The sequence below is a fragment of the Saccopteryx bilineata genome, chromosome 4, assembly GCF_036850765.1.
Source record: "Saccopteryx bilineata isolate mSacBil1 chromosome 4, mSacBil1_pri_phased_curated, whole genome shotgun sequence".
In the NCBI taxonomy this organism is placed as follows: Eukaryota; Metazoa; Chordata; class Mammalia; order Chiroptera; family Emballonuridae; genus Saccopteryx; species Saccopteryx bilineata.
Genome location: NC_089493.1, coordinates 61862966 through 61935054, shown reverse-complemented (window position 1 = coordinate 61935054; position 72089 = coordinate 61862966). Strand labels below are relative to the sequence as shown.

The following is a 72089-nucleotide window of genomic DNA, read 5'->3' as shown; positions in this document are numbered from 1 at the left end:
TTTGTTTTTGTTTTAAATTTATTTATTTTTTATTACAGAGACAGAGAGAGAGTCAGAGAGAGGGATAGACAGAGACAGACAGACAGGAATGAAGAGATGAGAAGCATCAATCATTAGTTTTTCTTGCGCATTGCGACAACCTTAGTTGTTCATTGATTGCTTTCTCATATGTGCCTTGACCGCGGGCCTTCAGCAGACCGAGTAACCCCTTGCTCAAGCCAGCGACCTTGGGTCCAAGCTGGTGAGCTTTTTGCTCAAACCAGATGAGTCTGCGCTCAAGCCAGCGACCTCGGGGTCTTGAACCTGGATTCTCGACATCGTAGTCCGACGCTCTATCCACTGCGCCACTGCCCGGTCAGGCTGATTTAATGTTTTTGTAATGATTTCCACCCATACAATAAGGCAAGAAAAACAAATAAACAGAATTAAAAAGGAAGAGAATAAATAGTGATTATATATAGAATATATTATTCTACCTCAAAAGTCCAAATAAGCAAACAAGTTAGGGTTTTTCAATATTGATATTAACAGAAATCCTATTTAAAGTGGCTTTGAAAATATAGATACAAAACTGCAAGCCCAGAGATGGAGTGGGTCTCAGGGTTGACTGATCTGATAATTCAGTGATGTCATTAAGGATTCAGGCATATCCTGTCTTCATGCCCTGCTAGTCTCTGTGTCAGCTTTACTTATCAGGCTAGCTCCTCACAAGATTATGGAATGGGTATCTGTCAGAAGTGTGGCTATAAGCTTCTTTGCCATGTCCAGGGAATGATAGAGAACTGGATTCTTCTCGTTTTCAGAGAAGTGAGAGAATCCTTTCGAAAACCCCAGAAAGCTTCTTCTGAAACGTCATTTGCCCAGATCAAATTATATTATTATTTCTGAGCCAGGTATGGATTCAAGGAATAAAAATTGATTCTGCCTGACCAGGCAGTGGCGCAGTGGATAGAGCATCGGACTGGGATGCGGAAGACCCAGGTTCGAGACCCCGAGGTCGCCAGCTTGAGCAACCAGCTTGAGCCCAAGGTCGCTGGCTCCAGCAAGGGGTTACTCGGTCTGCTGAAGGCCCGCAGTCAAGGCACATATGAGAAAGCAATCAATGAACAACTCAGGTGTTGCAATGCGCAACGAAAAACTAATGATTGATGCTTCTCATCTCTTTGTTACTGTCTGTCTGTCCCTGTCTATCCCTTTCTCTGACTCTCTCTGCCTCTATAAAAAAAGAAAAAAAAAAACCCAAAAAACTGATTCTAAGTTTAGACTAATCACTGTTTACCTTTAAACCTGTATATAATCTATGTTCCACTAAACACCTATAGTTGTGTATAGAAAAAAAGGTAGATATCCAACTGAAAATCTGGTGCTATTAGAAAGAGGGTTTGTCCATGGACATGTAGCTCAGTTGGTTAAAGCATCATCTGTTCTTATATGCCAAAGTTGTGGGTTCTATCCCCATCAGCAGTGGGGATGATAGGGTGATAGGATGGGATGAGAACAGAAAAGCAAATCCTGGAGGGAAGTGGGGAGGAGTTACGGGGAGGGGGACAGGGGGGTGTATTGGGGAACATGGGGGAGGGGAGGATGTATTCGGGGGGACACTAGAATCTATGTAAACACAAAAAATTAATAAAAAAAAAACCCGGCCTGACCTGTGGTGGCGCAGTGGATAAAGCATTGACCTGGAACGCTGAGGTCACTGGTTCAAAACCCTGGGCTTGCCTGGTCAAGGCACATATGGGAGTTGATGCTTCCTGCTCCTCCCTTCTCTCCCCCCCCCCCCCTCTCTCTCTCTCTCCTCTCTAAAATGAATAAAGTCCTTTAAGAAAAAAGATGTAAGAAATCTGACTTCAAAAAAAAAAAAAAAACCCAAACAAACAAAAAAGAGTTCACATAGATAATAAATATTTGAAAATAATGAGAAGAATCTACCAAAAAGACGTCAAAAAGTATAGCAAGATGAATTAAAATCACAATTTTACTTCTAGGAATTTTTTTAAACAGAAAAGATAAAGTTTCAAGTCAGTAGTGTTGGAAAACTTGTCAAACTATTTGGGAAAAATATTAGAGTTTTACCTTACACTATACATATGATATATTCTAGGAAAATTAAAAATTTAAGTGTATAAAGTTAAATCATAAAAATAATAAATAAAATATAAGATAAAGTATGATATTTTTGTAATTTGAGGATAAAGAAGTTTTTTCTTAGCATAAACACCAACTTGGAAACTTTACAGGAAAAGTTTATGAACTTAAGTACATAAATTTTCTAAACATCTATATGGCAGAAAAACCCCATCATTTTATGTGAAAAATAAATGGTTAACTGGAAAATGATTTGCTGTATATAATATAAAATTTTTACATTTTTTCATTCTTATACTGTTTTAAAGAGTAACAAAATTGACCCTGGCTGGTTGGCTCAGTGGTAGAGCATTGGCCTGGTGTGTAGATGTTCAGGGTTCAATTCCTGGTCATGCACACAAGAGAAGCAACCATCTGCTTCTGTATCCCTGTCTCTTTTCTCTCTCTGTCCCTCCCAAAGTCATGGTTCAATTGGCTCGAGCAAGTTGGCCACGGGTGCTGAGGATAGCTCCATGGCCTCCACCTTAGACACTCAAAACCGGTTCCAGTTTCAACAGAGCAATAGCCCCAGATGAGCAGAGCATTGCTCCCTAGTGGGCTTGCTGGGTGGATTCCAGTCTGGGCATATGCAGAGGTCTGTCTCTCTGCCTCCTCCTCCCTCTCACTAAAATAAAAAAAAAAAATCTTTTTAATTAAAGAAAGAGCAACAAAATTTAATAAATTTATAAAAGAATAAATACAAATAACTAGCACATGAAAGATGCTAGCTTGACCATTAACCAAAGAAATGCATACTAAAGTAGTATTATTTTTTTAACCATTAGAGTGGAAAAGGGTTGAAAAGATTTACATTAACCAATATGAAATACTTTTCAATACTTTATATATATATATTCTTTGACCAGTAATTCAAATTTTAGAAAGTTAGAGATGACGTCAGAGTAATGGCGGGGTAGGAAGTGATACCGATAAATCTCCCCCAAAACTCAACAAGATCTTCAACCAGAAACAGAAAAACCTATACTTGGAGCTTTCAGATGCTTCGCAATACACCCAAAGGTATGATTGAGTGAAAAATTGGCTAAATATATAACCAAACCCCGAAGGAAATAGGGAGTAAGAAATGCTCTGCCTTCCTCACTAACCTAAACAGGGCAGCTTTCTCTGGTAACTGTGAATATAGAAACTGAGGCGGGCAAAGGGGGTGAATAGATCCAGGCTGCCGCGGCACAAACGGCCGAACCAGGCTGTGGCACGGAGATCCAAGCCGAGGAAAATCTGATCCTGTGGCAACCCGGGCAATACAAGCTAACACTCGCGCCAAACCCAAACAAAGAAAGACAAGTGGAGCGGCCATTTTACCCGGTCTCCTGGTCGGTGCGCAGTTAGTGGGCGAGAATTTCTTCCTAGGCTCCGAGAGTGGGTGCCCGTGTTGCCCCACGGAGAGGCAGGGTCAGAGGCCTTTCTGTGGGCCGAGGACAGAGTCTCTGGGCAGCCCCAGCGCCCTGGGAAAGCCACGCACGGGAGGGAGTGAGAACTAATTCCAACGGTGGAGATTTTCCATGCTGGAGGGTGTTTCACTCAGAGGGAACCGCGGCCGGCCTCATATCCTGGTTTGCGCACGCAGATAAGGAGTGAGCGATTCCTCCCAGTACCTCGGCAGTGCGCGCCCGTGTTATCGCACAAAGGGGCAGAGTCAGGGGCCTTTGTGTGGGCCAAAGCGGAATCTCGGGCCGCCCCAGCGCCTTGCAAAAGCCGCGCACGGGGACGGAGCGAGACTCAATTCCAACGCTGCAACTTTTCCCTGCGGTTGGGGGTTTCACTCAGAGCGTGAGACTGCTGGCCGGATATCCTGGTTGCAGACAGTGAGTGAGAGTTTCCTCCAAGCGCCCCGGAAGTGGGCGCCCGCTTGTGTTACCGGACAGAGTGGCAGAGCCAGTGGTCTTTGAGTGGGTGGAAAGCCCGCCTGATTATGCTAGCAGCTCTGACTGACTGAGCCTTACCCAGAGCCCTGTGCTGAGTGGAAATAGAGTGGGGAGTTGCCAGCGCTTTGAGCCTCTTACTATCCAGGCAGAGGCAGCAGCAACCCCATAGCTGGATTATCAGGCTACTAATTGAGGAAGGAAAGACTAGGAGAAAGGCTCCAGGAACACGGACTCTCTCACTGTCGGAGCCTATAAATGCTAATGAGCCTCGACTCCCACGAGACTAAAGCACAATACATGACATTGCCATAGAGACTTATCAACTGCAAACCTCTACCTGAGCGTGCCAAAGGGGCAGAACCCGGGGTACAGAGTCACCGACCAGGAAGAGGGAGAGAAAAGAAAAAGCAAGAAGATAACCTCTCAAAATCAAGAATAATCTGCAGACTTTATAACCTATCCCATTTTATTATATTTGTTCGTTTGTTTCTCTTATCTTCATTCTTGATACTTTTTTTTCCTCCTCCAATTTGGCCGATTAACTCTCTACCGGTCTTACTCTCTCCTCTCCTTGAACTACACTACCCATAAGTGTTACATCTCCCATTATCTTTTCTCTTCTCTTCCTTTCTCTCTATGAGGGTTGCACTCCAAAACCCTTAACTCTCTCTCTCTCCTTTCTTTTTTCTTCTTTTAGTGGTTCCCTCTTTTTTTTTTCTCTCTCTCTTTCTTTTCTCCCTCTATATTAGTTTCTTCCTTTCTCCTTTACGTCTTCTCTCATTCAAACCTCAATAACAAACAAATTATCTTATCTGGGACTCAAACCTATGTTTGTGGCATTTTGGGGGGTTTTTACTTCACCTTTTTAACTCACTAGCAGTGCTCCCATCCCTGGCTCTCCATATTACCTAGTTCTTGTTCCACTAAATACAATAGTAAGTTTTTAATTTGTCCCCCCATTTTTCCGTTTTCCTCTTATTCCTCTCATCATAACTCTTAGACAACCAATACCTAAAAGCAAATCATTTTATTCTTGACCCAAATTTTTTCCTTATTTGCTTTTTGTGGGTCCATACGCTCTTTTTTTTTCTTTTTTCTTTTTTTTTTTTCCTTTTTTTTTTTTTTTCTTTTTTTCTTTTTTGCCCCTTTATTACTTTTCCCCAATTCAGGCCCTCCATCACAGGCATTGTTTGTTATAACTCACAGTACACCACAAGATTTTCTCAAGAAAGAGGGGAGAGGAGAGGAGAGGAAAAAAGGAGGGGGGGAATAATTTCCTTTTTTAAAAAATTTTTATTTTATTTTATTTTTCTTTATTTCATTATTAATTTTTTTAAAAAAAACAACTCTTTTCGATTTTTTATTTTTTTTTATTTTTTTTAACTTTTTATTCTTTATTAAATCTCATTAATACTATCAACAAAACCACCCTCAGATGCCATTAAGGAAGAGAAAATCGAATATCATGGATACAAAAGAAAGAGAGGTAACACAGATAGATGAGGAAAAATCTATGGAGAAAAAATTTAATATATTGGAAACCTTGGAGCTAAATGACAGAGAATTCAAGATAGAAATACTAAAAATCCTCCGAGATATACAAGAAAACACAGAAAGGCAATATAGGGAGCTCAGAAAACAACTCAATGAACACAAAGAATATATGTCCAAGGAAATTGAAACTATAAAAACAAATCAAACAGAGATGAAAAACTCAATTCATGAGCTGAAAAACGAAGTAACAAGCTTAGCTAATAGAACAGGTCAGATAGAAGAGAGGATTAGTGAAATAGAAGACAAGCAACTTGAGGCACAACAGAGAGAAGAAGAAAGAGACTCAAAAATTAAAAAAAAATGAGATAGCCCTACAAGAATTATCTGACTCCATCAAAAAGAATAACATAAGAATAATAGGTATATCAGAGGGAGAAGAGAGAGAAAATGGAATGGAGAACATACTCAAACAAATAATAGATGAGAACTTCCCAAGCCTGTGGAAAGAACTAAAGCCTCAAGTTCAAGAAGCAAACAGAACTCCAAGTTTTCTTAACCCCAACAAACCTACTCCAAGGCATATCATAATGAAATTGACACAAACCAACAGCAAAGAAAAAATTCTCAAGGCAGCCAGGGAAAAGAAGAATACAACATATAAAGGAAGGCCCATTAGATTATCATCAGATTTCTCAGCAGAAACTCTACAAGCTAGAAGAGAGTGGACCCCAATATTTAAAGTCCTGAAAGAGAGGAACTTTCAGCCACGAATACTATACCCATCAAAGCTATCCTTCAAATACGAAGGAGAAATAAAAACATTCACAGATACAGAAAAGATGAGGGAATTTATCATGAGAAAACCCCCACTCCAGGAATTACTAAAGGGGGTTCTCCAATCAGATACAAAGAACAAAAAAAAACAGAGCCACAAGTAAAAGCTCCAAGAAGAACACAATAAAACCAAATTTAAACTGTGACAACAACAAAAAGAAAGAGGGGGAGAAGATGGAGATTAACAGTAGCAAAGGAGGATGGAGTGCAAAAGTACTCACAAAATAGTTCGCTACAATGAACAGGGTAGGGACCCTTTTCATTACTCAAAGGTAACCACCATTGAAAAAACCACCACAGAAGCACATGAGATAAAAAAGATAGCAACAGAGGAAAGATGTATGGAATACAACCAAATAAAAACAAAAGATAGAAAAACGAAAGAGAAGGATCAAACAAGACACAAAACTAACAGAAAGCAAGATATAAAATGGCAATAGGGAACTCACAAGTATCAATAATTACACTAAATGTAAACGGATTAAACTCACCAATAAAAAGGCACAGAGTAGCAGAATGGATTAAAAAAGAAAATCCAGCTGTATGCTGCCTACAGGAAACTCATCTAAGTAACAAGGATAAAAACAAATTCAAAGTGAAAGGCTGGAAAACAATACTCCAAGCAAATAACATCCAAAAAAAAGCAGGTGTAGCAATACTCATATCGGATAATGCTGACTACAAGACAGGAAAAGTACTCAGAGACAAAAATGGCCATTTCATAATGGCTAAGGGGACACTGAATCAAGAAGACATAACAATTCTTAATATATATGCACCAAACCAAGGAGCACCAAAATATATAAGACAGCTACTTATTGATCTTAAAACAAAAACTGACAAAAATACAATCATACTTGGAGACCTCAATACACCGCTGACGGCTCTAGATCGGTCATCCAAACAGAGAATCAACAAAGACATAGTGGCCTTAAACAAAACACTAGAGCACCTGGATATGATAGACATCTACAGGACATTTCATCCCAAAGTGACTGAGTATACATTTTTCTCCAGTGTACATGGATCATTCTCAAGAATTGACCATATGTTGGGCCACAAAAACAACATCAGCAAATTCAGAAAAATTGAAGTTGTACCAAGCATATTTTCTGATCATAAAGCCTTGAAACTAGAATTCAACTGCAAAAAAGAGGAAAAAAATCCCACAAAAATGTGGAAACTAAACAACATACTTTTAAAAAATGAATGGGTCAAAGAAGAAATAAGTGCAGAGATCAAAAGATATATACAGACTAATGAAAATGACAATACGACATATCAGAATCTATGGGATGCAGCAAAAGCAGTGATAAGAGGGAAGTTCATATCGCTTCAGGCATATATGAACAAACAAGAGAGAGCCCAAGTGAACCACTTAACTTCCCACCTTAAGGAACTAGAAAAAGAAGAACAAAGACAACCCAAAACCAGCTGAAGAAAGGAGATAATAAAAATCAGAGCAGAAATAAATGAATTAGAGAACAGAAAAACTATAGAAAAAATTAATAGAACAAGGAGCTGGTTCTTTGAAAAGATCAACAAAATTGACAAACCCTTGGCAAGACTTACCAAGGAAAAAAGAGAAAAAACTCATATAAACAAAATCCAAAATGAAAGAGGAGAAATCACCACGGACACTGTAGATATACAAAGAATTATTGTAGAATACTATGAAAAACTTTATGCCACTAAATTCAACAACCTAGAAGAAATGGATAAATTCCTAGAAAAATACAACCTTCCTAGACTGAGTCAAGAAGAAGCAGAAAGCCTAAACAGACCTATCAGTAGAGAAGAAATAGAAAAAAACATTAAAAACCTCCCCAAAAATAAAAGTCCAGGCCCTGATGGCTATACCAGCAAATTTTATCAAACATTCAAAGAAGACTTGGTTCCTATTCTACTCAAAGTCTTCCAAAAAATTGAAGAAGAAGCAATACTTCCAAACACATTTTATGAGGCCAACATAACCCTCACCCCAAAACCAGGCAAGGATGGCACAAAAAAAGAAAACTACAGACCAATATCTCTAATGAATACAGATGCTAAAATACTAAACAAAATACTAGCAAATCGAATACAACAACATATTAAAAAAATAATACATCATGATCAAGTGGGATTCATCCCAGAATCTCAAGGATGGTTCAACATACGTAAAACGGTTAATGTAATACACCATATCAATAAAACAAAGAACAAAAACCACACGATCTTATCAATAGACGCAGAAAAGGCTTTCGATAAAATACAACACAATTTTATGTTTAAGACTCTCAACAAAATGGGTATAGAAGGAAAATATCTCAACATGATAAAGGCCATATATGATAAACCATCAGCTAACATCATATTAAATGGCACTAAACTGAAGGCTTTCCCCCTTAAATCAGGAACAAGACAGGGTTGTCCACTCTCTCCACTCTTATTTAATGTGGTACTAGAGGTTCTAGCCAGAGCAATCAGACAAGACAAAGAAATAAAAGGCATCCATATCGGAAAAGAAGAAGTAAAGGTATCATTTTTTGCAGATGATATGATCCTATACATCGAAAACCCCAAAGAATCCACAAAAAGACTACTAGAAACAATAAGCCAATACAGTAAGGTCGCAGGATACAAAATTAACATACAGAAGTCAATAGCCTTTCTATATGCCAACAATGAAACAACTGAGAAGGAACTCAAAAGAATAATCCCCTTCACGATTGCAACAAAAAAAATAAAATACTTAGGAATAAACATAACAAAGAATGTAAAGGACTTATATAATGAAAACTATAAACCATTGTTAAGGGAAATCGAAAAAGATATAATGAGATGGAAGAATATACCTTGTTCTTGGCTAGGAAGAATAAATATAATCAAGATGGCTATATTACCCAAAGCAATATACAAATTTAATGCAATTCCCATCAAACTTCCAATGACGTTTTTTAAAGAAATAGAGCAAAAAATCATCAGATTTATATGGAACTATAAAAAACCCCGAATAGCCAAAGCAATCCTAAAGAAAAAGAATGAAGCTGGGGGCATAACAATACCTGACTTCAAACTCTATTATAGGGCCACGACAATCAAAACAGCATGGTATTGGCAGAAAAATAGACACTCAGACCAATGGAACAGAATAGAAAGTCCAGAAATAAAACCACATATATATAGTCAAATAATTTTTGATAAAGGGGCCAACAACACACAATGGAGAAAAGAAAGCCTCTTCAATAAATGGTGCTGGGAAAACTGGAAAGCCACATGCAAAAGAATGAAACTGGACTACAGTCTCTCTCCCTGTACAAAAATTAACTCAAAATGGATCAAAGATCTAAACATAAGACCTGAAACAATTAAGTACATAGAAGAAGACATAGGTACTCAACTCATGGACCTGGGTTTTAAAGAGCATTTTATGAATTTGACTCCAATGGCAAGAGAAGTGAAGGCAAAAATTAATGAATGGGACTACATCAGACTAAGAAGTTTTTGCTCAGCAAGAGAAACTGATAACAAAATAAACAGAAAGCCAACTAAATGGGAAATGATATTTTCAAACAACAGCTCAGATAAGGGCCTAATATCCAAAATATACAAAGAACTCATAAAACTCAACAACAAACAAACAAACAATCCAGTAAAAAAATGGGAAGAGGATATGAATAGACACTTCTCCCAGGAAGAAATACAAATGGCCAACAGATATATGAAAAGATGCTCATCTTCTTTAGCTATTAGAGAAATGCAAATCAAAACGGCAATGAGATACCACCTCACACCTGTTCGATTAGCTGTTATTAGCAAGTCAGATAATAGCAAATGTTGGAGAGGCTGTGGAGAAAAAGGAACCCTCATACACTGTTGGTGGGAATGTAAAGTAGTACAACCATTATGGAAGAAAGTATGGTGGTTCCTCAAAAAACTGAAAATAGAACTACCTTATGACCCAGCAATCCCTCTACTGGGTATATATCCCCAAAACTCAGAAACATTGATACGTAAAGACACATGCAGCCCCATGTTTATTGCAGCATTGTTCACAGTGGCCAGGACATGGAAACAACCAAAAAGCCCATCAATAGATGACTGGATAAAGAAGATGTGGCACATATACACTATGGAATACTACTCAGCCATAAGAAATGATGACATCGGAACATTTACAGCAAAATGGTGGGATCTTGATAACATGATATGAAGCGAAATAAGTAAATCAGAAAAAAACAGGAACTGTATTATTCCATACGTAGGTGGGACATAATACTGAAACTAAGAGACATTGACAAGAGTGTGGTGGTTACGGGGGGGAGGGGGGAATGGGAGAGGGATAGGAGGTGGGGAGGGGCACAAAGAAAACAAGATAGAAGGTGACAGAAGACAATCTGACTTTGGGTGGTGGGTATGCAACATAATTGAACGACAAGATAACCTGGACTTGTTATCTTTGAATATATGTATCCTGATTTATTGATGTCACCCCATTAAAAAAATAAAATTATAAAAAAAAAAAATTTTAGAAAGTTATATTAAGAGATAGATAGTCAAATATATACATAAGGATGTTCATTTAATGGGGAAAAATTAGAAACAATTAATTGTCTACCAAAAGAAAATTGTTTTAATTATGGAATATTTGTACTTTGGAATATTACACAGCCATTAAAAATATGAGTTATACATTGGCACAGAAAGATGAATGGAATATTTTAAGTGGAATATATACTTTAGTATATATATTATAATCTCACTTTTAGAAAAAAAGGAAATATTTATTCTGAACATATGTATTCCAACCTGTTAACAGTGGTTATCTCTGGGCTGGGATTATAAAAATTTTTTTTGTTTTAATTTAAACACTTTTGGTTTTTAAAAAATTTTTCAATTATATATAATTTTTTTTGACAGAGACAGAGAGAGAAAGAGTCAGAGAGAGGGATAGATAGAGACAGACAGACAGGAAGGGAGAGAGATGAGAAACATTAATTCTTCGTTGCGGCACCTTAGTGTTTCATTGATTGCTTTCTCATATGTGTCTTGACTGGGGGGCTATAGCAGAGTGAGTGACCCCTTGCTCAAGCCAGCGACCTTGAGCTCAAGCTGGTGAGCCTTGTTCAAACCAGATAGCTGGCAACCTCTGGGTTTTGAACCTGGGTCCTCAACATCCCAGTCTGATGCTCTATCCACTGCACCACCGCCTGGTCAGGCTCAATTATATATGATTTTATGCTCAAGGGGAAGTCATTAGTTCTTCCCCAAAAGAAGAAGAATTTAATTATGGAGGAGACAGATAAAATGGTTACCATGAACTGAATGTTTGTATCCCTCCAAAATTCAGCTGTTCATGCCTTAATTCCAAAGGTGGTTGTATCTGGAGGTGGGATCATTGGGGGGATTTTTTTTTCTTTTTTTAAGCAAGCAAGGGAGAAGGAAAGGGAAAGAAAGATGAGAAGCATCAACCCATAGTTGCAGCACTTTAGTTGTTCCTTGGTTGCTTCCCATATGTACTTTGACTGGGGGGCTTCAGCCAAGCCAGTGACCCCTTGCTCAAGCCAGTAATGTTTGAACTCAAGCCAGTGACCATGGGGTCATACCTATGATCCCACACTCAAGCTGGCAACCCTGTGCTCAGGTCTGTGAGCCTGCACTCAAGCCAGGGACCTCAGGGTTTCAAATTTGAGACCTCAGTGTCCCAGCTTGACATTCTATGCACTGGGCCACTACCAATCAGACAGGAGGAAATTGGTTTTAAATGAAGTTATAGGAGTGGGGTCCCCATGATGGCATTGGTGCCCTTTAAAGAGAATAAATACAACAGTGCTGTCTCTAGGCATGTGAGGGTACAGTGAGAAAGTGACTGTCCACCAGCCAGTAAGAGGGTCCTCACCCAAACCCAACCACACTGGCATCCTAATCTCAGACTTTCAACCTCAAAACTATGAGAAGAAAAGAGAGTTGCTTAAGCCACCCAGTCTATAAGTTTTATAGGACAATCTGACTAAAAGAATGAAATTCAAAGTGAAGTAACTTTGAAGAAATGTTTTTAAAGATAGGTAAGACTTGAGCTTGTTTTAGAACCTGGGAAAGAAGCCAGTTTGTGAAGAGATTTGGGAGGGTGAAGGGAATGTTAGCCAAGGTCCTCATGGGGCTGGAATAGTACACCAGTATTAGGGCTAACTTTAGAAAGAAGAAGGACAGGACAAAAGGACAACATAAATAAAGTTAGGCCATCTTTTTGAGGAGGGCAAAAAGGTATTATTGCCAATGAACCCATGTGTTTTCCTAGTGGATTGGGAGAAAAGATCATCAGCTGAGTAGGAAGGCTGGGGCAGGGAGCTGGTGTCGGAGGGGTGTAGGAAGGTATATTGCTGCGCATAGAATGAAATGGGGATGATATCTGAATTATCAGTTAGGCTTGTAAGATTCCTGAGCTTTATCCCAGATCTACCAAGTCATTGCCTCTGAAGATGGGTGTTCCTAATGCACACTAAAATCAGGAGTCTTTAAAAAAAATAAAGGATAATTAACGATATGGGGCCACTGCTGATGCTAGATCACAATGATTTAAAATAGTCAATTAATACACTTATACAGTTTTCTCCAGCATTATCTGATAACTCAGATAAAGAATATTTGGAAAAATTAAGTGGCTGAGTATAACCAGTGGCTGGAGTTGAGCTTTGGCAATGTGGATGTGGAAGTTTAGCCGAGTAAGGAGACTTGAGATGCTGATAATGCATCATTAATCTGGGTAATCACAGGTAACAACAGGGTAGAGACAGAGGAGTTGGACTGGAATTTATGAAGAAGATGTAAAGCAGATTTGTGAAAGTCAGAGAGTGAGTAAAATGCAAGAACTGGAAGTTTTGGTCAGTGAGATGTGTCCTGCTGTAAAAGATTTTGAAGGAGGAGATGGTGACACAGTCCCAACAGTCACCATTCAGAGGAGATTCTGAACTAAAGTGGAGATAAAGTTGACCCAAGCAGAAGAGGTCGGAGAAATGAGGTCAGAGTGCAACATGGTTACCCTTGTGAATAACAAACTTATCAGTACATTGCATATACTTCTATTTTACTACATGATATATTCATTTGGAAGTCTTTATCACTTACACTATATAATTCCTTACCAATAGAGCTCTTTCTTCCTCATATTTGAATTCCCACTTATTAATACTCTGCCTAACATGTGATAAAAACTAGAAAAGGTTTTTTCTGGGTGAATGCATGATAGAAATTAAGCAGTCTCATATTTTTGATAGGAACTGTGACATAAGATTGCTTTGCAAAGGGTTCTTCCCATGTGGAGAAGAGATGTTATTCATTATCCACCTTCTCTGGATGCTTTTGAATATTCGGTGGTAGGCTAGGGAATAGAATTATGTTTGATGATGTATTGTTCATGGTGATGGATGTGAAAAGTATGACCATTGTTTGAAGATAGAATAAAAAATAAAGGTTTCATTCTCTTCTACCCAAGCATGAAATGTTGTTCAGCCTCAACTCTCTTCAAACTCTTTCCCTACGTAACCTCATCTTTATTCATGATTTCAATGATCACACCTATGAGCACATAGACTTTCCCTCTGAATGCAGACCCCCACCATTTCCTACTTGATATCTCTCAGAAGCACCAGAGAGCCCCTAAGTCTCACCCTTCAAAAGCATAACTCATGATCTTCCACTGCAATCTTGGTCCTATTCCAGGGTTTGCTCACCCATTACCTAGCATTTCTTCTCTGGAAAGCCCAGAACCCAGCAATCAACCTTGATGAGTCCCTTTTCCTTATCTTCTATATCTCACCCACCAAGTCCTTCCAATTTAAGATATAAAAACTTTCTTTTTTGAAAGAGACAGAGACAGAGTCAGAGAGAGGGACAGATAGGGACAGACAGGAAGGGAGAGAGATGAGAAGCATCAATTCTTTGTTACGATACCTTTGTTGTTTATTGATGGCTTTCTCATATGTGCCTTGATCAGGGGCTACAGCAGAGCAAGTGATCCCTTGCTCAAGCCAGTGACCCTGCACTCAAGCCGGATGAGCCCGCGCTCAAGCCAGCGACCTTGGGGTTTTGAACCTGGATCCTTCACATCCCAGTCTGATGCTCTATCCACTGCACCACCACCTGGTCAGGCAAGATATAAAGAACTCTTGAATCATTCTATTTCTCTCCATTGTCAAAGCCACCACCCAGTCCTAGGTTTCTGTAGTACTCCCCAATGGATCTACCTATGCCCACATGAGGCCCCCTCCAATCCCTTCTTCACCTCACCAGCCAGGATTATCTTTTCAAAACTCAAATCTGTTGGTGTCATGTTCCTATTCAAACCATCTCAATGACTCATTTTTTTTTATTTCAACGACTTATTATTGATTTTAGCCCTAATCATGGTTTACAAGATTCAGTAAGGTCTGAGCCCTGCCCACAGCCCCAGGCTGATTCTGTACCACTCCTTCACTGCTCTTGGAGCCAGCTACAATGAGTTTGTTTTATTCTCAGAGAGGCATCATCCACTTCCCATTCCCAACTCCTTAGGCCTTTCACTGGGGAAGGTTCTTTCTTCCCAAGTACCTGTCATTTACCCCTAGCTTCTTTCTGATCTCAGCTCAGACATGATTTCTTTGGAGGAGTCATCAGAGATCTCTCTGACAGGTGAAATCTCCTTGTCCATATTTACTCCTGGAAATATGTCCCCCAACTTTATGGCAAACATCTCCATAATGTTGTGATTCCATATTTCTGTGTATGTGATTCTTTCACTTATGTCTGTCTGTCTCACTAGACATGCTCATGAGGGGCAAGAAACCTATGTGTTTTTGTTAAGCACAGGGCATGGCATTTAATGAGTATGTCATAAATATTTCTTAGATGAGCAAATGAAGACACCAAAAAAACCACCTCTGTCTGGTATTAGCTATAGTCACAGCAATAAAGTTTTGTTGCTCTGGTCTATCCCCTGGGACTTGGGAATAGTGTGATCATAATGGACTCTTCTAGGCAATGGTATCCATGATAATTCAACCTGCAGTTAAAACCAAAATGCTTTATTCTTGTCTTGGCTCTACAGTGGTGTGCTCTCAGGCAAGATATAAATTGTTTAGGCCTAAACTCTGTTTTACCTACAGATTAGGTGTCTCTTTTTGCCCTTGAACTTGCAACAGCTATTTCTCCAGACCTCATCTCCTTCCCTTACTACCTGTTTCCCCAGGTGGAAATGAGAGTTGGCCTCCTGCACAGGTATGGGAGGGCCTAAAACAGAGCCAGTTTCTCTGCGGGAGGGTTGGGAAGAAGCGTGGGTTGGCCTTTGTATTCAGAAACAACTGCTGGATTCTATTTCTTCAGACAAACTAGTTTAGAAAAAAACAAGGCTTGAATATTTCACATGACCAGAAGCTAGTTCTAACCACTGTTGCTTGAAAAGATATAATTCACCAAGCTGAAAACCTAGGAGCCCATTGTAGGTGTACTTACCCTCCTTTTTTGTTTATTTGGGGTAGTCCATATTCAGATTGATCTTTTTCCAGCTCAGTGATCTTTAAGCAGCGTGAATTTTCAGGCTGCTATTGTTTCTTTTCTATTTATTTTGCCTATTTCAAGGTAAATGAAGAGGAGAGACTTGGTTTTCAAACTGGAATACTTCAGAAGAAACTCAACAAGTTGCCTTTTCCACCTTTCTGATTCTTAGATCCCAAACTATCCTCAGTAGATGAAGTCCAGTGTTTTAGTAGTCGAGGAGAAGATCCCATCCTGTGCTGTAGACTTGCAGTGTGAAACTTGCAATGGTCTCTCTGTATGTTAATTTCTCCATCTCTAGAATAGCCACAATAGTTCTTACCACTCTCAGGGACCTGTCATTAAATCATTTAAATGACATTTAAATGAAGAAAACAAGAGTGATTTATCTTGCAGAAAGATACATCTATATTTTCTTCATGGTCTCCAATATGCATGAAAACCTCCTTCAGAAAAGAACATTTACACAAGAAAACAAGAGTGATTTATCTTGCAGAAAGACACATCTATATATTTTTTTCTTCATGGTCTCTAATATGCATGAAAACCTCCTTCAGAAAAGAACATTTACACAGGATGTATATACCTGATTTGATGATTTCAAATTGCACCCCAACCACCCACTTCCAAAAAGGAGAAAAAAAAAATCAGAAACCTGAAATTGTGTAACATAGAAATCTCTGGACTGGAGCCCATCGCTGTGGTTTGGCAACTCAACCAGCACATCTTTTCTCTCTATTTAAGAAAAAGAACCCAACCCGGCAGAGAGAAAGTACCTTGAAAATAAAGGTAATGATTAATCCATCAGGCACTAAAAGGATAAAAGGATCATTTTTTTGTATTTCAAAGGTTTTAACTCCCTAAATCAAATGAACAGCAGTGAACAGGGAGTGACAATTTCACCAGAGGAGGATTAAGCCTCGGGCTGCAATTGGGACAGTGTGGAGTCAATCTCATCAGAGTTCTCAAGGAATTTATGAGCAGTTGTCAAAACTTCCTTTTTCCTGTGTGAGTGAAGTCGGGACCAGAAGAAGCAGGTATTGGTGGAGAGAGTGGTCCTTGGAGAAGAAGCCCACACTATGCAGCCAGAGAAGGGACAAAAGAGGAAAAGCCTCAAGCAGAGACTGGGCTTGAAGAACCGTTTAGCTAAAGAAACACTGGCAGAGTTCTTGGGCACATTGATAATGGTCGTAAGTATCTCTCGCTTTTCTGAGTTCCAGACCAATAATGCCTCCCTATCATCCTAGCTGGTGGTGGAGAGTTCTGTTTGGGTTTCTTTTTCTTAAAGTTTGTCATTAGATTCATCTCTTCCAGGAAGCAGCAAATTACTTCCAGGCTGTTTGACTACTTAGTGACCACAATACCAGGTTTCCATTTACTCATGTTGTTTATCCCCAAGAGATGGGAGTGGGACAGGGAAAGTGAAGTATAATACTTTCCTTCGTTTTAGAGATTTACATGGACTCTAAGATGGCTTTGTGATTGTCAGACATTAGAAAGTTTTCTCATTGATTAATTGATTTATACCCTGTTTGTTTCACACAAACATTGAGGTAGTCTCGGTCACTTGAAATCAGTATTGACAGTCAATAAACACGGATGGCAAGAAACAGCTCATTATTACAAGTGCTTGGTAGAGAATGTGTTGACAGTTTACTTGACTCTTAAATTTAAAAATTGCTCTAGGTAGAAATAGGGTATGGTGCAATGGTCTGACTTTGGCTTTGCATCATTTTTTCCCCTCTAACTCAAGCTAGTCTCTAAAGATCTTTAATTAGACAATTATAAGAACCCTCTCTATATAAAGGAAAGACTGACTCTAAATCTCTAGATGATTTTATCTAGAGATTTGCACAGCTATTAATAAAAAACTAGAAAGTTTACTTGAGCGGCATGGGCTCCAGGTTTTTATCCTGTTGCATGCTTCGGCATTCTCTGGATCCTAATTTTTCTGCTAGAGCCCAGCATTTGTGAACAGGAAATTAAGTCTTTGGTTATGCTCATGTGTACCAACTACTGATTTTAACTTGCTTTTAAAAATATCTGCTCAAGGATTCCCTACTCCAGGTATAAATAATTTCATTTTTCTTAAGGTTATAGAGAATTGCCCATAAATTTTGTACGTTAAAAATTCTTTGGTAAGGAAAAAAAAATAGCCTGGCTTGTGGTGGCGCAGTGAATAGAGCATTGACCTAGAATGCTGAGTCACTGGTTCAAATCCCTGAGCTCACCTCGTCAAGGCACATACGAGAAGCAACCGATGAACTACTAAAGTGAAATAAATGTGAGTTGATACTTCTCATTCCTCCACTGCTTTCTCTGTAAAATCAACAAATTTAAATCTTTTAAAAAATATAGAAAAAAAAGTTATTTGTTAATGACTGCAGTTAGTAATACTGCATTGTATACTTGAAAGTTGCTAAGAAAGTAGAACTTAAAACTTCTCAATATAAGAGAAAATTAGAAATATATGGTGCCATCACCATATTGTGGTGATCATTTCACAATTTATACAAACATTGAATTATTATGTTTTACACCTGAAATTAATATATGTCAATTATACCTTGATTTTCAAAAAATTATTTGCTTTGGGTAAATACACAGTAATTTAGGAGAATAAGCCAAAATTGAGAAACGTATATGAACTAAAATAATTTAACTAGTATAAAATGAGAGAAAGTAATGTTTTCTGGTCTCTGACAGCCTTTAGTCTGATACACTAAGTATTTTCAAAGCATTATGGAGATTTTCTGGCATTCTTTCTGGGCTGTCCTCACCCACATGATTAGGTAGGAGAGATTTCAAAGGAAAAGGCACAGTTAAAGCCCAGGATTCTTCTCATTCTAGTCACTGCTTACTGGAAAATTGCCCTCAAGGAGACAGAAACCCTCAGGGTCACGTTACTTGACAATTTGGTCCCAAAGAGGAAAGAGGTTGTCACCACTAACTGCCTTCACCTCTACAGTCGACCTGTGGTCCAGAGAGTGAAGCAAATTGTTACAACTCTGAGTATTCTGCTGAAAACACAGAGGAGGAAGTGAAGTACGTAAATATCAATTTTGCAACCCAAAAAGTTTAAACTCTCCTCATTTCTTAAGAATTTGTTTCATAACCCCATCCTGTCTGGGTTGAGTAAGTGAAAATTGCTTTTAGCCATTCACTATTCCACAGTTAAAATAATTTTAAAAAAAATCAAATCCAGTGAATGTGAAGATGTAATTGTCTTTATTAAACAATTCATAAATCAGGCAGCATCCCAGCTAGGAACCAGAAGGGTGGTCCGAGGAGCTGTTCAAAAATGAAGGTTTTATGGGCAGAAAGAGGTAGCATAAAGAAATTAGAGTGGATTATTTCAGGCAAGGCTCCTTTTAAGATTAAGGCATGAACTTATTAGGAAGGTTTTATAGAAAAGAAAGGATGATTTGAGGGCCAAGAAGGGAGGGTCTTTTAATAAGCAGACTGCCTCTTTCAATGGGCTGGGGGGGGGGGATGGAGAGGGCCCACATGACAGATTACTTTATTGGTGCTTGGCCAGAAAATTTCAGACTGGTTGATTAAATTATATTGCTGGGAGAAGTTAAAACTGCAATTAAATCTAGTATGCCTGACCAGGCCATGGCGCAGTGGATAGAGCGTCGAACTGGGATGTGGAGGACCCAGGTTCGAGACCCCGAGGTCACCAGCTTGAGCGTGGGCTCATCTGGTTTGAGCAAAGCTCACCAGGTTGAACACAAGGTCGCTGGCTTGAACAAGGGGTCACTCGGTCTGCTGTAGCCCTCCGGTCAAGGCACATATGAGAAATCAATCAATGAACAGCTAAGGAGCCGCAACGAAGAATTGATGTTTCTCATCTCTCTCCATTCCTGTCTGTCTGTCCCTATCTGTCCCTCTCTCTGACTTTCTCTGTCTCTCCAAAAAAAAAAAAAAAATCTAGTATGAAGTCTAGTTTTGATATCATGGGCTTTTAGCACGAGTGATGAAATGGTGGGCCAGTGGTTTTCTGTTTAAAACTACTCATTCAACTAGTGCTGTGTATTCTAGTATTCAGTATGGAAGTCAATGAATCAATATCTCACTATTGTATGTTGAAAAATTAACCTTCATATTGTCAATGTAAGAAACATCCAAACCTGTCAGAATTTTTATGAGTTTATTTGAGCCAAACTGTCAACAATTGCTGGGAAGCAAAATCTCAACAGATTGAGAAAATACTCCAGAAAATGTCAATTTCACTACTTACTTTACACATCAGAACCAGAGGGGGAGATATAAGGGGCGTTACACAAAATCTGCTGGTGATAGATTAGGGAGGTGGGAGAAAGCAAAGTGGGGGAATCTTTGAGACTGAATTAAAAATAAAACCTATTTCTACAGATGCAGGTAAAAGATAGTTAACAGTTAACAATTAACGTGATAATAATAACAATGAAGTGATTTGTGGTTTCTGCTCTGTTGTGGGGGGGGGGGTGGAATGCTCCCTGAGGAAACGGAAAAGGAAGATTATGCTTAAATTTCAAAGACATGTTATCAGGTACGTTATTTTAGATGCAAAAAGACAACAGACAGACTCAATTAAGATAAGCATTGACCTTTGTTAGAGAAAAATACCGCCCCAACATGACTTCCCACCATGAACTTCTTTTAATTAGAAAGTTTTAATTTTTAGACCATACTGTATGGTTACTTAAGGTCTCTGAGGTTGTTGGGTTTAGCCTGTGGCCCCCTTTTCGTTTACAGTATCTTCTGGCAAAAGCCAGTTCATTTTGGAAAGGCTTGATTTCCATCTACACTGTATGTGTATTTTCTAAAGCGAACCCTGATGAAATCTATAATCGCGATTATAATCCTCAATTTTGTTGAGGCCTGTGGGGATGAGTAGACAAGAATGTTTGTTGCACAGACATGATCATATCTTAATCCATAAATCTACCTGGTTTTGCTCAAAGATTTCCAAAGTAACTGTCTCTGCTTTATTAGAAAAATATGCATTTTTGCCTTGCTTTCTCTAGTAAAAAGCTTTGCATTTTAATGAGGGTGGAGGGGAAAAGGGAGCCTTGAAAACATGGCAGAGGGTATTCAGGACTCCTTAGTCTTTCATGTTTGTGAAGTTTTTCCTGAGACCCTGGCAATATGATGCCACACACACACACACACACACACACACACACACACGAGAGAGAGAGAGAGAGAGAGAGAGAGAGAGAGAGAGAAATCTGCTCTTAGGGGAAGCCACTCAAACTCATTCAATCCATGTCATAAATGATTAATACGGCCCATTGGTAGCATTAATTAGAAGAGAGGGTCCATGAGAAATTCTTTGTAAACTATAACTGAAAACAACAATAATTATATGATAAGCCAAAGAACTTGCTCTAATATGGCTTTCTAGGCACTAAGATTGGTAGGTCTTTTTGCCTTTGCTAATGTCAGGGAGGTTCGTAATGTATCTTATCACAGAAAAGAGGTTTAGAAGCCTTGAGCTACAAATGTTGGGACCATGTTGTAAGTACCTACCACTCATTAGCTTCTATACATATATCTGCTTAATTCTTACAATAGCTGCTGTGGAAAGGCTTTATTAGCACCCATAAATGGATAGAGAAATCAGGGCTCAAAGAGATGAAGTAACTGGCCCAAACCAGACAAGCAGAGAACAGGGATACTTTCTAATTCTAGAGCCTACATTTTTCAACACCCATTGCCAGAATGGCTTTAGCAATGTCCCTGATAGAGAGTAAATCAGACTCCCTCTGCTTTTACAATTTCATAGATTAGAGCCATAGATTTCTCAAGGGCATGTGAGTTGAAAGCTGTAAGCACCTGAGACCAAATTGTTAGTTATGCCCCAAAGCCAATGCCTTCACTTTCTCTGAAACTGAAAAGACTGCTCAGTGCAGGTGGAGAGGTCTGAGGTCAAGCCAGAGAAAGGGAGAGAGATCTACTCTGTTAGCAGAATGCTTACCGAATGAGCAGCGAGAGTTGCAACATCCCCAGAAAGTAAACTTGGCATCTCCTGTTGGTGACTCCGCTGCAAATGTAGCCACTATGAGTGAAATGGAGGGGATGTGAGAGAAACCTCCAGCTACTAACGTGTGGTATGGGACTCTTACTTTCTGCCTCAACAGCCCCTGTCCTCTATCTGTTTCCTCTCTGTTTAATGCTTTGTAAAGTTATGCCCCCCCCACCTTGATCCTAACCTGGGGTGTTCAGAACAAGGGTCCACAGAACTGGAGCTTTCAGTTTGCCAATAGATAATAAGACAGAAATCTCTGCTATCAGCAGGAGCCTGGCTGATTCTGGCCATATATGGCGGGTCTGCCAAAGGCGTGGCAGTACCAGCCATCCTTGGGCTCTCACACACTGAATTTAGAATGAAGTGGCTCCGTTGTCCAGCCTCTAAGTCTCCCAGATGAGGGAACAGAACTCTTGTCAAATGTTCTTTCTACCCCAGCAGAACATTGGAGAGATTGTCCAGTCTACGGCCATACCACCCTGAACGTGCCCGATCTCATCTGGAGAGATTGTCCACAGTCAATCTCACCTATTTATAATTATTTTCTTAGGGTTTATGCCCTGTACATAGCCTTTCATAGATATGCACTTCTGTACTTGGGTGTTCTGTCACAGCAAGAAAGTCCGAGTTTCTAAAATCTGAATGTGTGAAAGAGCTAACGTGGATGGTTCTTGCCCTGGACTTTTAGTGGGGTGCAAGGGGTGTTGAAGCAGGAAGTTAAAGAGGTGTGGTCCTCTCCCTTCAAGTAGTGTGACAACAGGGAAAGGGTTAACATTTACTGAGCATGCCTTGTACCAAAACACTCATTATTCCTTGAAAAAAATCTTATGATGTAAAGGCGTTATTTTACAGTTGAGGAAATCAAGTCTCAGTAGAATAAGCAATTCGCCCACAGGCAAGTGTGTGGTGGAGCTGGGATTGGAAGCAAATCTCTGGTCTCTTCATTGTGCTGAAGTCACTTAACATTCTCCTGTATGCCTTTGAATTTACTGCTGGCACCTGTAACGACATATGTTACTCTTTTGTATGTTTTAAAAATTTACACATATGGCTTTTTAGCTGTATGCCTTCTACAATTTGAGATTTTTTCCTCCTAAAGACACTTTTTAATATTCAGGTGGTTAGGGACATATAGATGTGTGGCCAGTATCCACTGCCATCATCACAGCCACCTGGCCCATGCAGGTTCGCATTGGATTTGGACAGAAGGTAATGAAACAATGGAGCCACAAACTGGTGGGCCATTAGCTTTAATCCTAGCTTGTACCTGGCGGGCAAGTAAAAACACACACTGGGCTCCAAAATCCACTTATTCAGTGCTCACAAAGCTACTGACTTATCTGAGTTTCCTAGACTCAAAGGTTTCTAGCTCACTAGCCTCATTCTCCTTTGTTCCCGATCTCCTTCTCTCTACACAAACTCTGCACTAACTGGCTTCTCTTTCAGCACTCCACCATCTTGGTTGCCTCTCCTCTCCTCCATGTGGCCTTACTCTGCTGTCTGCTCTCTAATGCTAATCTCAGGAACCAAGAGAGAGCAAGCTCCCGGTCTGCCCCTCTTTATAGTGTAGAAATCCAAACCTTTAATCCAATATACAAATAGGAAAGTCTCTAATACAAAGTCATTTACCTGAGGCAAAATGAGATTCCTCATGAAAGAGTACACCATCCTACATCAAAAGGGTGGGAAAGACTTAGTCCTAAAACCAAGCCTTAGGCTATAAGAATCCTGCCAGTTTACAGCCTGTCCCCCCACACACAATGCAAACTATAAGCGAGCAAACATATATGTCATATTTAAAAACTTATTTGACCGACAGTAGACGTAAGGCAATTCGTTTTAGCCATTGTGTAATATGGTGGGTTTATATATCTAGTCTCCTCATGAACTGTTACGTTGATTGCAATTTGTCACAATTATCACCACTGCGGCAATGAATATCTCTGAGTGTGTCTCCTTGTATCCATGTTCCAGACTTCCTCTTGAGTATATATTTAGAAGCGGGTTTGGTGACCCTAAGGCTGGCATCTTCAACTAGATGGGTATTGTCAAGTTGCTCTCCACAGTGGTTTTAAATGTAAACTACCGGCAGCAACATGTGCGTTCCTGTTTTCCATATACTCACTGATCATGATATTATCCAACTTTTATACTTCTATCCTTTAAACATATAGGAAACAGAACTTCACAAGTAATTTTAGTGGCTTCCCAATACAGTGGATCATCTTCTCATGTTTACTGAAACTTTAGATTTTCTCTTTTGCAAATTGCCTGTTTAGGTCTTCTGCATATCTTTAAAAACTTTTTTCTTAGTGGTTATAGGATCTTGGTATTTATTTAAAATCCAAATATTAAAGATATTTTTCTTCAAATATTTTGCTTTTTGTTTTTAGGTATTTAAATCATTAAACTTCTGTATGATGTAGAATAGGTGTCTCTTTATCTGGAAGGATAGCCAATTGTTCCAGGACCATTTTTGACCAGTCTGTCCTTTCCCTACTGATTATGGTGGCCTCTGTATTATATACTAGCTCACTTATAAATGTGGTTATTCTATATCTGGACTTTATTTAGTTTCATTGATCTCTCTGTTCAAACCTACACTGGTGCCATATATTTTTGTTATCATCACTTTCTAAATAATTTGAATCTGGTATTTTTCTTCTGTATTGTTTTTTCAGTATTATCTTGGCTAATTTTAGCCTTTTATTCTTCCACACAAATTTTAGGATTAGTTTGTCAAGTTCCATAAATACTCTGCAGAAATTTGGACTGGAATTGCATTGAACTTATATATTATTTCAAATAGAACTGTTACCTTTCAAATATTGAGTCTTCTCACCCATGAACATGAAATATTTTTTCATTTATAGGTTTACTTTTTATATTTCTTTCTAAATTTTTATAATTTACTTGGTATTAGTGATATATATTTTGCTTGGTATATTTCTAGGTAACTGATGGTTATTATCACTACTGTGAATGGTACATTTTTACTGTTATATTTTCTAATTGGATATCACAAAGTTTAGGAACAATATTGATTTTTATATGTTGATCTTATATTTAGCAAACTTGGTAAATCTTATATATATATTTTTTATTTTTAGATTTTATTTATTCATTTTAGAGAGGAGACATAGAGAGAGAAGGGGGGGAGGAGCAGAAAGCATCAACTCCCTTATGTGCCTTGACCAGGAAAGCCTGGGGTTTTGAACCAGCGACCTCAGCATTCCAGGTCGATGCTTAACCCATTTTGCCACCACAGGTTAGGCGGTAAATCTTACTAAATAAAGTAAGTTTATAGATTATTTTGGATATTCTAAATGGAGCAGAAAAGTCAAATATGATAGCCACTATTCACTTGTGGTTACTTAAATTAAACAAATAAAATATAAAAAAATTAGTTCCTGGCCTGACCTGTGGTGGCGCAGTGGATAAAGCGTAGACCTGGAAATGCTGAGGTCGCCGGTTCGAAACCGTGGGCTTGCCTGGTCAAGGCACATATGGGAGTTGATGCTTCCAGCTCCTCCCCCCCTTCTCTCTCTCTGTCTCTTTCTCCTGTCTCTCTCTCCTCTCTAAAAATGAGTAAAAAAAAAAAAAAAAAAAAAAAAAAATTAGTTCCTCTGTCTTACCAATCCCATTTCAAGTGATCAAGAACCATAATGACTATCAACTACTGTATTGGACAGCACAGATATAGAACTTCTTCCCATTGCAAAATGTTCTATTGGACTATGTTGACACAAGTAATACCTTTTTCTGAGAAAATGAGAACTTTAATTTTCTTTCTAGTTCTTTAATATTTGGGGGTTTTTCTGTCTTATTATTACAGTTAACACCTCTTGTGCAATATTACAAGAAACTATAATTATGGCATTCTTGTTTTATTTCCAACTTTAAAGAATTTACTTTTCATGTTTTACCATTAAGTGTGATAGTTCCTTTAAATTTTTTTGTAAATTTTCATAAGAGTTTATTTGAGCCAAACTGACCACATATGCCAGGAAGCAAGATCTCATGCTCTAGTTCCTTTAGATTTTTGCTAGACATTCTTGGTTTGAGTAAGAAAATTTCTGATTGTTTTTTTTTCTATTTCTTTCTGTTTTGTTTTTTTTTTTTTGTAGATTTATTGGAATGACATTGGTCAACAAATTTATATAGGTTTTAGGTATTTTTATTTTTTTTATTTTTGAGAGAGAGAGAGACAAGAAAGGAGAGAGATGAGAAGCATCCACTCATAGTTGTGGCACTTTTAATTGTTCATTGATCGCTTCTCAAATGTGCCCTGACCATGGGGCTTCAGCCAAACCAGTGATCCCTTGCTCAAGCCAGCAACCTTGGTTTCAAGCCAGCAACCACGGGGTCATGTTTATGATTCCACGCCCAAGCTGGTGAGCCCACGTTCAAACTGGTGACCTCAGAGTTTCGAACCTGGGGCCTCAGTGCCCCAGATCGACACTCTAGCCGCTGTGCTACCACTGGTCAGGCTAGGCGTACTTATTCTTCATTTACTAAAACTTTCATTAGAAATGATCATTGACTTTTTAAAAAATACCTTTCTTGAATCCATTGAAATAAGCATATAGATTTCTCTTTTATCTACTGATGAAGAAAATTACATTGATAAATATTTTTAGCATTAAATTGTCCTTACATTCCTGAGATTACTCCCCACCTAATCACACAGGATTTAGTTTGCAATATTTTATTTACAAATTTAGACTATAAATTATTTTTATTGTGTTGTCTTTTTTTTTTTTTAGTTTTAATACCAAGGTTATTTTACTGATTTATCTATTTTTTACAGAGACAGAGAGAGAGAGTCCGAGAGAGGGATAGATAAGGACAGACAGGAACAAAGAGAGATGAGAAACATCAATTATCAGTTTTCGTTGCAACACCCTAGTTGTTTATTGATTGCTTTCTCATATGTGCCTTGACCATGGGGCTACAGCAGACTGAGTAACCCCTTGCTTAAGCCAGCGACCTTGGGCTCAAGTTGGTGAACTTTGCTCAATCCAGATGAGCCTGCACTCAAGCTGGCGACCTAGGGGTATCGAACCTGGGTCCTCCGCATCCAGTTTGATGCTCTATCCACTGCGCCACCGCTTGGTCAGGCAGTACCAAGGTTATTTTAGCCTCATAAAAAAAACTGGAGTTTTTTCCCTCTATATTTTCTGGAACACTTTATATAAAACGAGGATTATTTGTTCCTTAAAGTTTATTTTATATGCCTTGAAAATGAGAAAGAAAAAGAAACGTAGGTGTGTGTGGGAGGTTTCTCTAACCATTACATCTAATTTAAATTTTCCTTTTTCTTTTTTAGTATGAGAGAGAGAGGCAGAGAGAGACAGGAAAGGAGAGAGATGAGAAACATCAACTCATAGTTGTGGCACTTTAATTATTCATTGATTGCTTCTCATATGTCCCTTGACTGGAGGCTATAGCCAAGCCAGTGACCCCTTGCTCAAGGTGGCAACCTCAGGGTTTCAGACCTGGGGCCTCAGCATTCCAGTTCAACACTCTATCCACAGCTCCAACACTGGTCAGGCCTAATTTAAATTTTGTATTCTTAATTCCATTTTTGACAACTTATATATTTTTTAGAAAACTACTTGATTTTTGTTTTCAAATGTAGTTTTTCAGAATTGTTAGTACTTTCAAGATTAATACATAAAAGCAATAATTTTAAAATGATTTTTCATAATATTTGCTGATGATTTTTATAATCTTTACCTGTGGTAATGTTCTCTTATTAATTTTTACTATTATTTCCTTTTTTTTCTATTCAGTGTTTTCTTATATCTTTTTGAGTTGATCAGTTTTCTTTCTTTTTTTTTATTTTAAAAATTGATTTTACAGAGAGAGGAGAGAGAGGTGAGAAAGGTGAGAGAGGTGAGGGGAACGAGAAGTAGCAACTCATAGTTGCTTCAGTTTAGTTACTCACTGATTGCTTGTCATGTGCCTTGACAGCCAAGCCCAAGGTTTTGAACTAGAGACCTCAGCATTCCAGGTCGGTGCTTTATCTACTGCACCTCCACAGGTCAGGCCGATTTTCTTTATTTCTTCCTTTTTCCCCCTACTTGCTCTTTCTATAAAAGTATTTTTCCTTACATTTGTTAAAAAGATGTATCCTTGAACAAACAAAATGTAAAGTGAATTAACATCTTCTGAACAACATTAAAATTTTTAAATCTTAATTGTAATCAACTACATATTATATGCCATTATTGTCTGATATTTAAATTCTATTCTCATTATTGCTATTATTGGTGATTTTTTTGTTTTGTTTTTAGTGAAAGAGAGAGACAGACAGAGGGATAGGTAGGGACAGACAGACAGGAAGGGAGAGAGATGAAAAACATCAATTCTTCACTGCAGCACTTTAGTTGTTCATAGACTGCCTTTTCATATGTGCCTTGACTGGAGGGCTATACCCAAGCCAGTGAGCCTTGCTCAAGCCAGCGACCTTTGGGCTCAAGCCATGACCCTGCACTCAAGTTGGTGAGCCCACACTCAAGCTAGTAAGCCCGTGTTCAAGCCAGCAACCTCAGGGTTTCAAACCTGGGTCCTCTGCATCCCAAGTTGATACTCTAGCCACTGTGCCACTGCCTGGTCAGGCTATTATTGGTATTTTTAACACAGAATACTTATATAAATTTACTATCATATACCAGTTATTTTTTAATTATTACTGCATTTCTCTATTACTTTCTTTGAGAAGCAGTCTCCTTTGTGTAGTAATTTAAGAAATTCTTCAGGAAGGGTGTGTGAGGAATAAACTTTCTTAGTCTTCATTTACCTAAATATGTCTTTATTTTACTTTCAAGTTTTAATAATAAATTTTAAGTCAATGATTGGTTTTGCTTAGCATGTTGAAGGTGTCATCCCAGTGTGTCTGGTAAGAAATCTGTTGGTTTAATTTTGTCCATAATAGTCTGCATTCTGTGGTTACGGTTCAGAGTTTCTGTTTTTATTCTGAAACTTCATTAAATATGATTTATTTTATTTGTCATTTCAGGATTCATTGTTCATCTTCCATTTAGAGCTATGCAGTTTAAAAAAATAAATAAAACATAAATATTTACAGTTTTTATCAGTTCTAGAAAATTCTCAGCTTTATCACATTGTCTCTTCCTCAGTCTCTCTATTTTCTCATTATAGAACTCCTATTGTATTTGTATATGCAGGAATGGGCCAGAGGTTTACAGTTGTGAGTACATGAAACACAAAGTTTATCTTGTATCATTATTTAGTAATTATTGTATTATTTTCTTAAAAAATTTTTTATTATTGGTTTATAGAGAAAGGAAAGGAGAGAGAGAGTAAGACAGAAACATCTATCTGTTTCAAGTGCCCTCACCAGTATCAAACCCACAATCTTTTCATATCGGGATGATGCTCTAACCAGCAGAGCTATCCAGCCAAAGCTATTGTATTTTTCCATAGGAACAATTGTAAACCTACTCTTGCCCAATTTGCTTGATCCTCTCAATTTTTTATATCTCAGTTACTCTTTAATTTTCTATTTCTTAATCTCTCCATGATGATTTTTTTTTTTTTTTGTATTTTTCTAAAGCTGGAAACGGGGAGAGACAGTCAGACTCCCGCATGCGCCCGACTGGGATCCACCCGGCACGCCCACCAGGGGGCGAAGCTCTGCCCACCAGGAGGCGACTCTTTGCCCACCAGGGGGCAACGCTCTGCCCCTCCCGGGCGTCGCTCTGTTGCGACCAGAGCCACTCTAGCGCCTGGGGCAGAGGCCAAGGAGCCATCCCCAACGCCCAGGCCATCTTTGCTCCAATGGAGCCTCGCTGCGGGAGGGGAAGAGAGAGACAGAGAGGAATGAGAGGGGGAGGGGTGGAGAAGCAGATGGGCGCTTCTCCTGTGTACCCTGGCCGAGAATCAAACCCAGGACTTCTGCACACCAGGCCAACTCTCTACCACTGAGCCAACCAGCCAGGGCTCCATGATGAATTTTGTTTAATTGTCTAACATCAATCTTCCAATTCACTAATTGCCCATTCAGTTGTATTTAACTTCTGTTTAACACATTCATTGACTGTTGTTTCATTAGTATGTTTTCATTTTTTTCTTAATTGGTTTTTTCTTCTTATGAGTTTATGCCTCTTATCTCTTTAACTCACAAAAGCCTAATATATTTATGGTATTTTATGATTATTCTATCACCTTCCTGTTTATTTTGTCCACTACTCTCATTCAGAAAAGATAACTCCTTTAGTGTTTTATAAGTTTGTACTGTCAACACTGCGGGAAGGTTGATTGTTCTCGGAGGAAATTCCATGTGGCCTGCACTATGGAGTGGTCTTCCAGAACAGGTTTGCATTTGTTCACTACTCTTTCTCTCACATGAGATGTATGACCATGAATTACTAGGAAACCTCAAGTAGGCTGGTCCTCAAGTCCATTGACCCTGAGTCAGTATCTGCTGAAGGAAGGTTTTCCTGCAGGCCTTCCCTTACTAGCAGTGAACACGAAGGGCCAGACTCAGCTGGAATTTCCGGAGTTCCAAAGGACCTGGGGAGAAACCTGTCTGGCTCACTGACCGATGAGTGGCAGACTCCTAAAACCAAGAGAATCCCAAAGCCAAACAGAGCTCTGCTTTTGATCCCAGAGTTTTAATTTTGACCCAGGAAACTTGCTATTTTCTTTGACTTTTAACGGAGAAGTACTTTTTCTTTTCTACTTCCCCAAAGTGGGTTTGGTTGGTTTTCTATAGTGACAAAGTCCATTGCAACACGTTCTCATTGCTTGACAAGAAAAGAGAACATAAGAATGAGAACAGAAATTGGCTCGTTTCAACTCATCAGCTTTGTGATGAAGATAGGGCATAAAGTGCAGGACAGGTGAGGAAGACACGCCTCACAAAAGTGAGATGATTGGTAGAACTGATCAAAATACTAAAGCACCCCAGCGCTGAAGGTTACTCCCATCATCTAGTGAGCACATTACTTGTGTCTAAACTGGAATTACTACCTAAAAGCAAAGCAAATGCTTTAAGAAAAAATATGCCAGCCAAATGCCTCCCCCTTCTCTACCTTGATAGATTGGCTGGCCATGCTAGGACACAGACCAATAGCAAAAGAAAGTGAGGGTGTAGGTAGTGCTTCTCAGACTAGAATCAGCCCACATGCTCTAGTCTTTGTCTGAAAGTTTACACTTCCTTAGGAGAAAAATCTTCCCAAAATCCTATGCCTCTATCCACAGATGAGTGGTTTAAAATGCTGGAATAGTGATTCCCCATCTGGGTATATATGCTGTCAACATAAGAAATATCCAGACTTGTAAGAGTAGGAGTTTATTTGGGCTAAACTGACAACAATTGCTGGGAAGCAGAATCTTAACAGATAAAGAAAATTTTCTGGAAAATGGCAGTTTCACCACTTATTTTACACATCAGAATCAAAGGGGAAGACATAGGGGGTTACAGGAAATCTGTTAGTGATAGATTAGGAAGGAGGGAGAAAGCAAAGTGGGGGAATGTCTGGGATTGGACAAAAAGTAAAATGTATAGACATGCTTCTTTTACATTTAGGGTATGTATGGGATAGTTTACAATTAACTTTTTTTACAGCATAGAAATAGTATGTGGGAGCCTGACCAGGTGGTGGCGCAGAGGATAGAGCGTCAGACTGGGATGCAGAGGACCCAGGTTCAAGACCCCGAGGTCGCCAGTTTGAGCACGGGCTCATCTGGTTTGAGCAAAGCTCACCAGCTTAGACCCAAGGTCACTGGCTTAAGCAAGGGGTCACTTGGTCTGCTGTAGCCTCACGGTCAAGGCACATATGAGAAAGCAATCAATGAACAACAACTAAGGTGTCGCAATGCGCAACAAGAAACTAATGATTGATGCTTCTCATCTCTCCGTTCCTGTCTGTCTGTCCTTGTCTATCCCTCTCTGACTCTCTCTCTCTCTGTGTCTCTGTAAAAATAAGTAAATAAAATAAAATAAAATTAAAAAAAAAAAAAAAAAGAAATAGTATGTGGGAGAACAAGATAACAATGACTGATGTGTGGTCTTGCAGTCTGGTGGGAGACTGTGTCCTGAGGAGTTTGAAAAAGGGGGACGGCTCTGACAAGCCAAAGGTGTATTGTCAGATATGTTATCTTAGATGCAAAAAGAAAATGTGCAGGTTCAGTTAAAGTGAAGATTGACCTTTGTCAGGGAAAAATACCTCCTTAGCACATGATTACCTGTCATGAACTGCTTTTAGTTGGAAAGTTTTAATTTAATTAATTTTTTTTTAAGAGAGAGAGACAGGGAGAGAGGATAAGAATTGACTCATAGTTGTGGCACTTTAGTTGTTCAATGATTGCTTTTTCATAGGTGCTTTGACCGGGGGACTCCAATAGAGCTAGTGACCCCTTGCTTCAAGCCAGTGACTGTGGGGTCATATCTATGATCCCACGCTTAAGCTGGTGAGCATGCACTCAAGCCGGTGACCTGGGGGTTTCAAACCTGGGTCCTCAATGTCCCAGGTCGACACTCTATCCACTGTGCCACCACCTGGTCAGGCAGAAAGTTTTAATTTTCAGATCATCTTATGTGGTTATTTTCTGTCTCTGAGTTTTTAAGGTCACCATGCAGGCTTCCTCTGAGCTTGTCAGGTTTAGTATGTGGCCCCCTTTTTGTCCACAATCTGAAGAAACCAAAAAAACTAATTCAAAAGAATTTTTTTCTGCATCTCTATGTTCATTGCAGCATTATAACAGATGAGTAGATAAAATACTGTGGTACATGTATGAAAATGGAATATTACTAGGCCATAAAAAGAATGGAATCTTATCATTTGTGACAGCATAAATGAACCTAGATGGTATTACACTAAGTGAAATGTCAGTCAGAGAAAGACAAGTACCATATGATTTCACTTCTGTAGCATCTAAAGAATAAAATAAATGAACAAACAAAATAGAAACAGACTCATTGATTCAGAAAACAGATGGATAGTTCCCTGAAGGGAGGGGACTCAGGGGAATAGTGAAAAAGGTTAAGAGGGTGAGGAATACAAATCGGTAGTTACAAAATAGTCATGGGGATGTCAAGAACAGCATAGGGGAATGTAGTCAATAGTATTGTAATAACTGTGTGGTGCCAGGTGAGGACTGGAAATACTGAAAGGTACAGTCTGTGAAAATTGTCTAACCACTATGCTGTACACCTGAAACTAATACAAAATAATATGAAATGTAAACTATAATTAAAAATTTAAATTTAAATAACAGAATTTATTGCCTGGGGGTATATCCATGCAATGAACTCTTATATAGCTATTAAAGGTAGTGGAACCAATCTGTATATGTTGATATGGAATGACTCTCTAAGCTATCAAATGGAAAAAGCAAGTAGAGAATGATATTTGTAAAATACTCCGATTTGTATACACATATACAATTTTTGACAGAATATACCAGAAAGTATTGATATTTGCTACCTATGAGAATAAAATGTGAAATCTGGAATGGGAAAGATAAATCTCTTATATTTCATTGTATACACTTTGTTGCTGAAAAATTCTTACATGTTCATGTACATTTTCTTCACTTCCATGTTCCTCATAAAAGAGCTCACTCAGGAAAGTTTGTCCCTTCCAAGTGTTTTAGGAAGTTACTCCAAATAAGCTCTGAAGAATGCTAGTTCTGTGAAATGCAGATAAAAATTAAGTAAAATGAAATACGCTGTCTTTCCCAAACATGCTTAGGAAACTACTTGTTAAACCAAGTTAAGCAGTTTTCTCAACCACAGAAATTGTCGGATGCTTTGATGTTCACTGGAAATCTCTAACGGGAATAGAATATATGGCATATGGCTGTCCCCAGGTTTGCTAGACCACAAATCCCCTCTCCTTCCTAATTTTGAAGAAAAGAAAATATCAATTTGTTGTTCTGCTCATTGATGCATTCATTGGTGTTTCTTGTATGTGCCCTGACCAGGGATTGATCCTGCAAAGTTGGGGTATCGGGACAATATTCTAACCAACTCAGCTACCCAGCCAGGACCACAAATTCCTTTTTTTGAGGAGCATCCCATGGATGATCTGTGAAATATACTTTAGAAATTGAAGGGCCTAGGATGACTCTAAAACAAATCAGTTCCCAGAACTCCTCCGTCTTCAGGAATCTTCCAGATTGAGAGTGAACCACAGTATACTTGGTATCATTGGGCCACTCTGAATAAACATAAACAGAGAACTGACCTTAATAACCACCCACACAGAGCACACTGAGACCCGTGATCATCCTAATACAAACATGCACACCTTAAAAAAATAGTTAAATGGGTTCTTATTCTGGCCCTGGGAGCATGATCAAGCTCTTGTCAAAGCTAGCATTATCTGAGATGAGCTGAGAGATGGGAATGCGTGGAGTACGTCAGAAAAGAAGGGCATTGTTCCTTCAGCCTAGTAGAAATAATGGAGTTTAATCACCTTTCATTTCTGAGACCCAAGTTTGTTCTTGGTACGTTTTTACTCGGAGAGCACTAAGGTTGGCCCTTTGCCCATTCACCTGCTTCTTAAATTTCAGATTTGAGATTCCTCCCTCTTTGTCAGCCTGCCTTAATATCATCTCTTTTCAAGCACAGCTGGTACTTCAGGGTTGATTGATGCAGTCCTCATATTCTCGCAGGCTGCATGCCACCAAATACTTTATTTTTAACCAGAACATCCAGGCTTCAGTCCTGGTCCTCTGTGACTATTTTTGTTATGATTGAGAAAATTTTATTTTTTCCATTGGAAACTAACTGACTGGAAGGTCGTGAATACATATGCAGTCTGTCCTAATAAAGGGAACAAGTAGACCCTCTGAGACAGCAGCTGTTGTCGTGGGAGAAACAGGGCTGGGAACCAGACAACCTGACTCTGGAATCAGATTCTACTAATTATTAACTGTATGAATTTTGTCAAGTTGTCTAGTCTTCCAGTTGTGGTTTGTTTGTTTTTTATAAACAGCACTTTTTTTTTTAAGATTTTATTTATTTATTTTAGACAGAAGGGAGAGAGAGAGAGAAGAAGGGAGGAGCAGGGAGCATCTACTTCCATATGTGCCTTGACCAGGCAAGCCCAGGGTTTCAAACCGGCAACCTCAGCATTCCAGGTTGACACTTTATCCACTGCACCACCACAGGTCAGGCTCTTCCAGTTTTTAAATGGGGGTTGAGTATTGGAAGGAAGGATGGAAGTAATGTATGTGAGAGTGCCTCTGGCTCAAACCATCTATACTGGAAATGTTTGTCTTGTCGCCCATCCAGAGGTCAAAACTATGTGCAGTTGCACCTGGCCCTTATCACTTACTACCTGTGTGAACAGGAGAAATTCTCTTGACCTCTTAACCTTTGTAAGCTTTGTTTCTCTGTTTGTAAAATAGAGACAGTAAGAGGACCTGTCTCATAGGGTTGTTGTATAATAAGTGCTTAGCTCAGAAAAAGCACTCAATCAATATTAGTCATTACTGTTGCTGTTCCTATTGTCATCACACTTCCAATAGATATGGTCCTATTTACTAAGTAGATACCTAGAGACAGGTGGAGTAAGATGTGCAACTTCTGGTAACGGCGTGCCTACGGCACAGGCGGGAAAGCCAAGGTCTGCCGAGAATGCTGTGCTGACGGATCGGCATTTGTTCTCCTTTCTCTCCAGTTACAGAAAGCAAAAATGTTTAGAGGAGGAGGGAAACCTCCCTCAAAGTGACTCCTTTCTCAAGAATGGGGACTGCGTTTTTTGGTCTCCCTAATTACACCATCTTAAATTCTACCTGTTGCCTTTCATTTGAAAGTAGTCTAGACCCTCCCTCCAGAACTGGGAGGTGTGCTGCATCTCAGCCCAGGCAGGTTATCACTAGGATATCAGGGGCTGGGGAGTCACTGGTACCAAGACTTAAGAGTGTAGTCAATAGCCCTGGCTGGATGGCTCAGTTTGTTAGAGCATCGTCCTGATACACGGGGGTTGCTGGTTCAATCCCCGGTCAGGGCACGTACTGAAACAGATTGATGTTTCTGTCTCTTTGTTTCTTCCTCTCTCTCTCAAATCAGTAAGTACATTAAAAAAGAAATAATGCCGTCAGTAGCTCCAAATCTTAGTGTGACCAGACAGGTAATATATATGAGTGACGTGGACATGATGGGGTTAAGGAGGAGGCAGACAGTGTATGCCCTGTCGTAGGGGTCATCTGCACCTAGACCCTCTCCACTGTGGCTGAGCAGGAGTGCAGGAGTAGTATAAGTCTTAATCAAATTTTCCAATTCTTCAAGAATGTCCAGACATTAAGAATTCTGTAGCCTGACCAGTGGCGGCACAGTGGACCTGGAACACTGAGGTTGCCATTTGAAACCCTGGGCTTGCTGGGTCAAGGCACATACAAGAGTTGAGGCTTCCTGCTCCTCCCCTCACCCTTCTCTCTCTCTCTAAAGTGAGTTTAAAAATTTTTTTTTAATTTTATGTGTAATTTTTCAATTTTTAAATACTGGCAACAGTTACTAAAATTTAAAAAAAAATCATCATGTGGGCCAAACAAAACACATCTCTGAGTCGATCTGACAGGCTGTCTTCAGCCACGCCCTCCAGCTTGTGGCTCTGCTCTAAAGTCACAACCACATGCTACAAAGACAAAGTATTTTCACCAGAAAGGGGCAAAGAGAGAGATTGTGACCATCTAAACCTTCTGTTCAACTTCTGTCTATAAGAGGCCTGGCTATTGGAAATCTCAGTTCTGTATACAAAATAGTGGTCTCTATCCTCCCTACCGGCATTCTACCATCTGACCAAATCTATTGAGGCAGTAGTGTAAAAACTATTTTTATTTCAGGCAATATCAGAAGAGAAATCACAATCTCATATAATCTTAAATTTCTCATTAGGCCAATATGTTGTACACAGATGTGCATATATATATTATATAGCCCAGATTTAACGATATTATGTCGGGTGATTCAATAATTTGAAGGAGTAATCAAATGATTCAAGAATTTGAGGGAAACTTACATGTCAAAAACCACCATCGTCTACTCAGTAAAACTGAATGAAAAAACTGCATCTCTGTGCACACTTTCCCTAGGCATAAATGTTTTTACCAGTTCTCAGCTCTCTTGCCTCTTCTGTTGGTCTGTAAGTTCTCAGAGGACCTGTTTCTGATTTTCCTGCCTCCTTGCTGGCACCAGGCACCACGCATGCCACTTAGAATTTTCAGATGTACATACACATGGAGAGGAAGAAGGAAGAGACAGCTGAGTGAGTGCCAACTCCTCATTTGAAGTACTTGTAGATGGGGGTGGGGCCTTAGTTTCCCACAGTTTGATATTTTTAAAGTCAGACTTCTAAAGCACGAATCTGGACAAGCTGCTTACTTGGCTCCATCCAGGTGAGGACAGTTTTAGTGTAAGTGAAGGAACACAGAACTTTGGACACAAACATTAAATTTGGGTTCAAAAAGATCCTTTTCACAAGTTGTATATCCTCAGGCAAATTAATTCTTTGTCCCCAGATTTGTTTGTTTCTGTTTTTAGAGGAAAACAGCAGAGTTTCCCCCCTCCCCCGCCAGTTTATTATGTAGACTAAATGAAAGTATATATAACAGATGTGTGTGTGTGTACATATCTCACACACACACAAGTCAGTTTATTTAAAATACAAAGTGTTGGCACAGACATGCCTATTTATTTTACATATTTTATCATTTTATTAGAAATAATTAAAAATGAGTTATTAAAGCATATTTATTTAAATTTGATGAGTTTTCCAAAAGCTCCTTTTTTTTTTTTAAGTGAGAGAGGGACAGACAGACAGGAAGGGAGAGAAATGAGAAGCATCAGTTTTTCGTTGTGACACCTTAGTTCATTGATTGCTTTTTCATATGTGCCTTAAGGCAAGGGGGGACTCCAGCTGAGCTAGGGCTCTTGCTCAAGCCAGTGACTTTAGAGTTCAAGCCGGCGACCCTTGTGCTCAAGCCAGTGACCATGGGGTCACGTCTATGATCCTACGCTCAAGCGAGCGGCCCTGCACTAAAGCTGGTGAACCCGAATTCAAATCCAATGAGCCTGCTCTTAAGCTGGTGGCCTCAGGGTTTTGAACCTGGGTCCTCTGAGTCCCAGGCCAATGCTCTATCCACTGCGCCACTGCCTGGTCAGGCAAGTTTTCCAAAAGTTCTTAATGAAGATATTTCACCAGTAAACAATAAAACATCAGCAGAACAATGTTGTACTGAGTAGAGTCAGGCTAATACCAAAAGCAACATGCAACATAGAAAAGATACCATATAACCTAGCAGGATACCTCAGATGGTTAAAGCTTCATCTCGAAGCACATAGGTATCCAGTTTCGTCTCCAATCAGGGCACATACAGGAACACATCGATGTTCTTCTCTTTCTTTCTCTCTCGCTCTCTCAAGTCAATCCATAAAAAAAATTTTTTTAAAGATACCATATGAAGAAAGACAATCTGCTGGGTATTAAAAATCATTTCAATATGAACTCTTTGCTATCAGCACAGAACTAATTAGACGTCAAATTCAAACCACAACAAGGTTGGCCGATGGCAGCCAGGAGTCAATAATGGGGGAGATAATTAGTTTCTCAGTGCAAGAGGTCTCAATAGTGTTTTGGAGCATTTCCCTGGCTGATACAAGCAGCATTAGAAAATCATTCTAGCAAAGGCGAAAAATAAATACCAATGGAATGCCATATATTAATATATATATGTTTAAATTAGCAGACTGTTCCAGAAATGGTAAAGGTATTAGTAAGTAGCAAGAAGATAACTTTAAAACTATTTGTTGTAGGCTGAAAAAACATTCAAAACATTTATTTAAAGGAGTCATGGGGCCCTGGCCGGTTGGCTCAGCGGTGGAGCGTCGGCCTGGCATGCGGGGGACACCGGGTTTGATTCCCGGCCAGGGCACATAGGAGAGGCGCCCATTTGCTTCTCCACCACCCCCTCCTTCCTCTCTTTCTCTCTCTTCCCCTCCCGCAGCCAAGGCTCCATTGGAGCAAAGATGGCCCGGGCGCTGGGGATGGCTCCTTGGCCTCTGCCCCAGGCGCTAGAGTGGCTCTGGTCGAGGCAGGACGACTCCCCGGAGGGGCAGAGCATTGCCCCCTGGTGGGCAGAGCGGGGCCCCTGGTGGGCATGCCGGGTGGATCCCGGTCGGGCGCATGCGGGAGTCTTTCTGACTGTCTCTCCCCATTTCCAGCTTCAGAAAAAAAAAACAAAAAACAAAAAAAACCCAACAACAAATAAAGGAGTCATGGTAGCTAAGTCCAGGCATTTAGCCTTAAGGGAAGTAAAATTAAAAAAGGATACTTTTTTTCCCCACGTTAAGGAAAATTTCCTTAAAACCAAGCATTGTTGCTAAAGTGCAACATTATACTTGGTAAATAATAATTGGTATGAAAATAAGTTTAAATTGTATATTCTGCCCTAACCACTCCCAGATATTGTGTAGTAACCAAGACACAAACTAATTTTGCTGTAACAAGCCTAGACCAATTCTGTCAAACATGTCCTTGGTTAGATATCCAGACCCTCTGTAATCTGGGAGTGCTACCTCCAGGAGGCCTTCTTTTTTTTTTTTTTTTTTTTTTTGTATTTTTCTGAAGCTGGAAACGGGGAGAGACAGTCAGATAGACTCCCGCATGCGCCCGACCGGGATCCACCCGGCACGCCCACCAGGGGCGACGCTCTGCCCACCAAGGGGCGATGCTCTGCCCCTCCGGGGCGTCGCTCTGCTGCGACCAGAGCTACTCTAGCACCTGGGGCAGAGGCCAAGGAGCCATCCCCAGCGCCCGGGCCATCTTTGCTCCAATGGAGCCTTGGCTGCAGGAGGGAAAGAGAGAGACAGAGAGGAAAGAGGGGGGGGGGGTGTGGAGAAGCAAATGGGCGCTTCTCCTATGTGCCCTGGCTGGGAATCGAACCCGGATCCCCCCGCACGCCAGGCCGACGCTCTACCGCTGAGCCAACAACTGCTGAGCCAACCGGCTAGGGCCTAGGAGGCCCTCTTTCATCATGACCACCTAGAGCAGGGGTAGTCAACCTTTTTATACCTACTGCCCACTTTTGTATCTCTGTCAGTAGTAACATTTTCTAACCGCCCACTGGTTCCACAGTAATGGTGATTTATAAAGTAGGGAAGTAACTTTACTTTATAAAATTTATAAAGCAGAGTTAAAGCATATAATAATAATAATAATAATTACTTACCAAGTACTTTATGTTGGATTTTCGCTAAGTTTGGCAGAATAAATCTTTATAAAACAACTTACTATAGTTAAATCTATCTTTTTATTTATACTTTAGTTGCTCCGCTACCGCCCACCATGAAAGCTGGAATGCCCACTAGTGGGCGGTAGGGACCAGGTTGACTACCACTGACCTATTGTATATTCCATCTTGTGAAACATGTTCTTATAGTCTACTGTATCCACATTAAAATCCCTGGTAGGAATGGTGGTACCTATCTCTCCTAACTTCAGTTTATACGGAATGGTTGGAATGGCCGTTCTGCTAGCAGCATGCAAGCCAACCATCAAAATGTGCATTTGCTTCTTGCTGAAGAGGCAGGAGCAGAGGGAGGAGATGGTGAGGCTCATGCAGCACTGGCACTTGTAATGGGCAGGAGTAGTCGCAGAGGTTTGGAGCTTTGCCTAGCCTTTTCCTTTCATGCTCCTGGCAAACTGAGCAAGAAGAAACAGGAGCTGAGGAAGAAAGCAGCCAGCCAGAACGGCTTTAGTGTCTCACGAAGCTCCAGGACGGATTAGCAGTGCAGAGACATGCTTTTTTAATGCTGACTTCTGTTTCATGGGTGTTTGTATCTTTTAATGACAAGTTATCTCCTGGGGATATTTTTCACTTAAAATATACTTTTTACCTACTTCCAAGAAGACCTGCAGCAATGTATAAGGTAAACCAGTCATACATGACTCATGTTCTTGGGCCACATAGTGATGCTGCAAGTGTGCCCAAAACTGTCACTATTGAATTAAAGGAAAAGATTAACTTCTTAGAACAGTTTTTAGAAGAACAATTATAAATAAATACTAGCAGAGTGAATTTTGGAAGTATTGGCCACCAGGCTTACTTCTTTGGTTCTATTTCAGTAAAAGTCACGGAAGGGGCAGGCGTAGGTGGGGAAATTTTTTGACTTCTTGGGTCTCAGGGTTGAAAATGCTATGAAGTTCCTCAAATGCTACCCAGTGCCACAAGAACTCTACGTGGCTCATGGGTGTGGTTCGTTAGTGTGGAAGAGGCTGTCCATCAGCCCACACATCCCAGTACTGGGAAGGGCTGGTCAGTTTAGGAGATGGGTGTGCCTTTCACTGATAACCACCAAGTTCGGAGACCCTATGAAGAGAGGAGATGATAGCAAGAAAGGGTTTCACTCTGGCTTCAAGTCTGGTTTTCCCCTGGTGAGGACTTGGTCATCTAGTGAAATTTGTTTTTGCAAGGGGAGCTAGAAATCAAGTGATTAGAAGTAAAAAAAAAAAAAAAAAAATAGGTGTTTTTTAAAATTTTTTATTTATTTATTTTTTTACAGAGACAGAGAGTGAGTCAGAGAGGGGGATAGACAGGGACAGACAGACAGGAACGGAGAGAGATGAGAAGCATCAATCATTAGTTTTTCATTGCGCTTTGCAACACCTTAGTTGTTCATTGATTGCTTTCTCATATGTGCTTTGACCGCGAACCTTCAGCAGACCGAGTAAACCCTTGCTCGAGCCAGCGACCTTGGGTTCAAGCTGGTGAGCTTTTTGCTCAAACCAGATGAGCCTGCGCTCAAGCTGGCGACCTCAGGGTCTCAAACCTGGGTCCTCTGCATCCCAGTCCACCACCTGGTCAGGCAAAAAAAAAACAACAGGTTTTGCATGAACAGAAAAAGCTTCACTTAATCACCAATGTGTCTCATTGATCTCTGAGAGGAAAAAAGGGAAATGGGGCTAAAAAACCCTTTTCTCTAGGTCATGGGAAGCTTTGGTGAAAAAACACAAGTTGTTCAGTATTTTTTTTAAAACATGAGTAAAAACCTTTGTTGTCACCAAAAAAGCCCCTTGCCCTGGCACAATGACCAGGACCTATATAGTGGCTCGCACGTGGGCGTCAGCCTCAGCCCTTTCTCCTCAAACTCTCTCTGGCTTACAGTGAGGCCTTTGACACTGGGGAGACTGGTAACACATGGCTGCCACCTGGCAGCTCCAAGTCCTTCAACATTCCCAGACTGCCCTTCACTTCCAGTATGCAGAGGGGAAACTGGTGCCCTTACCCCACAGTGTTCTCCCCAGCTATTCCATGGATTCTTGGGGGCATTGGTTGCTTCTGATAATGTCTTGTTTCATCCAATGTGCTATGGCTAAGAGCATAAGCCTCTGACTAAGACAGACCTGGGGTCAAATTCTGGGTCTGTTTTCTTTATTTTTATTATGTAATGTTGTGCAAATCGCTGGGGTTTTGCAGCTTCATTTTCCTCACCCACAAAATAAAGGTAATATTATTTCCCTCCCTGGGTAATTATAAGTTAATAATGGGATGATGATGAGTAATGCAGGTAAGGCATTAGCATGGAGCCTGACACAAAGAACATGCCAAATAGATGGTCACTGGAGGTTGTATTTTTTTTTAATGTGTTGATTGATTTTAGAAAGACAGAGAGAGGAAGAGAAGGAGGGGGAGAGGGAGAAGCATTCATTTCTTCACTTAGTGTGCATTCATTGGTTGCCTCCCGTATGTGCCCTGACTAGGGATCGAACCTTGGTGTTTCGGGAAGATGCTTTAACCAACTGAGCTAACTGGCCAGGGATGGAGTTTGTATTTTATTCACACTGACCTAAACAGATGAGTAAAGATAGCAAACATGTCATACAGCCTTTGTTAGGGTCCATGACAATGTTTTTCAAGGAGATCCTTTCCACTTCAAAAATTTTCAAGAACTTTAGGAAAATTTCTGAATTCTGAAAACACTGAACCACAAATGGTAGACACAAAACACGTTTTTTTATTTTCCTGTTTTAAACCGTGTTTGACATGCATGAAGAATCGCAGAACCTTGGCGAGAACTGTAAGCTTCCCTGGTGACCCCCGATCCCCGGCTGCGTGCGTTGGCAAATATTTTTCTAATTTTTCTAAGGAACTCTTAACCTTGATTAACTAGCTCCTTTCTGATAAGATTTTTTTACCTAGTCGCTAAAAAAAGTACTTATTAAGTGTGTTATGTGCTGTATTCTGCGCTAGGAACATCTTGGTCTGCATCTTAAAGGAAGTCGTAGATGTGCAGGAGATCTGAGAAAGGTCAAATGAAAGAAAACCTGTGGGCTGATTATTGTCTCTTCAGCCCCAGCATTTTCGTTCATGATAATCGCTTCATTACATTAGGTTGTACATTGTGTCCAGTAATTAACTTGTCACAGAGGTCATGGCTTAGTTGGGAACTTCCCAGCAGTCCCAACTAATGTTTCTTAGAAATTACCCCTCCCACTTTTCACATTCTACCCCCAAACTAACCTTTTCTCTTGAAAAGGCATTTACTCAGGGTTTTTCCCCTGTTTTTGTGTTTTGATATGTTAATATTGTTTATCAAATATTATTTGAGCATGGACTAGAAAGAAATCTGAGCTGTCCTAGTGGACGTTATAGTCTTGGTGGTATGTCACAGGACAAAGTGGAAGATGATGAGATGGCATTGTAAAGACATGCTACAAGAAGCAGAAGAGCCCTTGCGACCTTAAGTTCTGAGAGAGAGTCACACAAAAAATGTAGGACTTTAGCTCAGTGGAAAGAACAGAATGGGGTTGGCTGGGGAAGGTGCAGGGTGAAAAGAGTCTGCTGGAAGGTATAGCATGAGCAGGTGTGCAGAGGAAAGATGGTGTCATGAGCTCAGAGCACTCCAAGGGACTAGGATGCCAGCCTGGCTGATGCAGAAGAGTTATACTGAAGAAAGCTGAGCAGAAAGTGGCTGGAGGTCACGAGGCCAGGCACAGAGAGCCCCTGAGTATCAGGCTGAGGGGTGTGCGCTGAAACTTTCTGAACAATGCGGGGGTGAGGGGCAGGTATATGAGTCTTGCTTCATTTGGCAGTACGGGAAGACACTAGAAGTTGGGACACTGTTTGGAGGCTGCAAAAGATTGGCTATGGATGGCCGACAGGGAGAAGAGGAAGGAATACCAAACGAATCCAGAACGTTTGGTCTGGGGAATTTTGAATGACAGCAGGTGGGGGTGCCTTGCCCACCAATCAGTCTTTTGTAGAAATTCTGCCTTTCAAATAACTTTCTTCTTTTTCTATTGAATTTTTTTCTCTCCCTCCTGTTACACGTAGAACCTAGGTGGTATTATTATTATTATTATTATTATTATTATTTTGAGAGAATAAAAGGGAACATGTTCTTGCTACAACTTTATTTGGCAATCAGCGTAGGATCTGGAGCCAAGCCTGGGATGAAAGTCAAAGACAGCCATGGGCTTATGACATGTAGCCTAAGTGATTCCCTGGAGATATCAAGTTCTACTTCTCACTGCTGTCTAGCAATTAGAATGAATGCAAGCGATATATCTTAAAACTAGGGAATGGAGGAAATGCTAAAAGATCATATAGATAATTTCTCTGCCTTCACTGAAGAGTAAACCAAAAATCATTCCAAATGTATTAAATATCCCTTGTTTGTAAATCCCATCTCTTTGGAGGGCCACACCGATGAACCCTGGGAAAGCTATTTAGAATTAATTGCTGACCATCGCGACATTGTTTAGGTACAACATCTCACATTACAGTTTCGAATTTCCCTTCTCATTCTTTCTTTTTCCTTATTTTTGTTTAGTATTTTTGGTTCATTCTTTTTTTGAAGGGACACAACAGATGATTATCTTCCTGATAAGGAGCCTTCTTAATCTCTTTTTCTTTAAATATATTTGTTTCTTAATAATAACCCGTAAATATGTCCTTAAATAGTATTCTTGATGCTGAGTCCTCTCTCAAATTTGTTGCTCTTCTTAAGTTTCAAAACCTAAACAGGATTTTATTCTAAAAAAACTTTGGCCAATTTGACATAGAAGAACAAAGATCCAATGATCCAATAGTCCAGAACTTATTCCTCCAGAACTATACTGGCTCTTTAAACCACAGTGTGGGAATGACTGAAGGTCATTTATTGTTCTGCTGTTTTCCTATCAAACTTGTATGTCACTATCCTATCTTTTTTAGTAACCCTCTCTCACCAAATGCTTTTTTTGAGTTATAATTGACATATATTATATTAGTTTCAGTTGTATAATATGATTTAAGATTTGTGTATTATAAAATAATCACCACAGCAAGTCTAGTCAACATACACACAACACATACCATATTTCCCCATGTATAAGACTCACAATTTTTTGAAAAATGTGGGGTCTAAAAACAGACCACGTTTTATATAATGGTTGTAGATTTTTTTACTTGCATTTCCCGCTTTTTCATGCTTGTTTTTGTGCTCATTGTTGAAGACAGTGATTCGTCATCAGACACAGGACAAGCTAATGGATGAGAGTTTTAACAGTGATGAGGAGTTGTATGAATTTTATGATGAATAAAACTTGAGTTCAATAACTTTATGTAATACATTTTTTTTCAAATTTTGGGCCCCAACATTAAGGTGCATCTTACACATGGGAGTGTCTTATACATGGAGAAATATGGCAGTTACAGAACTTTTGTGAGGAGAACCTTTAAAATCTACTCTCTTAGCAATGTTCAAATATACATTACAGTATTATTAACTATTATCACCATGCTGTACATTATATCCCCAGGACTTATAACCGGAAATTTGTACCTATTACCACCTTCACCCATTTCCCCACTCCCCACCCTTTACTTACAGCAGCCACCCATCTGTTCTCTGTATCTATGAACTTGCTTTTTTTTAGAAAAAAATATATGAGGTCATACAGTATCTGTCTTTCTCTGTCTGACTTATCTCATTGACCATAATGCTCTCAAGTTTTAATATTGTTGCAAATGGCAAGATTTCATTCTTATGGCTGACTAATATCTCATTTTATATATCACAGTTTCTTACCAACTATTTCTTTACTGGACCATGATTAAATTCTTTTAATTGGCTTTTAATAAATATATGGGCACATTTTTTTAAATATTAGAAAGTACATGGTGCTGTGGTCTAAATGCTTATGTTTCCTCTCTCCATCCCAATTCATTTGATGAAAACCTAATGCCTGGGGTAATGGTATTAGGAGGTGAGGCCTTTGGGAGATAATTAGGTCATGAAGGCAGAGACCTCATGAGAAGGACCAGTGCCCTTATAAAAAGACACCCCAGAGAGCTAGCTTGCCCCTTCCACCATGTGAGGACACAGTGAGAACTCTGCAACCTGGGAGAGGACCTCACCTGATCACACTGGCCCCCTGATCTTGGCCTTCCAGCCTTCAAAACTGTGAGACATAAATTTCTCTTCTTTAAAAGCTACCCAAGCTGTGGTATTTTGTTAGAGCAGCACAAGTGGACTAAGACACATGGTAAAAACAAAAAGGATATAGAATGAAAAGTTTTCTTCCAACACCTGTCTCTGCCATCTCTTTTCCTCCCACAGAGCCCAATTTTCTCCCTTCCTTCCTTCCTTCCTTCCTTCCTTCCTTCCTTCCTTCCTTCCTTCCTTCCTTCCTTCCTTTCTTTTTAATTTTTAAGTGAGAGGAGGGGAGATACACAGACTCCCACATATGCTCTAACTGGGATCCACCCAACAACCCCTGTCTGGGGCTGACGCTCAGACCAACCGAGTTATCCTCAACACCTATCCTCAGGCCCTGGCTGGTTGGCTCAGCGGTAGAGCGTCGGCCTGGCGTGCAGGGGACCCGGGTTCAATTCCCGGCCAGGGCACATAGGAGAAGCGCCCATTTGGTTCTCCACCCCCCCCTCCTTCCTCTCTGTCTCTCTCTTCCCCTCCCGCAGCCAAGGCTCCATTGGAGCAAAGATGGCCCGGGCGCTGGGGATGGCTCCTTGGCCTCTGCCCCAGGCGCTAGAATGGCTCTGGTCGTGGCAGAGCGATGCCCCAGAGGGGCAGAGCATCGCCCCCTGGTGGGCAGAGCATCGCCCCTGGTGGGCGTGCCAGTGGATCACGGTGGGGCGCATGCGGGAGTCTGTCTGACTGTCTCTCCCCGTTTCCAGCTTCAGAAAAATACAAACAAAAAAAACCCTAATAAACAACAACAACAAAAAACAACACCTATCCTCAGTGGGCGATTCTCAAACCAATTGAGCCACTGCAAGAGGGGAAGAGAGAGAGGAGAGAGAGGGAGGGGAAGAGAAGCAGATGGTCACTTCTCATGTGTGCTATGACTGGGGATCCAACCTGAGATGTCCGTACGCCAAGCCAATGCTCTAAATACAATTGGCAAGTGTGCTTTAACACTGCTCTGCATCTTGTTTTTTAATTCAATAATATTCTTTGGTACACACAGATCCACATTGGTACACACAGATCTTCCTCATTCTATTTTGTTATACTGTACAGAATACGTGATATTATTCTACTGAGTGGATATACCATAATATATTTCCTCTAAACCTTTCTGAACAGTATTCTATTCCCCCAAATATCCTCTACCAGCTGAAAACTGAAGACTATTGTACTTCATCTTTATTGTACAGCTATTGCCAGAGAGCTTACAGCTCTGTGCTTGGTGCTATATGGATTACAAGAAGTAGTAAGTTTGGCAGCCTCTGCTCTCTGGGAAACTATAGCCCATTAAGAAGAAAAGACATGGAGATGAGGAAGACTTGATTGCCCCACAGTTTTCCTTTTTTTTTTTTTTCCCTTCAAGCATATCAGACTCTTTCTAGTGGCTTTATACATGGCATGAATAGCCTTCTCACTTGTTGAAGATGCATATGATTGTGAGACTGATCTGGTTTATATTGGGAGCCACTACAGCAAGGATTGCAAACTCAAATGCCTATAGTATCTATGTATGCTATGTGTGACATTCTGCTGAGTCAGCACTGGCTCTGGATGAATGCCTATATAGTATCTATGTATGCTGTGTGTTACATTCTGCTGAGTCAGCACTGGCTCCGGATGATCTGTGCATAGCTGAGGCATTATAATTTGATTTGTATAGAGCCTGTAACAACCAAGTCTATGCATTTGCTGAAAAAGTACTTCCTGCTTGTTACTTTGTCAAAATCTTTGGCAGTGGTCATCTCCACTTACTTGTTGAATTTCCTCTCATTCCAGGTCCTTGGATGTGGCTCTGTTGCCCAAGCAGTCCTCAGTCGAGGACATCTTGGAGGAGTAGTCACTATCAATCTTGGATTTGCCATGGCAGTTGTAATGGCCATTTATGTGACTGGAGGTGTCTCTGGTACGTCATAGAAGTAATAACAGCTACTATTAAATCGACCATTTCAATGTGCTAGCTCAGGGTTGGGTGCTTTATTTACATTCATTTACTTAGATATCAACAATCCTTCAAGAACATGTATTTGATTCTATCTTTAACAATAATAAAATTAAAATGTCCAGAAAATGGCAAATGGTGTGTGCAAAGGCAACATTTAGCAAGAGACAAAATGGAGGTTAGAACTCAGAACTGACTGATTCCTATATTGGGCCACTGATCATATTCTTCATCTGTCCATACAATTTTTTATTTGCTGTATCCCACACTTGGAAACCATTTCCCAGATGCCTTGTGAACAGCCAGTGAAGACTGTAACTCCACAGAGGCAAAGTCCCTGGACCTTTATCCATCGCACAGCACACAGTGAGAGTCTAGGTGACTGGCTAGTGCTTTTATGGACGTGCAGGTCTGATCCAGAGGTCTTGGTCTAATTTTACCCCGAGTGGTAGGCTGATCAGAAGCCATTCTTAAGGTTCTGAGAAGCAAGATGAAACAATAATTAATGCAGCCTAGCAACTTAGAAAGAGACTGTGAAAATTATCCTGTTCACAAAGGCTCTTGAAATCTTTCAGCAGCTTGGTCTGGGTGCTCAGAACACTAACACAAGGCTGTTGGTGATCAGGAGAAAAAGGGATCGTGCGTGCTGGACACTGCTGGCTGCTGCACCTGCTTTATCTCCTCTCTCCTCTCTAGCAGGACTCTGAGGCCAGTGTTAGTGTCTCCCTTCTACAGAGAAAACTGGAGCTCTGAGACATTAAGGAAATTGCCAGAAGTCTCACAGCTGGTAAAGAGACAGACCAAAGATTTGACCCAGGTCTACATGACAACAAAGTTTATGTCCCCATAATGACACATTTCCAACTGTCTATTATAGGAAGGACATTCCAGGCAGGGCTTGCGGTTTAGCCAGCTGGTCTGGTGACAAGCGCTGTCATGGCAGCACTGAGGAATGATGGCTGAGACTCGCTGGGAGCCTCCTGCGGCCGGGTGCCTGGAACAGCCGTTTGCTGGCTGGCACCTTTCCTATCACAGTCAGACCCAGTCCCAGGGCAGTCCAGGCTGCAGGTTCCTGTTCATGTCATTTGTTTAGCACGAGCAGTGTTTCTGTTCCACTCCTGTGGAACCTCTGCTGTGATCTCAGCACTGTCCTGCCCACCTCAATCACAAGAAAACCCGGGGTCCAGCCCAAACTTACCAGGTTTCATTACAGTGAAAACCGTACACCACACACAGGACACACTCCTGAATGAAAACATGCAGGCAGAATGCCCCACTGGCACCCCTACACGCTCCCAGTCCATTCACAGGTGTGGTTTCCACAAACCACGAAATACAAATGTGGGCATATTCTCAGCTAGTTCTGGGTATGTGGACAATGTGGTTTTGGAGTATTCTGCTTGCATGACATTCTGAATTGAATATCATCAGATATTTACTTAAGATTACTTTGTCCCATACCCTACCAATGTAACTGACACCCTTTACCACCACTGTCTGTGACTGTTTGCATTCACTGATATACTGGGGAATTTGGGCAGTCGCCATAGGAGGAAAGGGCAGGGACCAGCAGGAAGGAGAAGAGGGAGTAAAGTTGGTGTGCAGTCTTTCCATCTGGCCTCTGGACCGGGGCTAAGCTCCTGTGCTCAGAGGGTGGAGGGTCAGAACTGATGGGACTGGTTTTAATGGAGTTATTTCTGGGTGAGGGTGGGGAGCTGGCTAAATTGTTTATGAGAGACTGTGAGATCCCAAAATTCAGGTAGAGCAATCTCTGAGCCTGGCTGATAAGAGGGAGGAAAGGGAGCTTATTTCTCCCTCTCTGTTTGGAACTCGCACTGTTAAGCCTCCCTGAACACTGGTGGCTTTGGGAACAGGCTCAGACAACCCACTGGCCCGTCATTGACATCCATGCAGACAGACCCTGTATTAGCGTCAGCAGCCATAAGGATAAGAAGAAGATTGTGTACTGGAGGTGACTTTCTCGTGGTGGCTGCAGCTAACTGCATGGTTTGTAAGCACTTGTGAAGCCCTCTTTGAGGATTCAAAACAAACCAATGTATATTGGACATAAACATAAGTGAGATTCCATTTTGTGGTTGCATACTGGTAAGGTGAGCTGAGAGCTGGTTTTGAAATACAAACGCTGCCTTACTGCAAAGAAGTGACCACACCTTGCTTCCCTGGTGAACATGCCCGAGGCCTGGGAACCCAGCCCAGCCAATCAGAATTCATAACAGCCTCATTATACAGCCCCACCAAATGTTGTACTGCCTGCTTGTAACCTAGGTTACAGTGGTTGTTTTGGTATAGCATTTTATAAATAATATAAGTTCATTGAAAAATCAAAATAGCTTTGCATAATGACAAAATGTTGAGGTTATCTGCGTTGCAGAATTGTCTGTGGGCGGTGAGGATGTAGGGACTCATCTAGAACAGTGTGAAAGGGCTCATTCAGCCTGCTCACAGAAGACTTTTATCTCAGGCCCTGTGGGCTCTGGCTGCCCCTCGGGGCTCTCTATGTGAATAATCTGATCATCACAACAACCTTGGCAGGCTGAATTTGGAGTGCAGCACTCTCTGACTCCAGCACTCCTGTTCTCCCCACTACACTGCACTGCCCTGTCCTCTGAGGAAGCCAGAGGGACCGCTCGTCTGCATGAGGAGAAATTTTCCTCATTGCTTTGCGAAGCACCCTCCCGGACACACCCTCGCTGGCCTCCAGCTTCCCTCTCTGTAAATCTCTGTGGTCTGAGCTTTCTGGATGAAGGCCTCTGACTTTTATTTCTTCAACCTTCATGTCTTGAATACCTACTAAGTACCTTGCAGCATGTGACGTCTAAGGCAGTGTTTTCAACCTTTTTATACCTGGGGACCGGTGAATATAGGAGAATTATTTCAGGGAATGCTAAGGCAGAAATCTACCCTGAGCATAAGCAAATTTGACCAAGATCGTTGGGTCTCTAATCTTCATACAATGTCAGGGTGGTTAACTTTTTTGCAGACTGGCACAGAATTCTGGTGGACCAGTCCGCGGACCAGCGGTTGAAAAACACTGGTCTAAGGCAAATGATAGTTCCTGCCTCAGGGTGCTTATGAGGGACGAAAAAGCAATAACCTATCTATGGGAAGTTTTATTTTGGAAGATGAGCTTGCTAAACAAATAACTCTTCTGCCCTGGCAGGGTAGTTCTATTGGTTAGAGCAGAGGTCAGGAACCTTTTTGGCTGACAGAGCCATGAACACCACATATTTTAAACTGTAATTCCATGAGAGTCATACAACAACTCGTGTACATTAGGCATTATCCAATAAAAATTTGGTGTTGTCCCGGAGGACAGCTGTGATTGGCTCCAGCCACCCACAACCATGAACATGAGCAGTAGGAAATGAATGGATTGTAATACATGAGAATGTTTTATATTTTTAATGTTATTTTTTTTTTTATTAAAGATTTGTCTGCAAGCCAGATGCAGCCATCAAAAGAGCCACATCTGGCTCGCAAGCCATAGGTTCCCGACTCCTGGTTTAGAGCATTGTCCAATACGCCAAGTTTGCAGGTTTGATCCCTGGCCAGGGCACATACAAGAAGCAACCAATGAATGTACAACTAAGTGGAACAACAAATTGATGTTTTTCTCTTTCTAAAACCAATCAGTAAATTTTTAAAAATTCATGACAAATAACTTTTCCATTGGTGGATTTATCTGAGGGGAAGTATTTTTGTTTGGAGGTGATTTCTTGTGTACCCTATCCTCTCACAGTGGGTCCCCCTGGCCGGCTGGCTGGCTGGTGGCTGCTCTCCAAACTGTCCCTGAGAGAAAGGGAACAGGGTTGGTTTCAGGAATTCCCACTGCCCCGTGTGCTTCCTGCTCCTACCCCATCTTCAGCTTTTCCAGTATGCTGTGCTGCTGCTCATCTCCGAAATTTCAATTCTCTTGAATGTAAAAGTAAAACAAGATAGTTGATGTGTTTGTGAGGTTTCAAGAATTGATCTGTGTTTTGGTATACCTGTATTGGCATTTTCTTGCCCAAATTAGCCCCTGAGTAGCAGGGGTAGGTGTAGAAAGGACCGTTGCGGTTTAGCTAGCAGCCAGAACAATCTCTCTCTACTGCACACCTATCTTGGCTTAGGGGCTCAGGAAAAGCAAAGCTTCCCTCACGGGGAGGGCTTCCAAAAACAAGCTCACCTATGGGTGCTGTAGAGGGTCAAATGTCAAAGTATCATCATCATCATTATCAACACTCTTCTTTACAACTATTTCTACAACCCAAAGGTCCACACTTTATGTGGTCATTGACAGTGACTCTAATTACCCTCCACACAAGATGTCATTGGTACTCTTCAAATGAACAACTTTCATCTGTAGGAAGTGAGCCCGTGTACTCATGTTTCTTTTATTTTCCCCTGCCCACTGAGGCAGAGAAGCCTTTGTAAACTTGGTGAAGGAGGTCTGGAAGTGATGGAACATAGAACATAGGCTTTGGCATTCAGATAAACCTGGATTTGAATTTAGTTCTACCACTTATTAACCATATGGCCTTAAGAAAGTTACTGTAGTTCTGTGCCTCAGTTTCTTTACCAGTTAACTGGAGAAGTACCTATCTCTCAGAGTTTTTGTGAAGATTAGGTGCATGGAATACCCCTGTGACATTGTCTGGCAGGTGTTCCATGAATGTTGTTACTAGCAAAGCCAGCTTGGGGATATTAATGACTTAACCGGAGCAAACTCTAGGTCTGATCTTATAGCTGAAGGAGAATCAAGGAGGCTAATTTCTCTAGCCATGTTTTAGATTAGGGTGACAGAAGTGCTGCTATATTTGTGTGGGAGAGAAATACATTGTTTATGCAGAAAAACTACAGAGAAGCCACTCAGATGCTGTGATCACCTCAAAGTAAGCTGAGCCCCTTACCTCAGTAAGTGACACAGCCCACTAACCAAAAGACATTTCCCTTTAAAGAGACATCTCTTTACAGTTCTAACATTGTTTTTTATATCCTCTGGACAGGGACTGAGGAATCGCTAGACATAGACTTAAACCTTATAAGTGTATTGACTTTCTTAATTTAAATTTTTTTTTAATTAAATGAGAACAGGGGAGGCAAAGAGACAGACTCTTGCATGTACCCTGACCAGGATCTACTCACCAAGACCTCTAGGGGCAATACTCTGTCCATCTGGAGTGTTGCGTTGCTCTGTTGCTCAGCAATTGAGCCATTTTTAGTGCCTGAGGTGGAGGCTAGGAGCATCCTCAGCACCAGGGCCAACTCACTCTAGCCAATCAAGCCATGGCTGTGGGAGGCGTAAGAGAGAAAAAGAAAGAGGAAGGGAAAGGGAGGAATGGAGAAATAGATGATCACTTCTCCTGTGTGCCCGGACCAGGAATCAAACCAGGGACATCCACATGCTGGGCAGATGCTCTACCACTGAGCCAACCAGCCAGGGCCTGTATTGACTTTTTAAAAATTATTGAAGCTAATAAATAGCTCATATCAATCTCTTTAGGGTTATTGCTTTATAGATGAAAAAAGCCAGTAGATAGATAATAGATGACAGATAGATGATAGATAGATATATAGATAGATAGACAGACAGACAGATAAATAGATATACATAGACAAAAAGTAATGAGTCACTTTAATACAAATTTCTTTCAATGTCACAAAGGTAAACATCCTAAACAGTGTCTAGTGATGTCATAAGAATTATTAGTCCTCCCTTTAACCCCACTTAACTCTTTCTCTCTTTTTCTCCCTCTCAATCTCTTTCTCTTCCACACACTCGACACACACACACATACATGTAAGACTCAGTGTCTTCACATAACAGATCTCTGCCTAGAAGACTGAGTTCTGTCTGGGGTCTCTAGATAAGGTTTTTGTTATAATAATTCTGCCTGATCTACCTTCTAGCATTCCTAATTATCTTATCTTCCTTGCAGGTGGCCATATCAATCCAGCTGTATCTTTTGCAATGTGTCTCTTTGGACGGATGAAATGGTTCAAATTGCCTTTTTACTTTGGAGCTCAGTTCTTGGGAGCCTTTTTAGGGGCTGCAATCCTCTTTGGTGTTTACTATGGTGAGTAAGAACCCTGAGTCCAGAGGTTAGGGGGAGCTGGGAATAATTTTAAAATCAGAATTAGTTGGAAGAGGTGCAATAAAGCGAGAATAAGAAGTCTTTTACAAATGGCAGGTGATTCTAAGAGTTCTAAGTTCTAAATAATGGAGCCAACATTATCATTAGGGAAAGTTCATGAAGTCTTTTGATGAAAATAGTCACAACTTAAAAGGGAGAACAGAACTGGCCACCCAGTGCTACAATGTGAACACGCACAAAGCAAACAGCTGTGTGGCTTAAACAAGTCATTTGACCTTATGGGTCTTGGTTTCCTCCTCTGGAAAAATGAGGGAATTAAACTGTTGTGAGGAGACCTGGGGTTGGCACTGGCTATGTAGGGACAGTGCCAACTTGCTCCAAGGTCAAGTTCACTATTACTATGACACCCTCAAATTTTGGACTGATATTAGAATTATGAATTCTGCCTAGGGTAGGTCCAAGTTCCACATTGGCTTTTGTACAACCTCAAAAATTCTAACCATTCCCCCAAAAGAAGATTGTTTTCAGGACCCACTGGCTAAGGATTTGTAGTTCAAGTTTAGAGTGAACGACTGAGGGTAGCCAGGACTTTCTTTTTTATTCTTTTCTTTTTTTTGTTACAGGAACAGAGAGAGAGTCAGAGAGAGGGATAGATAGGAACAGACAGACAGGAACGCAGAGAGATGAAAGCATCAATCATCAGGTGTTGCCCTTGCGACACCTTAGTTGTTCATTGATTGCTTTCTTTATGTGCCTTGACCGCGGGCCTTCAGCAGACTGAGTAACCCCTTGCTCGACCCAGCCACCTTGGGTCCAAGCTGGTGAGCTTTTTGCTCAAACCAGGTGAGCCCGCGCTCAAGCTGGCCACCTCGGGGTCTCGAACCTGGGTCCTCCGCATCCCAGTCCAATGCTCTATCCACTGCGCCACCACCTGGTCAGGCCAAGGCTTTCTTTCTATCCTTGACATGCCATCTTGTGACTTTTCTGGGCATTTCTGAAATGATCATACCGCAAAGTGAAGAAAGAAAAACAAGATGGATCTGCCAACCTAACCCTGAGTGTTTGAATGCAGTTGGTTAACGTGAGACCTGTCATAGACCTCCCTCACTCTTCCCAGAGAACTCTAACGTGCCGGAGCTCTGTCTTCCGCAGATGGACTCATGGCCTTTGCTGGAGGAAAACTGCTCGTCGTGGGAGAAAATGCAACAGCACACATTTTTGCAACATATCCAGCTCCTTATCTGTCTCCAGCAAATGCATTTGCAGACCAAGTAAGTGCATACTCAACAGGGAGTTTACTTTGGTAAAAAGACAGGATTTAATAAGGGGACTTATTATAGGGGAGTACTATAGGCCTGTCAGAAAGGAAAGGCTGTGTTTCCAAAAGTGTCCAAGAGAGTTCACTAGGCACTACCCAAGCTTTCTTTTTTTTTTTTTTTTTACAGAGGCAGAGATAGACAGGGACAGACAGACAGGAACAGAGAGAGATGAGAAGCATCAATCATCAGTTTCTCGTTGCGCGTTGCGACTTCTTAGTTGTTCATTGATTGCTTTCTCACATGTGCCTTGACCGTGGGCCTTCAGCAGACCGAGTAACCCCTTGCTGGAGCCAGCGACCTTGGGTCCAAGCTGGCGAGCTCTTTGCTCAAGCCAGATGAGCCCGCGCGCGACCTCGGAGTCTCGAACCTGGGTACTTCCGCATCCCAGTCCAACGCTCTATCCACTGCGCCACCGCCTGGTCAGGCTACCCAAGCTTTCTTGACAAATTTTTGCCTTTATAGAAATTGATACCATTAAAAACGTTTTCTGCTCTCTGTTTAGTATATATGCTTGTTAATATCAGTTAAAGTCTAGAAAATAGTGGATGACTGAATATGTAAACTTCCGTAGGGGACAATGGGGTTTGCTTCCTTATTATGTGCCCTTGACCTAAATGTGGAGACCACAAGAAAAGGCATTTTAATCTCAATTTAAGGATGTGAAAGTGAGGTAGTTGAGCCTTAGAGTATCATAGATCCTCTCTGTCTACTCATGTGCATAGGTTTATCCAGACTCTAAAGGTAGGTAGAAGTATAAAAGTGTCTGCCTTGTTGACATTTAAACAAGCTGCATCCAGGAATCTGGTGTAGCCAATAGCACAATAGTCAGTTTGTGACAGGACCAACATTGTCAGTGTGACAGACTCTGCCTCCCTTACTGTATCCCAGGAAGGCTGCTTGTCAGATTGATCAGGGCAGGCAAAGGAAGGAAGGAGGAGAGGAAGGGATGGAGGGAGGGAGGGATTTTTCAATTTGCCAACTCTGCCTTCTTCCATTCAATGGATGAAAAATCTATGTTCTCGTGGCCTCAGCCTTGTTCCTTTACACTTTGACTGATAAATCAAACAGGAAGCACTGTTTGATTACTATACACTCACTGTGCTCAGCCCTGTGTCTGGAGCTTGAGGGACACAGGGCTGAGTAGTAAGAAAATGTGAGTTGTAAAGATATGGGACTTAGAGTCTGAGCGCCTGACTTAAAATAATAATTCTGCTCCCAGTTCCCTATGTAAGGTCAGCAAATTACCAAACATTTTTGGTATTAGATTGTTCATTTGTCAAATGGGGCTAATATTAGCACCTATAAGATTACTGATAAAGCTAGAAGGAATAATATGAAGAAAATGCATTGTAAACAGTATCTGCCCAGGTGATTTAGAATCTAGTTGAACAAACCAATCTCATAAGAACAAAATGAGCAATGCAAAACTGAATATGATTAGATAAGAAACTGGACTGCAGGTATCACGTTAAAAACCCAGAAGAATCTAGATGAGTATGATTAAGAAAACTTTCAGTGGAAAATGTTCAGAGCGTGTAGCTTCCTCCAAAAAGGAATATTATCATAAGCTGCAATAATAGAAGGGTAGTATTCAAATGAAGTGTTTGAGGGTCTTATTCTAATCTATACTGGAGTATTGACTCATTTCTAAATACCACACTTCAAGCAGGCATGCTACCAGAGGAGAGAAACTAAAAAGATAATGAGGCCACACAGTAATGAGTGGAGAATTGGGTTGTTTGGTTTGCAAAGATGTGTTAAGAAGTTGGAGAAAGCGGATGTGCTAGGTAGCTTTCAAAGATTTGAAGGGCTGTCAAGTGCAAAAGAGGTTAGATGTGGTGTGTAAACCCCCATGAAGATTTGGTGGTAGTACAAAGCCTGGTACATAATAGGTGCTCAATAAATGATAAATGCTTATTGAATGAATGAATTCATAAATGAATGACCTTATGATGAGATAAAATTATGTTCAATGAAAGAAAGACTTTTTGAGCAATTGGGGCTGTGTTAAATATAAACCCTGTTGCCCCAGGACAAGAGTCACTTGTGCAGGGGTTGGGAACCTATGGCTCGTGAGCCAGGTGTGGCTCTTTTGATGGCTGCATCTGGCTCGCAGACAAATCTTTAATAAAAAAAATAATAATGTCTGACCAGGTGGTGGCGCAGTGGATAGAGCGTCGGATTGGGATGTGGAAGACCCAGGTTCAAGACCCCGTGGTCGCCAGCTTGAGCGCAGGCTCATCTGATTTGAGCAAAGCTCACCAGCTTGGACCCAAGGCCGCTGGCTCAAGCAAGGGGTTGCTCGGTCTGCTGAAGGCCCGTGGTCAAGGCACATATGAGAAATCAATTAATGAACAACTAAGGTGTTGCAAGGGCAACGAAAAACTGATGACTGATGCTTCTCATCTTTCTCCCTTCCTGTCTGTCTCTGACTCTCTCTCTGTCTCTGTAAAAAGAAAATAATAATAAAAATAAATAAATTCAAAAATATTTAAAAAATAATAATAACGTTAAAAATATAAGACATTCTCATGTATTACAATCCATTCATTTTCTACTGCTCATGTTCATGGTTGCGGGTGGCTGGAGCCTATCACAGCTGTCCTCCGGGACAACACCAAATTTTTATTGGATAATGCATAATGCACATGGGTCGTTTTATGGCTCTTACAGAATTACATTTTAAAACATGTGGCATTTATGGCTCTCTCAGCCAAAAAGTTTCCCGACCCCTGCACTAGAGGCATTAGAAGCTTGTCTGGGTGATCACTGGGGGTGGAGAGTGGGGGAAGGGGGTTCTCAAGGAGATTCAAACACCAGATGGTGGACACAGTGTGAGATACGTCATCCTTGAGATACTTTCCAGATTGGAGACTAGATTAGCCAGTTGTGAAGTAGGGAAAACTAGTACATTCTGAAGGAAGAGGACAGGATCGTAGTTGTTTCACAAGATGGAAAGAGGAAAGAGATCACTGAAAGCATGATAGTAGGGGTCCTTTACCTCTCTGGGCATCAGTCTCTATTAACAGAGAAAGATGACCATGTGATTCTTTCTAGCTTCAGAGTGTCAACAGTCTATTCTCGGAGGCAGGTCAGGAAGGACAGGGAGGGTGGGGACTATTAAGCCTTAAGTGCACACATTGACTAGACATTTAGCTGTATCAGTAAGAGTCCCAGGTACCTCAGAATGGACTTTGAGGATCGATGGGTTAGAGTATTATGGGGTTTCTCAGGGATCCTACTTTCCCTTCAATTCAAGCCTAATTTCTCTTATAATGAAGAAGATGGCATTGAAGAGCTTTAAAGACCTTTCCTGTGAATTCAGGTCCTTTCCACTGTCTGCAAAAGAGAAAGAATACTGACTTTCTTTCTCAAAGCTTGGCTTACACTGAGAAGGACAATGTCTTTGTCCTGTGGTTTAGACCCACAGCCACTTTTCTATACTCTTGGTCTGTTCTGAGAATGACAAAATGAAGCCTCCATTCCCTGTAACTGCCCTGCAGAGACAGCCTCTCTCCACTGAGTCTTCAAACAACACTCTCCTCCTTCCTTCTCCCTGGGGAGTAAGCTGGCCCCAGGACCCCTCTGGGTCGCTTCATCTCAAGATCACTAAATTGTTTCAAGCATAGTCTATAATTTAATCAACAGTCATTTTTTTACTTAATAAATATTTACTGGCACCTACTGAGCCAGGTACAGTTCCACACTGCTCTTAATTCGGGGAGTACAAGGCCTGGTTCTCCGACAAGAAACAGATCCCTCTCTTGCAGGATGATAATGGCAAGGATAGGAGTTCAGTCAGAATGCAATGGGAACTCAGAGGCAAAAGCTTCTCTGTCTGGGAGAATCAGAAAGGTTTTCAGAGAAGAGAGCTCCTGGGAGAACGTGTCCCTTTGGCCACAAATTCTTGTAATGTTATTAATTCAGAAAGCAGATGAAATGATGAAGAGCTTAAACTCTAAATCAGTTGCCAGGTTCTCATCCCGATTCTTCTGCTAATGAGCTATGCCCCAGGGTAAGTTTCTTAACCTCATTCTACTCAAGTTTTCTCATCTGTAATCTGAGAATAGTAACAGGATTTATCTCCAAGGTTATTCTGAACTTCTAAAGAGATAAGCAGATGAAGTACCTGGCATGTAGTAAGTATTCAGCAAATAATCATTGTCATTTACCTGTTAAAGTAAAATATAGTTTGGAAAGTTTAGAAACCAGAGAGTGGGGAAAACACAAGCTAATAGCCCCTACTTCAGAAGCCCTGGCCAGGTAGCTCAGTTGTTTAGTGCATCAACCCAATAAGTCAAGGTTGTGGGTTCGATCCCTGGTTAGGGCACATACAAGGGACAACCAATGAATGCATGAATAAGTGGAACTACAAATTGATGTCTCCCTCCCTCTTCTTTTCTCTCCTTAAAATAAATTTTTTTTAAAAAAATTGAAAGCTCCCACTTCATTATACCTGCTATCCCTTTTTATATACTCTTAGAAGTTTCTTCTTATGTGTGTTTTTAAATGTAAAAAATATATATAATACACATACAACTTTTTTACTTACTATCAGAAGCATTTTTAAATGTTACCTCTTAGCTTTTATATTTATTGTTTTTAATTGCTATATAATAGAATATAAAATGGGCACTCCATAACATAGGTAGTTCTTTCCCTACTGATGAGTACTTAGTTGGCTTCTAGCTTTTCAACACTATAAATACAGTTGACCCTTGAACCACATGCAGATTACGGGAGCCAACTCCCTGTGTAGTCAAAAATCTATATATAAATTTTAATCTTGTCTGACTGGGCGGTGGCGCAGTGGATAGAGCATCAGACTGAGATGCGGAAGACCCAGGTTCGAGACCCCGAGGTCATCAGCTTGAGCGCGGGCTCATCTGGTTTGAGCAAAAGCTCACCAGCTTGGACCCAAGGTCGCTGGTTCGAGCAAGGGGTTACTTGGTCTGCTGAAAGCCCACGATCAAGGCACATATGAGAAAGCAATCAATGAACAATTAAGGTGTTGCAATGTGCAAAGAAAAACTAATGATTGATGCTTCTTATCTCTTCGTTCCTGTCTGTCTGTCCCTGTCTATCCCTCTCTCTGGCTCTCTCTCTCTGTAAAAACAAAACAAAACTAACAAAAAAAAAAAAAAAAATTTTTTTTTTTTTGTATTTTTCTGAAGTTGAAAACGGGGAGGCAGTCAGATAGACTCCCGCATGTGCCCGACTGGGGTCCATCCGGCATGCCCACCAGGGAGTAATGCTCTGCGCCCTGGCCGGGAATCAAACCCGGGACTCCTGCATGCCAGGCCGATGCTCTACCACTGAGCCAATTGGTCAGGGCCAAAAAAATTTTTAATCTTTCCAAAACTTAACAATGAATAGCCTTCTGTTGACCTGAAGCTTCACCAATAACATAAATAGTTGATTAACATATATTTTGTATGTTATGGGTATTATATGTATATATTCTTAAAGTAAACTAGAGAAAATGTTATTGAGGAAATCATAAGGAAGAGAAAGTACATTTACATTACTTATTGAAAAATATCCACATATGAGCAGACCCATGCAGCTGAAAACCCGTGTTATTCAAGGGTCAACTGTACTGGTTAAGAGAGCATATCTGTTTTATGATTTTTTTCTATATTTTAGGTTTTTTCATGGTATGGTTCTCAAATATCTAATGGGGACAAATTGAATAAATAATTTTGTGGAGAGTTTTTTAAGTGCATATTGCTAAATCACGACTGAGTTTCTTTTCAAAAGTGTGGTGCAGCCCTAGCCGGTTGGCTCAGTGGTAGAGCATTGCCTGGGGTGTGGACGTTCCAGGTTCAATTCCCGGCCAGAGCACACAGGAGAAACAACCATCTGCTTCTCCACCCCTCCCTTTCCTTTTTTTTTTTTCTCTCTCTCTCTTCCCCTCCTGCAGCCATGGCTCAATTGGTTCGAGTGCATTGGTCCTGGGTATTGAGGTGGCTCCATGAAGCATCCACGTTAGTTGCTAAAAATAGCTTGATTGTGAGCATGGCTTCAGATGGGCAGAGCATTGGCCAGGGGTCACCAGTTGGATCTGGTCTGGGCACATGCAGGAGTCTGTCCATCTATCTCCTCTCCTCTCACTTGGAAAAGAAGAAAAAAAAGTGTGGTGCTTGTTTAGTTCTACTGAAGAAGCCTAAGAGAGTCGGTATTCTTTCCCTAACATCTGACATTTACTTTTTTTCCCCTTACAAATCAGTGTTTCCCACTTACTTGTTTCTTAGTTCTATGTTTTTAAAAGAATTTTCTATTTATTTCCTTTGCCCCTTTACCTATTGATATCTCACATCATTTGTCTTGCCAATTTGAACGAGGCTCTCCCTTCATTTTTTCAGTCTGCAGTTTGTCTTTCTGTTTAGCTGGGTAGTAGAATAGTGTAGTAAAGATAGCAGTCTCTAGAGCCCGACTCTCTGGGTCCGCACATTAAGTGTGAACTGCCACTAAGTGTGCGACCTTTGCAGGTAACTAATCTATAGAGGAGAATATTAGCGCCCACATCAAAGACTGCTGTGATAGAAAGACCGCCTGGTCCAGTGTATCACCCAGTGTGTGTTAGTTATTACTAGGTTTGTTTTTAACAAGAAGGGGTAGATTTTGAGGTGGGCAAATGGATGTACTATAAGCTAAACTTCTTGCACATTTTCTCCTTCCTCAGGTAGTGTCTACCATGTTCCTCATCATGATTGTCTTTGCCATCTTTGACACCAGAAATTTAGCAGTCCCCAAAGGCCTCGAGCCCACTGTTATTGGCCTCCTGATTGTTGTCCTTGCATCTTCCTTGGGACTGAACAGTGGCTGTGCCATGAACCCAGCTCGAGACCTGAGTCCCAGACTCTTCACTGCTTTAGCAGGATGGGGATTTGAGGTCTTTAGGTAAGTAGCAATGGTGTGGGTGGAGGGAAGAGAGGGGTTCATGCTGTGCCTTGAACTTGGATCTAGAAGAGTACAGATGGGAAGGCGGAGGTCAAGCGCGTACTCTGATCATGAGTGTGGAATGTCTCACTGGTGATTTGTGATATGGTGGGGTAGTATGTGTGTATGTGTGTGTGTGAGAGAGAGACAGACAGACAGGCATGCAGGCAGAGAAAGAGAGACAAAGGAAGAGACCAGGGGAAGGGGATTTCAAAGAGATCGTCCTGTCTTATAATGTTTTATGTGAATATTTTAATTGTATAACTTGTCTACTGATTCACTCTGTGACAAAGGTCAACAAGAATTGACATCATTCATTCATTCCATTTACATTCATTTTTCATTCATTCATTCATTCATTCAACAGAGCTTCACTGAACACTATTTATGTAGTGGTCATTGAGCTAGGTAAAGAAATTTCAAAATTAGTTAAATCACTAGCCTTGAGCAATGTAATAACTGCTCTGGCAATCCCTAAACCAAAGTTCTGAGGAATTACTGGCTCTGCCTGGGGAAGTAGGGGAAGGCACCACTGAAGTGCTGAGTTGAATCTTCAGATATGAGTAAGAAATTCCTGGCAGAACAGAGATAAAAGAGAGCCTGTGCACAAGAAATGGCAAGACCCTGTGCTTTCTACCTCAAATGTGCTGGGGAAATAAGCCAACTGTTAGTACCAAGCTCCCATTAATTAGTACTTTTCCCATTAATTCCTTCCCACTTTTCTTCATAAAGTCACAGTGATCCATCCCATCTACTCATCAAGTCTCTCTACAAGAAAGGAACCTATTTTGGTTCATCAGGAAACAGGGCCATAACATAGAGAAAGAGAAGTAGGAAAAACATGTGGGAAGAAATTTTTGCTTAACGTTTGCTGTAAGAAAAAGGACTTGAGTGTCACCAAATGCTGACCTGTACATGCAGTCATACTTGTGTGATGATTTTACTTATGTGAAAGTTTATCTTGCCTTCACAAGTGTGAGAAACAAGCTATTAATGAAACCATTCATTTCACCACCACAGACAACGCTGAGAGCTGATGGAGTATAAGCATCATGAAGACAGGGCCTATGACAGCTTTTTTACTAATGTAACCACAGTGACTACACTAGGGCCTGGCACATAGAAAGTCTCAATAAAAGTTATTGAACAGAAGAATGAATAAATGCTATGTGCCATATGTGTCCTGGGAGATGAGGGTTACAAGGAGAATCAAGCAACATCCCCACCTTTAAGAAACCAACAATACAATGAATTTTCTAGAGCAGTGATCCTCAGTCAAAGGAATTTTGGCCCCAGGGATATTTGACAATGTCTGGAGACATTATTGGCTGACACAACTGGGGAGCCTGGGGCAGAAGCGGTTACTGGCATCTAGTAGGTAGTGCTTAAGATACGAGGATACTGCTGCGCATCCTACAATACCCAAGACAGGCCCCAACAACAAAGAATTATTAGGCCAATAATGTCAAGAGTGCCACTGTTAAGGAGCTCTGTACGAGGTTGATCACCTCTAGAACACAAGAAGGAGGAACAAAATGTCCCCAACAGAAAAACTCCTTTGTCTCTTTCCAATGGAGAATCAAGTCCTATATATCTCCTTATCCCCAGAGGCCAGAATTAGCCAGTGAGTTTCCTTTAACACCACATTCCTGAGCTTCCCTCTAGGGGACCACTTTCCCCACCACCATGTCACTTCTGTCAGCTTCACTCAGACCCCTAAAACAAAGATAACCCAAGGCGATCTGGCCTCCTTCTGAGTTCTGCTTTTGGTAATTCACCCAAAACTCTATGAGTGACGGCCATTCTAAAATGGGTACAGATCTTGCCTATTTTCTCTTTGCTTTGCTAAGTATATGGTAGGAGACCACTACTGTGGGAGGATGATGAATCACCAAATGCCAAACTCTGAGCTCCATGTCCCTTTTTAGCATCCGGGTTTTTTTTTCCTTTATTCATTCATCCATGCAGATACCTGATCTCTTATTCAAGCCCCTGTGCTAAAGATGGTAAGACCCAGTTACTGCCTTCATGGTGTTAGGTTCTATTTCAGAAGGGTTAGCTAGGCTCTTATACAAGATTGAAGCTGACAGGTACCACGTAAGAGGTTTGAGTAATTACCTGCAAGAGTTGAGAGAAGGTTTGCAGCTCCAAATTTAGGAATTATGGAGGTGAAACAGGGGGCATTTTGTAGCATCTGGACATATTTAAGCGGGATATTTCTGAGGATATTTTAGTTGGAGAGGAACTCGTTAGTACACAAACACAGAACGTTACAATAATAAGTGACGCAATAGACTGGAAGGGTGCATGAACAAGGCTGGAAAGAGCAATTCATGACACACTACAGAGGGCTTAGTTTCCCAGAATGAAAATTTTGGTGTTTTGCTGCTTCCTACTCTATAGGTTATGGGGAACAGCAAAAGATTTAAGTCAAAAGTTTGATATGTTTAGAACTTGAATTTAGCAAAATGAATCTGACATTATTATATAAACTAGATTAAAAAGAAAAGAGTGGAGCGGGCAGAAACCTGTTAGGATAAAGCTAGGCTGGCTAATAATTCTCAAGCAAATGTTTCCAAGAAAACCTTTGAGAAACATCAGGCCTCCAAAATGTCCCTAAAGTGTCCCATCCATTCAAGGTTCTATATCCAAAGCAAACATCTCAGTAGCTATCCTAGCTTGAATCCACACCCTCTGATAAAGCCAAGAAGTCCTTATTCTCAGATCCTCACTTGCCGCTGTAAGGCAAGCAGTGAATTAACCATGAAGTAGGGCACTAGAAAGTCCGACAAGAGCAAGAGTCAGAAGACCTTGTCTGACTCTTGCTTTTCCTGTAAATATTAAAATGTTTCCCAACCAAGTTGTCACCATGAATTCACATTAAGATGTTAACGAATGAATGAATGAAGGATCTCAGAGGTAGTGTTAATATTTAAAGTTTACCCAAAGAAATGAATCCTTGATGCTGGTACCATAACTAATTAACAGAGACATTTTTTTTTTTTTTTTTTTTTTTGGCATCCCTGAAATTGTATTGTGCAAATGACCCTGTGTACACATAAGACTTAGCCAGGCAGGAAATCACATCTGAGCCCCTCCATTTATGACTTGTGGCTCCAACACAAGGCATTCAGCTCTAGGGAAAGGACAAGATGTGTCCTGGCAGGTATCTTGCACCCTCATCTATTAAAAGAAACTAAAAGTTCACCATAAAATAGTGATGGAAGAAAGGAAATGAAAGACCTCCTAGTTCTTTAAAGCCGCTGTGCCTCTCACAGAAACTTCCCTCTGGATTTGGGGAATGGGAACAGGCACCACAGGAACAGCTGTGCCGTGTCCTCTCTCCCATGCAGTAAGAGTGACATCTTGTGGCTGTTGTGAGCACGAGATGTCAGAGTCTTGTTTCCGCAAGACTGCATTGATGATCAAAGGTTTGTGATCTAAGAGTGCTTGGATGATCCAAGCGGGAGAGATCACCAGGCAGATGAGAGTGCAAATCTCAGAGGGAGGGACACTCGCCTTGAAACCTTCTTCTAGACAATCCTGAGATTAGAACCAGGTCTCGTGGGTCCTAGGACAGATCTCTTGTTTGTGTTTATTTCCTTTATTCTTTCTCATCAAAATTTAGTACATGTAGTTATTAAGCATAAGACCTTACATGTAGTTATTAAGCATAATGAAAAAAAAGTACAGCCGTGACTCCTTCCCTGAAACAGAACGCTGTGACATCCTTGTGTGTGTCAGTGTGCTCCTACTCTTCCCCCCGCCTCTTCTGCACTGTCCTGAATTTTTTTGTTTATCATCTCCCTCCTTTTAAAAAGTTTTGTCTCACTCGGACATATCCCTAAATAATATTTGTATAGTTTTATTTGCTTCTGAGCATTCATGGTCCTTTCTACTGAGTGAGTTAAGTGGATTTCCAGTCTCCAAAAAGGACAGCTGCTTTCTCACAGAACACTATCTTCGATATAATGTACCAACATTAAGATTACTGGAGGGGAGAGAGAATCATAATCTAATAGCCTTATTAGAGAATAACTTTAAGGTGTGACCTCAAAAAAATAAGCACTCAATTTACATACCCGTGGTGTCTAGGAATCTCTCCACACCCTCCTTCATAATCCTCAGGACTCACTATTTCAGGATGAGGGAAAGTAAACTCCTAAATAATCAATCTGAACTTTCACTAGGTGCCTTCAATTTTGACCATATTCAAAGACTTTTTTTTTTTTTTTCTGAAAGGCAAATAAATGGACATATTCTTGTAAGTACCAACAGGACAATGGGATGGATCATCTGAAGTCAGGTGTATTGGAAAATCCAGGTTGCCAAGCTGCAGTGAGGGCCCTTATACTTAGCTCTTGCTGAGTGAAAAGAGTCATAAACAGGGGTCCCCAAACTTTTTACACGGGGCCAGTTCACTGTCCCTCAGACCATTGGAGGGCCGGACTATAAAAAAAAACTATGAACAAATTCCTATGCACACTGCACATATCTTATTTTAAAGTAAAAAAACAAAACGGGAACAAATACAATATTTAAAATAAAGAACAAGTAAATTTAAATCAACAAACTGACCAATATTTCAATGGGAACTATGCTCCTTTCAACTGACCACCAATGAAAGAGGTGCCCTTCCAGAAGTGCGGCGGGGGCCGGATAAATGGCCTCAGGGGGCCGCATGTGGCCCTCGGGCTGTAGTTTGGGGACCCCTGGTCATAAACATGAGAAGGACTAGCTGGTTAGTGAATAACTAGCAGTAATACCAGGAGGAAGGCCCAGTGATGTATCACTAATTCCTTGTTTGATTTCAGAACTGGAAATAACTTCTGGTGGATTCCTGTAGTGGGCCCTTTGGTTGGTGCTCTCATTGGAGGCCTCATCTATATGCTCATCATTGAAATCCACCATGCAGACCCTGACCCGGACTTCGAGGCCGAGCAATCTGAGGACAAACCGGAGAAGCAGGAACTGAGTGTGATAATGTAGGGCTGTGCTCAGCCCTGGGCTTACATTTGGCTGAGCTGATGTTCTCTTCAGGAAAGATGGCATCCAGGTGTCTGTTTTCATAAGACGGGGGCAGCAATGTTCTTTGAAAGCCACTGGAGACACCTAATTGGAAAAGCATTTGAATGTAGTTTTGAAAATACTGACCTCTTCTCTTCCAGTTTCCCCCCCAAAATAGCAGGGACTGTCTTTTGAAACAGCTTTCTTTCTACCCTGTTTATTTCATTCTTTCATATGAATTTTTATTACTGAGTGAGCACTAATAACTTGGAACCTGACCATGGACTTATTTGGATGGTTTTAATTGCATTATCTATATAAAACAGTATCACCAAAGCTTTATTTTCAAACTCACAAGGGTTACATTCTGAATATTGACCAAAACTAAACTGAAAGACAAAACAGTGGTTTCAGTTAACATATTCATGAATTAGAAAACTAAAGCGTTAGCTCTCTAATTTTGCCATGCCATAATTATTGTATAAATATTGATAGCCTCCAAACCCAGGGGTGTAGGGAGCAAGCAGTGGCATATAGCTGGAGAGCATAAGAGAAGGACATTGTGGCATTCAGAGACCTCAAGAGACAAGATAAATTTGGAAAACCAAATGGAATTTTTTTAATGGAAACCATTTATCAGTTTAATCTCTTACTCTTTGCATTTTTAGAGGGCACCAATTAATTTTCTGCTCTTTAGTCTGTAATAACCTAAAATACAGTCATAACCCCAGTCATAAAAAATATATCACTCTGTATTTTTAGCTCAAATGTATCTCCCTAATTGCCCACTTGAGGACAGACATTTGACAAGCTAAGTCAATGACTGCACTCATCTGTTAGTCTATACATGCCCTAGAAGCCAAAATGGAAAGCCATTGGCTCCTGGTCTAGTAAAATCTTCAGAATGGAAGGTTCCTTGAAATAACATAGGTATCGGGCTTCACAGTATACAAAGTGCTTTCACACATATTATTTAATTTAATACTTATAGAGACTGCCTGTGGTAAATACTATGCTGCCCTTTTTTTTTTTTTTTTTCTTTCAGATGAAACAAAATCTCAGGGGAGCTAAGTTAGTGGCCTAGGTCAGGTGGAAGGCCGAACATCTTCTCATGTATCCTACACCTTTCTAAAGGTCATTAACTAGCTGAGAATCTTGGCCAGCCCTTCCTGGCTGGCCAGGAGAAGTGAGATCGACAGCTGCCAAAATATGTACACCTTCTGGACCTAATTCTGGATCCCAAGATAAAAGGCCTTCATTGTCTGGTTTTATTCCTGCCATTCTGAAGCATTAACAAAAGAAAGACGTAGTGATTTGATCATATTTTTCGTCTGCTGAAAAGCATGATCAGAAGGCCTCCTTTGCTAGGTCATTTGATCTTCTCTCCTTGCCAACCCCAAACGTTACATTCAGGAAATTTCCTCTAGGTTATGCTCTTCTTTAAAACACTCTAACTGATGTCCTTGGGTTAAAAAGAATCTCTGAGTTACAAATACCAGAGAAATTTTTCTACATCAAGTGATGCACTTTCAGTCAAACTGTTCAAAATCCCAGAATTTCCACAAGGATCTAGTTTTCCAATTGCTCTGTGATAATACAAGAACAACAGGAAACAAATGTGAAATGTCTCCAGTGGCCTGTGGTCTATAGTCTACTGACACATGGAATTATTTTTCTTGCTGAAACTACTTGGATATTTCTTATTTGAAATAAAATTGGATTTTTTTTGTTTGACTTTTTTTCTTTTTTTTATGAATTCTGAATTTTCTTTTTAAAGACTCTAGTTATTCAATTTTTAGGGAGGAGAGAGAGAGGGAGGGGAAGAGAGAAAGGGGGAGGAGTAGAAAGCATCAACTCCTATATGTGCCTTTTTGACCAGGCAAGCCCAGGGTTTTGAACCAGTGACCTCAGTATTCCAGGTCGAAGTTTTATCCCACTGTGCTACCACAGGTCAGTGTTTGACTTTTTATAAGTATTAAGACTGCTAAGTACACCTAGCTCAGCAATTATCTACCCTGTTTACAAACTAAGCTCTTCTGAGGAGCTTTGAAATAATGCTAATGCCCCCTTGGTCATTTATAATGTCTTGGGCGATTCTAATGTGCAGCCAGGTTGAGCACATTGACTTGATAAATTATAATACATGGTTACTGTGAAAACCAAGTCTAGTGACCAGATTCCTGGTAAGATTCTCAGACTTGGAATCCTCATGGATTAGAGAGCAGCGGTTCCCAATAAGGGGCAGTTCTGCTGCCTTCCCCTTCCTACTCACCACTCTTGCAAGGGGACATTCGGCAATGTCTGGAGACATTCCCCAGTTGTCATAACTGGGGAAGAGATATTACTGGCATCTGATGGGAGGAAGTCAGTGATGATGCTAAACATCCTACAATGTAAAGGACATCCCCCTCCCCTACAATAAAGAATTATTCAGTCCAGGCCCTGGCCGGTTGGCTCAGCGGTAGAGCGTCGGCCTGGTGTGCGGGGGACCCGGGTTCGATTCCCAGCCAGGGCACATAGGAGAAGCGCCCATTTGCTTCTCCACCCCTCCCCCCCTCCTTCCTCTCTGTCTCTCTCTTCCCCTCCCACAGCCAAGGCTCCATTGGAGCAAAGATGGCCTGGGCGCTGGGGATGGCTCCTTGGCCTCTGCCCCAGGCACTAGAGTGGTTCTGGTCGCGGCAGAGCGACGCCCCAGAGGGGCAGAGCATCGCCCCCTGGTGGGCAGAGCGTCGCCCCTGGTGGGCCTGCTGGGTGGATCCCGGTTGGGCGCATGCGGGAGTCTGACTGTCTCTCCCTGTTTCCAGCTTCAGAAAAATACAAAAAAAAAAAAGAATTATTCAGTCCAAAATGTCTATAGTGTGGAGGTTGAGAGAGCCTGGATTTGAGAAGAGAGGAGGAGAGGAGTAAGAGTATGTTGAGATCCTGTTTCCTGATTCAAGTTCTGCCAAAAACAGACAAGCCAAACAAGTCAGGAACAGACCCTGGGGTGGATTATAATTTTTAGAGGATGAGACAACCCAAAACTTGACGTTTTAGGTTGGATTGTGGAATCTGTGGTCCATGCAGGTGTTCATTATACACTACTTGGTGATTAATGACTAGGATTATAAAGAGGAAATGCACACTTACGGAAATCAAACCCCAGGAAGCTTTTTTAAATTGGGGGGAAAGTCCTTTTGTTCCAGGTGCTCACACTGAAGCCCTCTCCTCCCCCACCTTATAAGTGGGTTTGCCTGTGTCAGCTCTCACCCAACAGAAGGTCTATGAGGATGAATAATTTGTTATCAGCAGTCAGTTGGAAACAACTAACCTACTTATGAAATAGATCCTTTAAGAGCTAAAATTGCAACCTGCCTCCCGTCTCTCTTCCTTGTCAATCCTAAAACTTAATAAAAAGCATTTATTTTAATGTCCAAAATAGAATTTATCTGTGATTTTTCCAACCAGTTGAGATCTTAGGGCATGCGAAAGGTGTAGGACTTTTCTAACCAGTAAGAGCCAGAGTTAATACTCAGCTATTGAACAAAGTAAGTGGAGTAAAAATGTTGCATATTAAATCTGATCCTTAAGATATAAATTATTATTTCCTTCCCATTGCTTTCACACACACACACACTTGTCTCATTTAAAGGTACGTCAGTGTTCAAAAATGTCATCACGGAAAAAGAATTACCAGTTACAGAGGATTACCACTTCCAGTTACAGAAGATGATTTACACGTTTTATTTAGTCACAGAACCCACTGTTCAAATAAAAACATGTGGTAACCCACAAGTAAACCATCAGAGCTGCTATAAACAGGAAAGGCCGGGAAGGGGATAGGAGTTGCATTCTATATGTGATATCATCTTACACCACCACCTCCAACCCAACACAGCCTTTGAGAGGTCTTCAAAGAAAAACTGTGGGGTGGGGCAGGCAATCTTCAGAATACAGTTTCACAGTTTGAAAAACATTGATAAAAGACGGGACAGCCCTGGTCAGATAGGTCAGTTGGTTAGAGCATTGTCCCGAAGTGCAGAAGTTGCTGGTTCAATCCCTAGTCAGGGCATATATAGGAACAGATGGATGTCCCTGTTGCTCCTTCTATCCCTTCCTCTCTCTCTAAAATAAATAAAATAAACATTAAAAAAAAAGACTGGGGACAAGTTGTTGATGAATATTTTTATAAAAGTTTCAAAGGTAGAACTTACCAAAAGCTATGTTAGTTTAACGTTAGGTAATTGTCTAGGTTTCTTAATAAATGAATTAAATTGGTTAAATAGCATTAATTGACCAAACATCACCCACAAAAAGATGTATATCAGTTCTCAAACTGGGACTTCAGGTTCTCTGAGATAACACGTTTATTATAATCACAGCACATGGCGAGAAGCAATGGATAGATAGATAGATAGATGATAGATAGATAGATAGATAGATAGATAGATAGATAGACAGATAGACAGATAGATAGATGATAGATAACA

At 40.7% G+C, this 72089-nt stretch overlaps 1 protein-coding gene across 1 annotated transcript; it reads left to right on the top strand.

Moving 5' to 3' along the window:
- Positions 1-16654: 16654 nt before the first annotated feature.
- Positions 16655-69354, top strand: AQP9 (aquaporin 9). Its single transcript, XM_066276045.1, has 6 exons — positions 16655-17041; positions 48095-48221; positions 54197-54334; positions 55505-55623; positions 62357-62574; positions 67428-69354. Exons 1-6 carry the CDS (start codon positions 16931-16933, stop codon positions 67600-67602), a joined length of 888 nt encoding a protein of 295 aa, XP_066132142.1. The 5' UTR covers positions 16655-16930; the 3' UTR covers positions 67603-69354.
- Positions 69355-72089: the final 2735 nt, after the last annotated feature.

Bases quoted from the DNA above. Each gene is read 5' to 3' on its own strand.
- AQP9 (XM_066276045.1), top strand. From the start codon at position 16,931: ATGCAGCCAGAGAAGGGACAAAAGAGGAAAAGCCTCAAGCAGAGACTG. The intron at 17,042-48,094 runs GTAAGTATCTCT...CTCTCATTCCAG, and splicing joins TGGGCACATTGATAATGGTC to GTCCTTGGATGTGGCTCTGT. The intron at 55,624-62,356 runs GTAAGTGCATAC...CTCCTTCCTCAG, and splicing joins CAAATGCATTTGCAGACCAA to GTAGTGTCTACCATGTTCCT.